General features: G+C 41.3%; 1 protein-coding gene across 1 annotated transcript; it reads right to left on the reverse strand.

Moving 5' to 3' along the window:
• Positions 1-3,918: 3,918 nt before the first annotated feature.
• On the reverse strand, positions 3,919-35,990 carry LOC124594182 (putative ankyrin repeat protein RF_0381). Its single transcript, XM_047132539.1, has 2 exons — positions 35,940-35,990; positions 3,919-5,053 (listed from the first exon to the last, which is right to left on the reverse strand). The coding sequence occupies exons 1-2, from the start codon at positions 35,942-35,944 to the stop codon at positions 3,919-3,921; spliced, it is 1,140 nt and encodes a 379-aa protein (XP_046988495.1). The 5' UTR covers positions 35,945-35,990.
• Between the last annotated feature and the right edge of the window lie 36,099 nt (positions 35,991-72,089).

Raw genomic sequence — 72,089 nt, forward strand, 5'->3', positions numbered from 1 at the left:
CTGTGGCCTCCAGTGGTATTTCTTCTTCTGTGAGAAATTAATGCAGACGAATAAGCTGTTTGTCTCATCTCTGCTTGTATTGCTTTATCAAACTGTATTCATTGTTCTGAGATGAAACGTAGCTAAATTTCGTGTGGCTGAATACATATAGCTATGAGCAACTCATCACGGAATCGTCGACACAGTCCTCTACCAGCACCTATGAGATACTCGATTACGTGCCCCGGAAGAGACACATGCGTCTGCACTACTGACCCAATACCGCCACCATAGTTCACATATACATGCGCATAACCACCACACAGAGGAAACGCTTTCGAGGAAAAGACTGTGTCTTCGGCAACCATCAACTGATGCTTAACACACAGTTACCCAAAAGAATTAGAAATCTGAATGAATAGATGTGATAACAAGCAGGTAAACCTGTAAAATTAAACCTCCCATAACACCACAGCATGGCACAGCAATGGAACAACAATCAGTAGACGTTTGTTTCACCCCATGGCATGAACTAATTTTAAAACATGACAATATAAATACCATAGTGTGCTGATCACCAAGACACATACCTTTACTATGATACCCACGTGTAGCAGGCAGAGGACGAGAGGAGATGACAAAACGTCATTAGAGGCATACAGGGACTAGTCCACAGCAGTGCGAATAGAACAGCAGTTCTCACCGTTGCTAGAATATATTCTGGCAGACGCAGAAGGCAAGACTGGATGAATCACCAAAGATTAATCTGGACAGAAAGATGCCCACTCCTATGCACACAAAAATTATCGGCGATGATACCTACAAAAATGTCAACAATACGGCCACAATTTCATCGTAACAAATATGTCTCACAATACAGACACTTACGGAATACATTTGATATTAAACGGACCCATCAATTCAGCTTCAAACTAGGAAACCAAACCATAGATGTACACACTCTCTGCCCCACTCTCCTCCATCCATTCCCATCCCTCTCCTGATGATGCCTCCCGAAATACTGCTGGCGAATTCCGAAAACAATCGAAGTCTGTGAACACAAAACGAATAAAAGCAACTGACGTAAGAGCCAGAGCTACAGCACATCTTTGGCAGTATCTCTAAAACCACCAAGAAATAAGAATAACGAAATATGACCTAATATGACTTCTATTTCACACGACTGTCAAATGAAATTTTATACCATTCATGTGTCATTCATGCACCCCCAAAATACTTTCCCACTTTGACATTACCTACAATGTGACCAGTAAGTTAAATATTGCAGTTTAGGCGGGAGTAGACTGCAGGTAGATTGTCAGATACAATGGAAGGTCTAAGACAGAAATTACATGTAGTATCTGGGTCTTCATTCTACAGTGGAACCAAGGCAAGTCACCCAATTTTAACAGAAATGCGAATAAACTGAAAAATAAATGCAGTAATAAAAATAACAGCAGAAAAATAGCGCAGAGGAATAAGCCTAGGATAAGACTGAAGCATCAGGGTTAAAACATCGGTATAAGACTGAATAAGAAGAGACGTTGTGCGAAAGAAAATGTAGTGTGACACCGTACCCTTCTAATTCGTGCCACTTCCGCCACTGGTTTCTCAGTATTAGTGCTTGTTTAGTCAAACAGCGGCTTGTTTGACGTAATGGAGTTGAGAGGACCTGGACTATCCGATCCCGGCAAGTGTCACTCATGAGACCGGTCACTTAAGTGAAGTGTTACGAGTGTTACAAAAAAGATGTATATACATAAAACTGATTGTTATTGGACAGTATAGCAGGCTAGAATCGAATGATACTTTTGCAAATTTTCACTGGAACAAGAATAGTGCATGTCTTCAGTACTGTGCCAGACTTCTTGTTATTTTTTTCCTCAACTTATTCCTGGGCATTAATGCAGTATACCTTCTGGTAATCTTTCATTTGTCTTCTCAGTACGAGGTTCCACAATTTGCTTCTGTAGTCTATAATATTTTCTTCTAAGCTCCAGTTACTCACGTGCTGCTGTATAGGGTGTGACGGGTATAAGTACATAAGTTCATATGCGTGGTACCTTAATACGTAAACACATCATTATGTTAGCTGTTTTTCTCTGCGACGAAGAGTCTTCCCACAAATACGTCACAAAAATTACGAACTGAAGTTTACTGCACGGCCGCAACTGCACCACCAGGAGGCCTACACTTATCAACATAGAATAACAATCCTGCACCCAAGCATCCACGCTTCAACAGCTGACTTGCTGCGCGGGGGGAAATGCTATTAATGGCATGATCTTGCCAATGTATTTGGAGGTACTAACCATCCAAAAGACGTAAGACATGTAGTGGCTGTAATTAATAGTCTGCAAATGACGAAACTGTTGAGATGATGTTGTTCAGTACACCATTGTCAGTCACCAACAGAAATATCAGCACTTATACCCAGGTGTCACAACCTGTATGTCCAAATTTCTTATACTAATCCTTCTTGCAACGGCCAGAACTGAATTAAACAGTCTGAGTCACACTGTGTAAATGTATGTTTGGCGTCAGTTCTAGCTGTCCTTAAAAAAAGCAGAGTGATAAAGGAGACAAACTACCACAAGTGACTTTTGATGCAGGGAGTGGCAGTTGATTCTCAACGCAAGCAATTGTAAAGTAATTAGAACAAGTCTGATTTATTCTTCAGCCTCAGTTACACATTTTTAAATAGATGGTATGTTTGTATCTCTCTGGATAATCTTCAGACCACTTCACTACTCTGATATGAGTCTACCTGAAAATATAATTCCAGCATAAACTGTAATACTTAACTTGCTGTTCGCAGTGTAAACATAGGACAATATTTTCAGGGTGCATGGATGACACAGCTACGACAGACTGCTGACAGAAGAAAATCCAGAGAGATCGAAACATGTCACGTATTTAAAATGTCCAGATGAGACCTAATGATAAATGGGAATTGCTTTAAGGAGCAACATAGTTGCTGTTCTCTCATTCCGCGTATATCGGCTGTAGTGATAACTTTAAAATATTTCACATAAATAGGTGGTGATATACATTATTGTTTGGTTATACCACAACCGAACGATAACTGAAAATCATTGCATGTTTTAAATTCGTGGGAGTATGAGTACACCAAAATATAAAACCCAGATAATACTAATCGTAGTATAGTCAGATGGCGTGCTAAGATTCGTTGGAAGAATTCTCAGGATAAGTAGTACAGTTGCGAAGGAGGTAACTTAAAAACCCTTTGGTCAACTGATGCTTGAGTATTCCTCTTCAATCCAGAATCGACACCAGTTGAATTGGTGAACGAAACAGAGAAGATTCGAAGAAGAGCAACATGTTTCGTCAGAGGTTGGTTGAGTAATCGCATAAGCGTCACAGAGATACTCATCAAACTCCAGAGGCAGAGGTTAGAAGAGAGGCGTTGTTCATTACAGTGTATTTTACCACTGAATCCCCGAAAGCATATGTTCACAGAAGGGTGAACCAACATATTCGTTCCTCCTACATACAACTGCCGAACGGACCATGAAGGTAAATGTAGTTACTCCAACTGGTACGGAGGTACGGAGGCTCATGAACAGCTGGCTTTCCCCTGCACAGTTCACATGTGAAACAGTGGTGGGGGAAGTAACTGCAGTACACATAATAAGGTGGCATGCAGAGTATAGGTATAAATGCAGAATAAATGTTTACAGATCACAGAAATGAATGAATTACGTACAGTGGATGTCCAAAGAACGATTACCTAATGGGATATTACATTTTCACTCAAGAGGAAGAGATATGTTTGTGGATCAAGCAGTAGGTGGACAGAAGCCACAGTGGACCATACGATCCAGTGATGGATAGGAAAGGGAGGTGAAGAAAAGCTTCATCCATGTGTGCAACGCCTCGTTTATTTCTGTAGACAAGAGGTGAAGGGTGTGCACGTGATCAGTGTGGTGCGAGCCTCAGGCACCTGAGGACGTCCTTGTAGCCGAGCTGGCGCGCGAGGTCGGCGGGCGTCCGGCCGGCGGCGTCGGCGACGTCGGGGCTGGCGCCGGCGCGCAGCAGCGCCGCGACGGCGGTGGCGGAGCCCCTGGCGACGGCGCGGTGCAACGGCGTCTGGCCCTGGTCGTCGCGCGGGTCCGGCGCGGCCCCCGCCGCCAGCAGCAGCCGCGCCACCGGCACGTTGTCGGTGCGCACCGCGTAGTGCAGCGCCGTCGAGCCGCTCGAGTCGGCCGCGTCCAGGTCGGCGCCGGCGTCGACGAGCGCCGCCGTGGTGGCGGGCCGGCCGCGCGCCGCCGCCACGTGCAGCGCGGTGTTGCCGTGCCGGTCGCTGCCGTTGGGGTCGAGACCCGCGGCCAGCAGAGTGCGCACCACCGTCACGCTGCCGTTGAGCGTCGCCCAGTGCAGGTGCGGCCACTCGCCCGGCTTCACCACCGTCTTCACGGCCGGCAGGATCTGACGGACGGCTTCCACGTTGCCCGCCTCGGCCGCGATGATGAGCTTGCGCATGGACCACTGCATGCAGCCGCTCAGGTCAAGGGTGTTGGCCGCGGCAGTGTGGCCACACTCCTGGGCCAGGAGGGTGGCCGTCTTGCCGTCGCAGTCCTTGGCGCAGATGTTGGCGCCGTGCTCGAGCAGTACGTGAATGGACGCGATGGCGTCGTTCTCGGCAGCAGCGTGCAGCGCCGTCCGCCCCCGCAGGTCGGTGGCCTCCACGTCGGTCCCGGCGCCCAGCAGGATTCTGACGGCCGCGTTGCGCCGATTCGAGGCCGCCACGTGTAGGGCCGTCGAGCCGTATGAGTCTAGCATCGCCTCCACCAGCGACGGGTCCACAGACAGTGCGAAGTTCAGCAGGGACACGTACCCCGACTCGCAAGCTGCTCTCATAATTTGGGCGGCACTTTCTTGGTTGCGGAGTTTCGTCTTCGTAATTGTCAGATCCTGTTGCGGTACACCAGCCTGCAGCAACAAATCCACCCAATACCAGGCGTTCGTTTCCTCAGCAAACTGCAATGGCGTCCACTGCAGTACCTCTTCCACCGTCAGGTCCTTCTCGGTCACTTTCATTTTGCAAGTCTTCCTGACAACATAAAATTACGTAACATGCAATGCAGCCTTCCACGTATGGTATTTTCATCCTTGGTAACTTGCTACATGTGCCTTAAACTGTGGTCTAATGTATATGTCTAAGCCTAACGTTTTGTCTTCTAATGCTGGACACATCATCGTACACTACAAACTAGTACTTTCCAACTGGAAAAATCTCACCAAGCCGCGGTCTCAGCAGGCGTGAGCCATGGTAAGAATTGCTGTTTTGAAGAGCGCGCTGCCACACGTAGTGTGAAGCAGTCGACCTCCGTTTCTGGAAGTGGCGCCGCTGTGGCAATCGCAGCTTGGGTGTCTCCCTCTGGAGGGAAAGGGGAGAAGTAGCCTGTTCACGTGCATTTAAGGGGCGCTATGAGCTCGCTAGGAGCAGGTAATCATCGTAGGTCATACCACTCGCTCCTTCCGGCTCCTGGATTTCTCCCTTACCGTCTGCGCCCATCCTGTCCGCCTCACCCCCACCCTCACCTACCTTGGCCTCACCATTGACCATCACCTCACCTGGATCCCTCATCTCCGCTCCATCCAATCCAAAGCCCACAACTGCCTCTGACTCCTCAAACTCCTCTCTGGCCAGACATGGGGGTTGCACCCCTCTACCATCCTCCACACCTACAAATCCTTAATCCGTCCCATCCTCTCATATGCCAGTCCCGCCTGGATATCTGTCCCTCCCCCCAAATTCTATAATTCCCTCCAGATCCTTGAGCATCATGCACTCTGCCTCGCCTTCCATATACGCCTCCCATCCCCACGCGGATCCGCTATGACCTCATTCCTTTCCCCCATCTGCTCCTATTCCTCAAACATATCCGCATACTCTACACCTCCCGCTGCCTTGACCCCCCTCACCCCCTGGTTGCTCCTCTCCTCTCCCATCCCCGCCCACTGCCACGTCTTCACCGTTGTGTCCCCCCTACCCTCCATCTCTACATCCTTCATCTCCTTTCCCAAGGTGGGTTCCATCAACTCCCCCTCCCGGATGATGCCCTCTCTCCCTCCATTTATCCCTCCTATCAACTCTGATCCTCACTCCCCCTCCTTTCCTCTGTCCTTTTCCTGGGCTCCCTCTCCCCCCTTCCATCCTCCTTTTTCCCCACCTACCCTCTCTGCCCCCCTTCTCTCCCCCGAGTCCTTTTGCATTTCCCTCCTCTGCCTTTTCCCATTCCCTCTCGCGTCTGCCCCGCCCCTCTCCCCCCCTTCAGAGTCCTCTCCCTCCTTTGGTTCCCCCCCTCCTTTCGTTTTTTCCTCTCCTCCCTCCTTGTTTTCCCCCTCATCCAGGTCCCTCCCCCCCATCTGCCCTTGGCTAGGGAGTGTCATCTTTGTGCCAACATTTTCGTGCAGTGTTTTACAGTGAGTGTTTTACAGTGAGTGTTCCGTGTTGTGTGTCTTTTGGGAAGTGTTGCGAATGGCCATCATACTGTCGCTGGGTGTGATTTTTTTATTTCTTGCGAACAGAAACTAGACTGTCTGCTATGTTACTTGTCTGACTCCTGTGTATTTTATTAACATTGCCAACCCCTTTGCTTTATGTTTTAACTTTCCACAATTTTCCGCCGTTTTACAATTTAAGTCACCGTTTTATCGCCTGTTTTCTTGTTTCTTTCCTTCTTACGTTTTTAAAAAGTCTGTAGGCTGTAGAGCAGCGTACTAAGCTGCTGCCAGCGCGCCCCCTTCGGGGGGAATTGAAATTCAATAAAGGAAAAGAAATAAACTCGCTAGGCGGCGAGTCTGGTCAGTTGGTCAGCCGGGTCAGTGTGGGGCATTCAGTGTCTGTCTGTCGTCCGGAGTGCTAGTATGTGTTAGGCCGCCAGTCTGCTCAGAGTTTGTTCAGGCAATGGTCATTGGCGGTTGGATCGATCGGTTGGTTGGTCGCGCACTGGGACACAAGATGACTTGTCCGTCTTGAGCGTCGGCGCATGTGAGGTCGCCACGTGAGTCCAGTGGGCCGCGCCGTATAGCGAGGGGTAGTGGCTTTGCGGCCGACACGAGAGCAACAGCAGTCAACCCACGACATCGGTCTGGTTGGGGCGAGCTGCGACGCCGTGAGACGGGAGATCGGCGCGCCTTCCTGCGTCCGTTGAAGCCGCTGGCAGCGGACGGTTCGGGAGAGCGTTTTGGGGGTGCTGCGCCAGGTCTTCGCCAGACATCGCAGTTTGTTAGAAGTTAAGTGATTCGTGTTAAATTCTACTTCTTTTCTTGGTCAGTCTCTCGTCCCCAGCTTGCTCGTCTGTCTCTCGTCCGCATTTGTTAGGCAGGTAGTGTCTGTCTGTCTGTGTCGATCTGCCATACGTTAATAGCTACCTCTGTCATGTTTGTCGGATTCGGCGTTAACGAATTTATTGCTTAAGGTGTAAAGGCCTAATTCCTGAAATATGTTTTTATGTTGCCTAACATCTTGAGAGACGGTATATGTGTAATGTGGAGAATGTTTGTACATTTTATGTAAGACTGCGTTTCATGGGTTTTTATTTAAATGGTCATTTTAGTATATAAAGTTGCCACCCTTCCACTGTAAGAGTTTTCTTTTAAAAACAAGTTGCACTTTCGGTGGCAAGTAATTTTTTTTTTTATGTGAGTGTTTTGTACCATTTCCACCCCTCCTACGGAGTGCGTAGTCCGCTGATGAAGATATACGCAATACAGGGTGTTTGTAAAGGGGAGAGAGTATAAAATATTTTGAATGGCAACTCACGTCCGCAAATGTTATCCAGCGACGCTAAAGGGCGTCAGAACTATAGGCGCTGAAACCAGTGGAAGTAGGCATATACAGGTGACTCCATGATGATGTTACAAATTTTCTGGGATGATGGAGAAGGATAAATGTATCAATATGAGTTAAGGGTCCCTGTACCGCAAACGAATGAAACGGTGCTGTTGTTGATGAGATTGTGTGGGAGGCGACATTCAGAGGTAGCAGTATGGACCGAAACAAGAAAAAATATCCAGTAAACATGGGCTCTAAAATGCATACCTTAAGAGCTGTACGCACTTGTTCATCGTCGCTACTGTGAAACACATCTCCACTACTCAACAAGTGCTCCAGCTCTTAACTTATGCAGTTTAGAGCCCATGTTTGCTGGATATTTCTTCTTGTTTTTGTCCATACTATCAGCTCTGAAAGTTGCCTAAACTACCATCTCAGCAACAACAGTACCATTACATGCAGTCCACTGTCAGAGGTATCAGAAAGGTTTTCATCTATAACTTTCGACTCGTTCGTTTTCAGGACACAGAAACTCATCTCAAATTGATACATTTATCCTTCTCCATCACCCTAGAAAGTTTGTAACATCATCATGGAATCACCCTGTAGATACATGTATTTGCAGGTGCCGGCGTCTATAACTATGACGCTCTGTAGCGTAGTTGGACGACGTTTCTGGACATGGATTCCCATTCAAAATTTTATGTACTCCCTTCCATCTACAAGCCCTAGAAGTTTGTAACGGGAATTTCTGAACACCCCGCATATGCATGCAAGGTCTCTCTTCGGTCGGACATGACCGACAGAACAGACATCATGAGCATATGTACATGTGTATATCCTCATGTATATGAGCGCGACAGCTCTTACGATTATTTCAGTGCAGATGCACATTATGTTCGAGCTCCTGTGGGATTCATGCTGAGCTACCGGCAAGTGGAGAATGTACAGGCACGCTACTTGTGTACGACAGGATGGGAAATTGAGTCAGATGGGCAGCGTGCCAGGATAGCAGAGGTAGCAGAGACGACCGCTCGCTTTAAGTGATAAATCCGAGTTCGAATCCCAGTCATGCACAAATTTTCACCTGTCTGATGTCGTTTCTTCTTAACTCGGTCTATGATGTCACGGCTCCACTGTTGCGTGGATAGGCATAAACTGACTTGCTAAGATTTTTTTTTTTAACTTTGAAACTACTATCAGAGTTTTTCTAGCTTCTGGTGATGTCTTCACCATTAGAAGACGAAACATTAAGCACAGAAATATGACTTAAACTACATCCAACGGCCCACATACCAAAAATCATCAGTGACGCAATTACATGCCAGTCAATTTTGTTACGTTCTACTGTCAGTTACAGTACAGAAAGTTTTCTACTTTCATTAAGTCTGTCACAAATTGAGAGTGCCAAAGCTGTAGGAGTCTTACCAACTGAAAAGATGCTAACAGTAAAAAGAATCTCACAATGTATATCGTTATACAGACATTACAACACAGTAGTCACACCACCAAGCACTTGTTAGACAAGACATGTTCTCAGTAACAACAAACTGACTCAGATGGGAAGTGTTACACCATCCGCACGTTGATCAAACGCTCACAAACTGATACTATAGTATTTCCATGCTTGTATGACATACTGATTACAATTTCATCCTCTTGCAAGTCCCTTTTCAGTAGAGAAAAATGCCACTCCTACAGATGAAGACTGGTGAGTACACTACTGTTATTGGGTGTTTTTACCGTTACTGGAATTTTTCAGGTGGAAGCCACAACACAGCACCCACAGATGAAGTACACGTGCATCTTATCGCCATGTTTTCGGACTCTGAAAAAGGTCGAGCCATTGGCATGAGGGACATGGGATTCTCATATAAATAGATTGCGGAGACAATTGTCTGTAGTGCAATAACTGCAGAACGTGTGATGACGTGACGTTCTAAGTACAACACTGAGACGAGAAGAGCAGACACAAGTCCTTCCAGAACGAATAAACAACAAGAAAGCACAACGTTTCTTCTATTGGCTCTGACTAATAGATGGACGGCATCGGCTGAAATCCGGGCAGAGGTTACAGGCAGAGAGTAACAACGAACCGGCAGGAGCAGATTACTGGAAGCTAGGTAGAGATATAGAGTTGTCATGTTCCGTTTGCCGCCGACATCATACTACAGACAGTGGACAGAGTACGCGCAGTATACGACGGCCGAAATGCAGTGAACAGTTTTCGTCTGAAGCACTGGGCAAGTTCATTAGTCCGGAAGGGAAAGTCGACATTGTTTGACCGCTTTTGCCGGCCTGTGTGGTCGAGCGGTTCTAGGCGCTTCAGTCTGGAACTGCGCGACCGCTACCGTCGCAGGTTCGAATCCTGCCTCGGGTGTGGATGTGTGTGATGTCCTTAGGTTAGGTAGGTTTAAGTAGTTCTAAGTTCTAGGGGACTGATGACCTCAGATGTTAAGTCCCATAGTGCTCAGAGCCATTTTTTTGAGCGCTTTCCGCAAGTTGACCATGCTCTGCAATGACAGAAAAAAATTAATTTTTGCTTTACTTATGCTTCGTTTGTCACGTTCACGACGATGGCCCATCATTTCGTTAATGGTCATTGTTACAGTGATATTTGCATTTAAGTAAGACACTGCACGAACTTCGAAAAAGTTCGAAATAGGAGTCGCTATGATTTTATTTTTCGTACATATCACATAATACGTTGCTGCGCATAAAATTTTGGTATGATATTGAATTTTTCTTTACACTTGGGTGGAGATCTCCGTCTGTCGCCAATCTCGAGAAAACTGATCTGATGTGGCACACCAGTGATATAGCCAGAATGAAATATGCACAACATTCCTCATCTTTCATAAATAGTTTGAGGTATCTGAATGAGATTTTGGCCAATGATAGCACACAGAGAGGAGAGAGTATTTTGCCATATCGTTATTATGCAAAGCTTCATTCCCTACCATGTTATTCCACTAACTAAGGACTTTTTCGACGAAAGAATGTAATTTTTAAGGGCCATGGATAGTTGGTGAAACGAAAAATGCTGTGGGTTTTGGAGAAGCATAAGTGAAGGCATTACACGTTTATTTTTGTACTGATAATGTGCTTTTTCATAAGGTATTAACCTTACTTTTTCACAGTTCCTCAATACACTTGATAAACCATGGTTTCAGAATTTTCTTGCAATTGCATCAGCACATGTCAGTTAAATGGCTCTGAGCACTATGGGACTCAACTGCTGAGGTCATAAGTCCCCTAGAACTTAGAACTACTTAGACCTAACTAACCTAAGAACAACACACACATCCATGCCCGAGGCAGGATTCGAACCTGCGACCGTAGCGGTCGCGCGGTTCCAGACTGTAGCGCCTAAAACGGCTCGGCCACTCCGGCCGGTCACATGTCAGCAAGTTGACACTGGAAACTCCACTGTGTTTCAACAAAAGAAGCAAATTTTATGATAGTAACAAGAAAACTGTAGTTTTAATCAAAATTCTCCACTCACGATGCTTCTCTGAGAGTTACAAATGGTTAAAAAGCCAGGAGAAAATAAATCGCTGCTTTTGTTGCATTTTCATCAGCATTCTTGCCAGATACTAACCGAAGCAGAGATAACAGCAGATCTTTTTGAATGGTCGCCATACAGGTATGGGCGAGGAGACGCTTCACTTAATATTTACTAAAATTGTGACAATAGGCTTCCCCTTCCACGCTGGACATTTCTCCTACAGAGCCTGCCTGCAATCCCCACCACTGCCGCTTTCCCAACGCATGCCCTGTCATTTACGCATCTACTAGCCATGTTATTCTGCACGCACTCCTGTTTGCAAGATGTAGAGCCAGAGTCAAATGGGACACTGACTGGAACTCTGTGCTATCAGTGACGAGCCTCGCTTCTGTCTGTGGCAGTCACATCAACGCCAATGAATCGGTAAACGACTTTCAAAGGAAGCAGTGATTCTTGAAAGCTGTACCTCTCCAGTTCCTGTGTGATGTTGTGGAAAGGCGTTGGATACGATAGCAAAAAATGGTGTGGTATTGTTAAAGGAAGACTTACCAATACGAGCCATGAATGGTAAACTTTTTAGTTATAACATTCATGATCAGAAAACCAAATCGCATCTTTCAGCGCAAGAATCCAAAATCTCATACTACAGTTCACACCACAAACGCCTTGAGTAATATATAGATTCTTGACTTGCCTACCCAGTCATCCATACAGCATGTATGGGATGTGACGAAAAGACGTATAGTTTCAACGAGCGTCCAGCCAGCAACGAATACAATAGTGTATTCATGACGATAGAGGTTATACATACTGATGGTGACGGTGGGCATCAGTTCTGAATGAAGCGGAAGTTTTATCTTTTAATATCTGTTATGTGACAATCACCTCCATAAACATCCTACTATTGCTTCTTAGTGTCATACTTTCCTTTTCTGAAAGTGTGCAAGTAAAAGAGGGCAAAGATATTTTTTGTGGGCAGTAGGAACGAGAGAAAGTGAAAAGTTATCCGATACGTTAAGAAAAGGGTAAGCCAGGTTCTTTCGTTAAGTAGCAAGTGAAAGGTGGCTACACTGAGCCACTGCGCCAAAGAGTATTATTAAGCCGCCTCCACGGTGCCTGTTAAGAACTCGTAGAAGTCAGTGCTTGGAGAGAGCTCGTGGTAGTCTGTGCTGAGATGTTGTAGCAGAGAGTGTTTGTTGAGATGTGCTATTAGGCAGTGTTTGCTGAGATGTGATATTGGAGAGTTCTGGTTGAGATATAATGTAAGGATTAGAATGATTTTCATCAATATAAATGAGGTAATTAACTCCGTTTGTTTTAATTTCAGTATCCTAAATAATGCGTCATTACAGGTTCAGTCAACAAAGCATCTGGCGTGTGTTCTTGTATTAGAGTGTAATTCTGCTTTCCTTACGCAATTATCGTATTTCTAATTTTCTTTTATCACTTCAGTAAAATTGGTATAAAAAAATTCTTGTCTTGTTGAAGAAGAACCGTGCCAGATGTGCGTTGAGTCATACTTCCACATACAGAACAGTTATACTTGTGCTTTGGTTTTGTAGGTTTTATAGTTGCTGGGGACTTAATTAATTTACTGTGTTTACGAAAATTTTCATTTCATTCTTTGTTGTTGTTCTTTGCAGTCAGATAGCGTAATAATTCTAGTCAGGGCCAACCGATTACGAGACACAGCGTAATCGGACATACAGCTACGAAAAACTAAAAATATTTTCAATCTTATATTTAATTAAGCCCCCATGCACGTGGCGACCGCTGCTTCGGATCGTCCCTTGGATTCTTCTGATTGTAAAAATAGTAGACAGTAGTATTGTTGTAGTAATTTGTAATTTAGTAATTGTAGTCTATTTTGCATGTGTAGATTTGGTAATTGTCATTCTTCTAATGGTATTTTCTAAAATTTAAATTTGTTGTCTTGTCTATGGGTTTGACAATTTAGTGCAATTATTTCAATTGTTCGTTAATCGTGTTTGAGGGAAACATCTCGGGTATATGGTATTGTTGGAGGTAAAGAGTCATTGTGTGTAATTTTCATGTAGTGACGAGTTTGGTATACTTTGTAAATGATTACGCGATCAATGAAAAATGCAAAAATGATGGATAGTGAGAATGACGAAATTGTTGACATGGCGAACTCGCCAACACAGGACAACAGTATCATGAATAAGGAAGTGGAAAACAATTTAATCAGTCGAGAAAATAGTCCGGAACCATTTCAAAATTTTTCTCAATCAGGAAATTCACAGAATACGAGATTAACGATAGAAGATTCTGGAATAGTATCGAACACAGATAGCTTTACAGCTATGACGAAGGAAACTGGTTTTGCGGGAAATGTTAGGGGCGAAAAGAACTTCGAACAAGTTAATATGGAGCAGTTGATGAGTGTAATATTAAATTTTCGATCTGAATTTAAAACAGAGATAGGAACAATGGGATCACAAATAGGAACAATTAAAACAGAGATGGGAACTTTGGGAGCTGAATTAAAAACTGATATGGAACAATGGAAGCACAGTTTCGATCTGAATTAAAAACACAGATGGAAACAATGGAAACACGGTTAGACTCACGAATAGGGACATGTTTCAAAAATATGAAAGATGAGTTAAAGAAAGAAATCAGAGAAGAAGTACAACCGATTTTGAATTCTCACAATAATAGATTAATTGCAGTAGAGATTAGACAAAGGGAACAGGATAGAGAACAGGAAGAAAGAGATCGCCTGATAGTACAAAAATTTTCAGAGTTAAATTTACAATGTGCACACGATAAGAAAGAAATATTTGAGAGAATCGAGGAATCCGTACCAAATGACAGAATAAATAATCTAACACAACAATATGAACAGTTAACTACCAAATGTGTCAACACTGAAACCCGAGTCGCGACACTTACGGAAGACGTAAATAAACAGAAAGAAAAAATAGGTGATTTAGCGGAAAGAGTTGAGGAGATATCAGATAAATTGACAAATCTTAGTTTACGTGGGGACAGAGATTCGGATGATACAGCTCCATTACCATTCGCAGAAACCGAAGAGTACCAGAACATAAATAAACATGTTGAAAATCAGGGAAAATTTAATGAACGCGTTAAAAGGGAAGTTGAGGCATTACGAAAGCAAGTCAAACAGATTGAAGGCGAAATCGTAGGAAAAGACGGCAAAAGAAATTTAGAATCACAGATACCAGAGGGGTTTGAAGAAAATAATTTGTTTCATTTACGGGATGCGACAAGAGAGCGCCAGGCGCGCGAACTTGACAATAATCGTCATTGGGACTGGGACAGACGCGGTAGGTCTTTGTCGCCACGAGGCGAAAACTTTGACTAAAAACACTTTTTAACTGTTCGGAAATTTAAGATCTTCCGCAATTCTAAGAATGACATACATCCATGTGCATGGTTAGATCAATTTATGTACGCACTTCCGCCAAATTTGCCACTAAGTCACAAACTTGAAATTATGTGCAGCTATTAAAGTCCTCAGGGGATTCACTACTCTAAGTGAATATGTGCCGTAGCGAGCATAGGGCCCCGAGCTGTAGTGGTGCTATTTCTCTTTTAGTTTTCTGCACTGCTGCCTACTCTTTTACTATTCTTTGCATTGTCAAACCAACTCTTCGACTATCAATCTATCTAGTGAGTAAGTAAATAATAACCTGATATGACTAATTGCACCAAAAAGTGATTTCGGAAATTACCGTTTGGACTTACTGTATGTTCAGCAGCATTCATTCGTAGCTTAAATGAAATTTTACCTGTTTACCTTCGTGACAACATTACTTCATATGTTGACGATGTTCTTATTGCTAAACGTTCTTGGAGTGAGCACAACAAAATTTTGGATTCATTATTACGTATTTTTGCCAGAGTTGGCATTACTGTGAACTTGGAAAAATCTGAATTTGGTCGTTCTCAGGTGAAATTTCTCGGTCACATTATTGCTACAGAAGTATTCTTCCTGATCCAGAGAAACTAGATGCTATTCAGTTCGCAATGACATTCTTTTTAAACGAAAATCGCTCGACAACTCTGTTTGGTTAGTTTGTATTCCTGATGAGTGGGTTAATAAGCTGATTTGGTATACGCATTTCAGTTATGCACACTTTGGTCCCAGAAAATGCTTTCACAAATTACGAGAAAATTGCTACTCCAGTAATATGGAAAGACGTATTCGATCTGTTCTGGCCAAATGCAAATTATGTCAAAAGGCTAAGCCGCCAACAGTTTCTCACAGAGCACCGTTGTTTCCTATCATTCCAGCGAAATTAAAGGAGATGGCTGCAGTCGATTTGTTCGGTCCAGTGGTTCGTTCTACTAATGGTTTTGCGTACATTTTCGTAGCAGTGGAGTTGACGTCAAAATATGTGTGTTTTACACCTTTACGCAAAGCAACAGCTCGTTCAGTATCTAACGCTTTCATCAAAAATTTTCTTAAAGAAGTGGGTCATGTTGATAAGGTTATATCAGATAACGGATCACAGTTTCGTTCTAAAATTTGGCTTCGTACTCTACAGCGTCGTAAAATTAAACCAATCTTCATTTCACTTTTTCACCCTCAATCTAACGCTATAGAGAGATGGATGAAGGAAATCAATAAATTGTGTCGTCTTTATTGTCATCAGAATCACAGAACGTGGGATCAGTATCTTCATATTTTTTCAAAACATTCTGAATGAACTCCCTAATGATTCAACTTCTTTACCGCCTATATTGATATTAAAAAACAAAGCACCGACAAATCGCATTTCTGAAATAGTTCCTTTTCCGCCTTCACGGAAACTGCGGCATTGTGAAGTTGTCAACCTGGCTCTACGAAATATTGCATCTGCGGCTGCTAGAAGAGAGAGATCAGCTAAACGTCCTGGTCGTTTAAAAATCTTGTCAGTTGGTCAGAAGGTGTTAATTAAGTCCCACCGTTTGTCTCACAAAGGAAAAGGCTTGTGTCGCAAATTTTTTCTGCTTTATAACGGTCCATATAGAATTCGCAAAATTATTCATGATAACACTGTCGAAGTAGAAACTATTAAATCACGACGCTCTAAGGGAATACATCATATATCAAACGTTAAAATTTTTGTGGAATGACATACTTTAGAGAAACCAACAGCTACATGTAAACATGCAGAGAATACAAGGATACCGCGCCGTGTTTTGGAGGCGGCACATACTCAAAGCAACAGTCAAGTCTGCGCGCCGCACAAAGCAGTCGTTGACCGCAAACAATTGCTTCCTACGTCACGCGCCTACAGCTGATCGAGCGCTCAGTGCGAATGCACTGACAGCCGTAAACAAATACACAGTCTAATTTCTCCGACTAAATTCAGTATAAAGCTATAGTGACTTGATGAATTATGTTATTAACATTCAGTATTTTTCAGGATACGGTTCTATAAAATATTTAAGAACTTCAGGTAAATTCTGTGTGTCTCCGACGTTAAGAGGACTTACTATCGAGAAATTTTCAGGAAGAATGTAATTTCGAAGAAGAAACTAATAAACTAAAAAAGGTAACTGTTAATTGAGTTCATTTTTCAGGTAACATATTTCCACTTAGGTACGTACTTTAGACGTAATTTGCTGCTCGCGATTACGTGATTCATACTTTGTGCTAATTTCATGTTCTATGAATTTACTTGTGAAGCGACGTGCTTGTGTACGTTAACTGATTTTGACAATGATTATTAATGAACTGGGTTGTAACTTGTATATATTATGCATCGCTTGGCTGCACTGCTTTTTCACTGATGTCATATTTTTTTTTTAATTATGTGCCTGCTGTGCTTATTTATTTAAATTATAATTGTAACCTGATTTATTGTGCTGATGTGTTTAGATATGTAAGTTATACTTTGTGATTTATCTGCTTGCGCCTCCATGTTTACTTATTAAGATTACATATGAACATTTATTTGCTTATGCTGATATGATGCTAATGACCTGTTGATTATGTTAGATAACATGTTTACTGCTTGCGTATGGATTGCATATTTATACATATCTGTTGTTGTCATAACTACTCTTTAATTTGGTGTATAGAAATGCTGATATACTGTGTACAAACAGAGAGTTTAGGTCACACTATTGGATTAATTATAGATTGTTCGCTTGGCAGAGCCTCGTTGTAAGGATTGTGCTGCATCCACTTGTTGACATTCTGTTCTCTACTGGTATATTTACTCGCTATTGCTTGTTTTGCTTACGCTCAGTGCCTTATATTTTAAGATAAGAAAATGAACTGCTATAATTCGACGAACGACATTGGTACAGAGAACTTCGTTGATGTCACATGAGCTGAGGTTTTATGGAAGCTGTATAACTTTATGCTAATAGGGAGGAAGCTAACGACATGACATACCATTACTAGGTTTAGACCATTAACAGTTATTACACTGCATTTGTCGTGAGCAATTGAAATAGGAAGTGACACTTGATACAAGAAATACTCCACATGTTTGCTTCTGCCATAATTCTTGAAGTGGTGTACACACTGTGAAATATTGTGATCATTCACGGTTATTCGAACTAAGTCTGTTAGAGATCATGTATGCATTTCTTTGTTTATAATTCATAATGAGTAGAAGATTTGGCTCAGATGGATTACACAGAGGTTGTGTGTTGGCAATGTGTCTTCGGATTTTATGGGATGATGAGGTTTGCATTAGGATTTTATCTGTACTTGTTCGAGGAGACTGACTAGAGGAAAGAGTTGTGTTGGAAGTGAGATGATATTGGTAATAAGGTTTATATGTATCGACGCATTGAAGAGGTATTATTGAGGTACTATTGAGATTGTGTGAAGTTGATGATTATTGGAGTTTTGGTGGATAAGAGGTAAAGTAAGTGAGATGCACATTTTTTTTTGTTGGTCTTATGGAACAAGGAGGATGAAGATAGCAGACTAGAACACTAAAGTAGAAGGAAGATAGTCTATACACACACTTTGTTAAATCACTAAGCGGTATATACTTTTTTTGAAGAGAGGAAGTATTTGCATATCTTGGCACACTGACAGTTGTACAACAACAGTACATTTGATCTGGCTTGGCAAACATTGGTCTTGACATGATGACTATGACGTTGACCTAACTATTATTGACTGTTATACATTGCTGCCACTACTACTTGATACACATGATGAACATCAGATTTTGACAGAATTACATTTACACAGTTAACACCATTCAATTACACAGTAGTACTTAATGTGGATGAAAGATGAATGAGTGTGTTTTGTGTGTTTTCCTTTCCTAATCCTACCCACCTATCTCGTAAATATTATTTTATTTGTTTGTAGTGGCTTGCACTGACACCCATAAATATTATAGGTTTACTGATATTTGAGTATTTGTAATAGTTAATATGAAAATTATCTGACATCATTTGTGTGTTTGTTATGATTTGTATGTTTAGTGTAAAAGCATTTGTATGTGCATTCAAACTATTGTTCATGCCTGAACTGTCTGATTAGTGATGGTAAATATTATGAACTGTTACCTGCACTTTTCAACATGATGTGTGACACTTAGAAATGTTTAATTTCTGCTGATGAACTGTGTGATCAGTGATAGTGAACATTATGGACTGTTACTTGTACTTTTTCTACATGATTGGTGACACTTAGGAATGATTAATTTCTGCTGATGAACAGTGTGATTAGTGATAGTGAATATCATGGAGCGCTCTCTGGCCCTACTCAACGTTGCTGGGTGCCACTGATGGACTGCTTCTACTGAACTAATGTGACTTGTTGCTGTGTGTACCTCTTCAACTATACTGGGTGCCACAGATGGAACTGCTTCTACTGAAATGATGTCACTTGTTGGTGTCTGCACCTGCTCAACATTGTTGGGTGCAACTGGTGGACTGCTTCTACTGAAATGATGTCACTTGTTGGTGTCTGCACCTGCTCAACATTGCTGGGTGCAACTGATGGACTGCTTCTACTGAAATGATGTCACTTGTTGGTGTCTGCACCTGCTCAACATTGCTGGGTGCAACTGATGGACTGCTTCTACTGAAATGATGTCACTTGTTGGTGTCTGTACCTGCTCAACATTACTGGGTGCCAAAGATGGAACTGCTTCTACTGAACTAATGTGACTTGTTGCTGGGTGTACCTGCTCAACTTTACTGGGTGCCACTGATGGACTGCTTCTACTGAAAAGATGTCACCTGTTGGTGTCTTTTTTTGTATAAACTAATCATTGAAAGCATTTTATGTGAACATTTGTATAAACTGATTTTTTGTGTATTGTGTGAACTCTTATGTAAAGTCACATGTATGAAAAGAAGTTGTATTGCTTAGTGTATTTCATATATTAGGTTATTGAAAGGTCAGTGCAAAGCCAAAATTTTAACTAATTATGTGATATTTAGGTATTAATATTATCTTTTATTTTTGTCTGTATTTTTCTGGACGAATTTGGTGGTATTTTCACCACCAATGCTGGCAAAAATACCATCAAATTCTGGCCTGTGGAGGAGGGGCATATGAAAGGTGGCTACACTGAGCCACTGCGCCAAAGAGTATTATTAAGCCGCCTCCACAGTGCCTGTTAAGAACTCGTAGTAGTCAGTGCCTGTTAAGAACTCGTAGAAGTCAGTGCTTGGAGAGAGCTCGTGGTAGTCTGTGCTGAGATGTTGTAGCAGAGAGTGTTTGTTGAGATGTGCTATTAGGCAGTGTTTGCTGAGATGTGATATTGGAGAGTTCTGGTTGAGATATAATGTAAGGATTAGAATGATTTTCATCAATATAAATGAGGTAATTAACTCCGTTTGTTTTAATTTCAGTATCCTAAATAATGCGTCATTACAGGTTCAGTCAACAAAGCATCTGGCGTGTGTTCTTGTATTAGAGTGTAATTCTGCTTTCCTTACGCAATTATCGTATTTCTAATTTTCTTTTATCACTTCAGTAAAATTGGTATAAAAAAATTCTTGTCTTGTTGAAGAAGAACCGTGCCAGATGTGCGTTGAGTCATACTTCCACATACAGAACAGTTATACTTGTGCTTTGGTTTTGTAGGTTTTATAGTTGCTGGGGACTTAATTAATTTACTGTGTTTACGAAAATTTTCATTTCATTCTTTGTTGTAGTTCTTTGCAGTCAGATAGCGTAATAATTCTAGTCAGGGCCAACCGATTACGAGACACAGCGTAATCGGACATACAGCTACGAAAAACTAAAAATATTTTCAATCTTATATTTAATTAAGCCCCCATGCACAAGAACGGACAACAGCACTTACCAAACGAATTTTTATTAACGGTAACATGACTCAGAAATGACTGTCTGTGCACCCAACACAGACTTGGGTCTTCTGAAATTTAAACACACACTTAGGTCTTCCGAAATTGTTTCATTTATGAAGGTAGTACTACATTTATTACTTTTAATCGTCAGATGAATACCGAAATAACATAAAGAGGTTTGAAAAACACACCGACAATGCGTATTATGTTGTCCAGGACGGCAAAATGGTTTTTTTCTGGAAAGAACTTCTGTCGAGAAATGCGCTCCGCTAAGTAAAAGTTACAGAACGGTGGCATCAGTTTCCTAGGATTTTGTTTGGTGTACTGATTAGTTGTGTAAGCAGCACCTGAGAGACTTTGAATTGGATCTGATTCTGAGTCTGCACTGGCCGGCTGGTAGAATCGTGCATTACTCAGATTTGTAGAGCATTTGCCTGTGAAAGCGGGGCAGTGCTGGGCTGCATGGTAACGTCAGGACAGGTACATGTATACTGGTCGTCAAGCTCGACCAAGTCTGATCATCATAAAGGAGGAACGCAGTATTGTGCAGCGAGCACATCGCAACACATTCTTATCAGTGCCTAACATCCGAGAACAAGTAACAAACACCAGTATTCAGTGCCATCCCTCACCAATCTGAGGAAGCTTGAGCAAGTATTCTCAGACTTCTATTCCCCATTGTACCGCAACTGTGCACTTTCAGGCAGGGATTCCCTCTGCAAAAATGAACAGTCTGTCACCGCGCGCAACTTTTTAAGCTCTACTGTCTTTTTTTTATATAAACGTTATATACTGGCATAAGTGATCGAGGACCAGAAAATCAAAATACTTCAACAGAGGAAAGGTGGCTGTACCTGACGAGATGAGGATATATGTATGACTACCTTTAGATTATGCAGAGAAAATTCTTCCCCTTCCGGTAGTAGTTTATCGTACGTAGTTGGGGTAATGAAACGTACCAAGTGTTTCGAAAAAGGCTCAGTTTGTTCCCGTTTTCAAGGAGGAGCTTCACACATAAGAGGTGCGAAAATAAAATTATGAAACTGATGTAAAAAAAAAGTTGCTTACCGTTTTAGTCAAGTTTAGTGTTGTCTCCTTCAAAGAAGTTCCTTTCTGATTGCACACACTTTTTCCAGCGCGTCTGCCATTCATGGTAACATTTCTGGAACTCATCTTCTGTAATATCTTCCAAGACTCTCGTCACAACTTTCTGGACATCTTATGTTGTTTGAAAATGGTGTCCCTTGACCGCCGTTTTGACTTTTTGAAACATAAAAAGTATCATGGAGCGATAACTGGTGAATAAGGTGAGTGTGGTAGTACTGAAATTTGTCCTGAGGTTAAAAATTGCTGTACAGACAGAGCAGTATGGGATGACGCATTACCGTGAAGCAGAATTCAATTATCAGCAATGTTGGTACAGACACGAAGAACTCTTTTCGAAGTCCTTCTAAAATTTCTTTGTAGTAATATTGGTTAACTGTTTGTCCAGGAGGTACCCACTCTTTATGAACAATTCCCTTGGAATCAAAGAAGCACACAAGCATGCATTTCACTCTTGTCTTTGACATGCGAGCTTTTTTTGGCCTGGGTGACCCCTTTGAGCACCATTGCGAACTTTGGCGTTTTGTCTCTGGATCGTGCTGAAAAAAACAACTTTCACCACCAGTGATAACACGACTCAACAATGCTGGATTGATTTCCGTTTGCTCTAACAGATCGGCTGCCACATTTTTCTATGTTTCCCGCTGTTGTAGTGTGAGATTTTTGGGGACCATTTTTGCACAGATCTTTCTCATACCGAGATCTTCAGCTATTACTAGACAAACCGTTTCTCGATTGATGTTCAGTTCTTCTGCAATCATTTTCACGGATAATCTTCTATCAAATCGTACGAGTTCACGCACCCTGGCCAACTTGACATCCGTCCGTGAGTTTGACGATCGTCCAGTGCAGTCTTCAGCTTCTACATTCGTTCTGCCTTCACTAAACATTTTATGCCAATGAAAAACTTGAGCTCTTGACATAACCTCCTCTCCAAAAGCCTTCTGAAGCTTACTGTAAGTTGTCGTCGCATTTTCACCCAATTTAACGCAAAAACAAATGGCATACCGTTGCGCAATATTACGCAGTACCATTTCCGTGACGAGAGACAGAAACACATGTCAACTTCTTAAAGCACAACTCACGACTGAGCAGTTGCATCGATGTGCCGCTTGGACTAGAAGCAGCTTATAGACCAAGGTCAAAGATATTGTGCCTACGCAAGCCTGCAGGGTTGCCACATTTTGCATTACTTTATTGTCGCACCTCGTTTGCATGTAGTTATAGGCCCATGTCGTTGACTTCAGTCTGTTGAACAACTTTGAAATACGTTTTATGATGGCTTATCATGACTTTTTTGGAGAAAGTACTTCTCTAAAGGATTCAAAATGGATTCCGCAAGAAGTGCGCTCTTTTGGCGGCATTAAATCCAGTGGGACTATTAGATAAGGGAACCCAAGTTCTTGCCGTGTTTGATAGACTTCGAAAGTGCGGAAAACAGAAAAAGTTACGAGCTTACTGCCAGCTTTGTTATTACTTTCGCTGGCCATCGGCGCTCAGTTCGAAGCGGGACTCATCACTGAAGAATGGCTGTTCTTAATGTTTGTAATAAATTTACGGAGATAATCGGCTTTGAAGTTTTCCCAGCGGCGTATATACTGCAGTTGAAGAGGTTGGAATATATGGCTCTGAGCACTATGAGACTTAACTTTGACCGAGCGAGGTGGCGCAGTAGTTAGCACACTGGACTCGCTTTCGGGAGGACGACGGTTCAATCCCGTCTCCAGCCATCCTGATTTAGGTTTTCCGTGATTTCCCTAAATCGTTTCAGGCAAATGCCGGGATGGTTCCTTTGAAAGGGCACGGCCGATTTCCTTCCCAATCCTTCCCTAACCCGAGCTTGCGCTCCGTCGCTAATGACCTCGTTGTCGACGGGACGTTAAACACTAACAACCACCACCACCACTTAACTTTGAAGGTCATCAGTCCCCTAAAACTTAGAACTAATTAAACCTAACTAACCTAAGGACATCACACAGATCCATGCCCGCGGCAGGATTCGAACCTGCGACCGTAGCGGTCGCGCGGTTCCAGACTATAGCGCCTAGAACCGCTCGGCCACCCCGGTCAGCTCATCACTGAAGGCAATTCTACTCCAGTCAATGAGATTCCAGGCCGAAGACGTGTGTGAAGTCGCCCCGGACAGCGGTGGGATACCAGGCTGACGGCTGCCTGCCGTATGGCCCGAGAACTCTAATCCGTTCATCATAAGAATAAAGCTAATGTAAACACTGCACTATGTATTCTTCCGCGTTTGCTGGAACCTCATTTGATTTCCGTTTCACGTGAGACTGCAGCCAAGCAGTCTCGAGTACTGTCAAGTACGATAATAAGTGTACATTTTGTGCTGTACGTTACGCGCACATCGACTTAGCAACAATACTGGACAACAGCTTTACCGGCGAATTTAACGTGGACATCACTGGCCGGTCAGCTGGTTCCGCTAGCCTGCAGTGACGTGGCCAGCTACAGCTCACACGTAAAACCAGACGAACAAAGAAACAATGTCATTTTTAAGGAGAATGAAATAATACACTGCAAATCCCCCACAATACGGTCCTTAGACGACTAGACGAAAACCGCAACACGTTATCGTTTTTAGCTAATGTACTACTGTAATTAAAAACAAGAATGACGAAAATTCCTGTCTTAACCACAGGATAATTTTTCTGCGTAAGCTGTGTGTAACGTAAGAGAGTACTGAAGGATTTCACCGTATAGTTAAATATTAAAGCCACTGAAGGTATCACAGTCAGTCATCTGGTAATGTCTTAGCTTCTTCCTTATCCGAATCCGAGGAATACGATTCAGTTCTGGAAGTGTCACCTGCTGCGTTGATAACGAGCCTGTCAACAACAGAATCCACGCAGCCAACCAGGCGCAGCATTTTCTATTCTTCTTTTGTGACGAGCCGTTCTACATCTCGCCAGCATTCGGCAGCGACGTGTGAAAAAGCTGCATGCGTTTGTTCCAGTACGTCTGGCAGCTTAACAGTCTTGTTACTTCTCGGGCCAAATCCCGCAGCTTGCCGCCAGATCAGTTCTGTTGGGTTCATATTGTAATGGTACAGTAGCAAACGTGCTCGATACTGCGAAAATGATTGTTTTTCATGTTTCTACGATACTTATCTACCTCTGTGGTATAAAACGATGGACATAGTTCAAATAAAGAGGATATGGTTTTTCATTTTTGCCTTAAAAATTGAACTGTTATGTTTTCTTAATTTTAACAACTTTTATGAACAGTCTTTCATAAAACATCGATAATTAAGAATTTGCTTTTGAAATATGTAATTAGAAAAAAGAAGGCGTGCATTATTCATAGAAAATGGTGATGAATTTTTGTAGTTACGAGACGTATGTATTTCAAATTTAATGAGAAAAAAAAACTGATACTGGGGAGATTTGATTCAACGCACGTATAACCGCATTTGGTTCAGATTCGTTCACGCTACTGACTCGTTGAAGGTAGAATACCTCTTCACTGCCGGCCGGTGTAGCCGAGCGATTCTAGGCGCTTCGGTCTGGAATTGCGCGATCGCTACGGTCGCAGGTTTGAATCCTGCATCGGGCATGGATGTGTGTGATGTCTTTAGGTTGGTTAGGTTTAAGTAGTTATAAGTTCTAGGGGGCTGATGACCTCAAAAGTTAAGTCCCATAGTGCTCAGAACCATATTTTTCAACCTCTTCAACTGCAGTATATACGCCGCTGGGAAAACTTCAAAGCCGATTATCTCCGTAAATTTATTATAAACATTAAGAACAGCCTATTTATCAGCACTTCTAACCGTGTTCCACGCGTGTGTTTCACTACTGGACAAAAGCAGCCTCAGCCATTTCTGTACTGCGAATTAACAGCGCGACAATCAGAGCACAACGCTGCAGAAGCTGTGACTGTACACGATTTTTGAAATAAAAACCACGGACCTAAAACGTGATTAAGAAAATGTTGATGGCTGTTAATACACTTGAATATCTTAAAGTTTCATTTAACGCAAGTTAGCAAAGATATCTAAAACATAAGTAGGACCTACCTCCAAAACTGTAACAACACCAGTGTACGTGTGCTACAGCTTCTGACCAATCATTACGTTTGTGTTTGTTTGCATCAGGTTTATTCTTATGATGAAGGGATAATAGGAGTGAAGTTTGGCGTGCCATTTCTTTTCCTAGCAGAACCTCTTTGGTTGTCATCCGCGACATCCGTACAGCACAGCGGTACGTCGACGATATTCTGCGTCCCGGCTTGTTGCCCTTCGTGGCAGGCCGTCCTGGGCTTACATTTTAGTAAGATAATACCCGCCCGCGCATAGCGAGAGTTCCTTCTGCTTGTCTTCGTGCTTGCCAAACCCCACACTGGCCTGCAAGGTCGCCGGATCTCTCCCCGATTGAGAACGTTTGGAGCATTACGTGCAGGGTTCTCCAACAGTCTCGGGGTTTTGACGATCTAACGCGCCAATTGGACGGAACTTGACACGATATCCCTCAGGATGACATAAAAGAACTTTATCAATCAGCGCCAAATCCAATAATGCTTGCATAAGGGATGGAGGTGGACCAACGCGTTACTGACTTGCTTGGTTTATGGCGCCCTTTCTCTTCAATAAATCATCCAATTTTTCTAAAATTGTAATCATTTGTTTGGCTATACATGTACACCACATCTACCTATTTCTGTCCCATTCCTATAATTTCTTCTCGTAGCGTACACCTTTATTTTATCTTAGATTGTATTTTCGGTAAAAAGAGCGTGCGAGTAAGCGCATGTTTCAGTGTACACAGATTCGGCATACTGCCTTAGGGACCCACAGTGGGCGCCATGTAATGCTTCTTATCCATTTCTGCCTCACGTAGCACAGGTGGTATCATTAACGGTTCCGGATTATTACCAAGTCATCATCTGACGAACTGTGTAACTTCAGTTCCAACAGTCAAGGCACAGACACGTTTACATTGTGAATGCATGTATGCAAGTACATTTACTTGTGTACAGAAGCAAGTCTCATTTGTAATTCAATTTCCTACAGTTTTGCTATCTCCTGTTTTGTTTCTTCTTAAACATTTCATCCGATGATTATTTGGTAACTACTAGAAACCGGTAATGATACGCTCGCATGATTTGAGGTTGAAATATATTAATAAAATGTGCAGGTTTTCGTATTCTCTGGTAAATAAAACTGCCTAATGATCACGATATAAGATGAACATCAACAAAAGCAAAACGAGGATTATGGAATGTAGTCGAATTAAGTCGGGTGATGCTGAGGAAATTAGATTAGGAAAATGGTTCAAATGGCTCTGAGCACTATGGGACTCAACTGCTGTGGTTATAAGTCCCCTAGAACTTAGAACTACTTAAACCTAACTAACCTAAGGACAGCACACAACACCCAGCCATCACGAGGCAGAGAAAATCCCTGACCCCGCCGGGAATCGAACCCGGGAACCCGGGCGTGGGAAGCGAGAACGCTACCGCACGACCACGAGATGCGGGCTATTAGATTAGGAAATGAGACACTTAAAGTAGTAAAGGAGTTTTGCTATTTGGGGAGCAAAATAACTGATGATGGTCGAAGTAGAGAGGATATAAAATGTAGACTGGCAATGGCAAGGAAAGCGTTTCTGAAGAAGAGAAATTTGTTAACATCGAGTATGGAGTTAAGAGTCAGGAAGTCGTTTCTGAAAGTATTTGTATGGAGTGTAGCCATGTATGGAAGTGAAACATGGACGATAAATAGTTTGGACGAGAAGAGAACAGAAGCTTTCGAAATGTGGTGCTACAGAAGAATGCTGAAGATTAGATGGGTAGATCACATAACTAATGATGAGGTATTGAATAGAATTGGGGAGAAGAGGAGTTTGTGGCACAACTTGACTGTAAGAAGGGGTCGGTTGGTAGGACATGTTCTGAGGCATCAAGGGATCACCAATTTAGTATTGGAGGGCAGCGTGGAGGGTAAACATCGTAGAGGGAGACCAAGAGGTGCATACACTGATTCAGAAGGATATAGGCTGCAGTACGTACTGGGAGATGAAGCAGCTTGCGCAGGATAGAGTAGCATGGAGAGCTGCATCAAACCAGTCTCAGGACTGAAGACCACAGCCGGCCGTGGTGGCCGAGCGGTTCTAGGCGCTTCAGTCCGGAACCGCGAGACCGCTACGGTCGCAGGTTCGAATCCTGCCTCGGGCATGGATGTGGGTGATGTCCTTAGGTTAGTTAGGTTTAAGTAATTCTAAGAGACTGATGACCCCAGATGTTAAGTCCCATAGTGCTGAGAGCCATTTGAACCATTTGAAGACCACAACAACAACGATCACAAATTTGCCCTTTGTGCAACATTGATTACGCTTACGATACGTCGAATTCTATTCTCAAGAGAAGGCTTTGTAACTACTATTGTATCTCTTGCAATGCTATAAATAAGAGAGGGTTGCAAGTAAAAAACATAATTTTAAAATATCTGAGAATAATACGGAAACTAGCTTTTACTGTAATAGAAGCAAAGGAACAGCAGGGTAATTTATGAAACAATATATAAATTCAATCATTTTTTGTTAGTGCTCTAAAACCGTTTTCGAATACGATAGCGACAAAGACAGTTACAGAAATACACACAGAAGTATCAAGAGGCATATTCGTCTGTGGGCAGTGTTGACATTATCTTCGCCAGTCTCTCGCGTGCTTCAGACTATTGAGTATCACTGTTGTCACTGTTCGCTATTGTTATGATGTTGAGCATGAGTTCAAAACAAGACGAAAGAGTGTTATCACACGAGTGCATCGAAATGTATATGCAATTACTTGCACTGTGGGATGTTAGGGAAGATGAGCATAAAAACAGAAATACCAAGAATGAATCGTGTGAGCTGCTGCTCAGAAAATACTGGAAAATGTCACGAAGGACTATTTTTTTAACTAACCCAATGCACGTAATGACACGTTTCCATAATTTTGAATCAAATACTTTAAGGTGAAACTGCACTTGTAAATTTAAAGTCTTCGAAAGGATTGCTAATGGTAATGTATTGTAGTGTAATAGGTAAACACTGACTTTGTGGAATTACGTCTTTGAATGTAGTATTTTGTTTTTTGATCGTGGGGATTTTAGGGTGCACAGAAATTTGCCCGAGGTAGCTTGGGGGAGGGGGGGAAGGGAGGAGGTAGGTGGAATGCAAGACTCTAATACTTCTACTATTCATGTAAATGAGTTCGTCAGTTCTGGAACGTATCATGTCCAAAGAACTAAATTTTATAGGTCGAAACCGCACTCAGAACAACAAACAAACGACTATACAGCTGTTGCTAAAGCCATAGTATTGTCTCAACGAGGTCAGCAACGTGATGTTACCTTTTCTAAACAAGAGGTTTAGCGGAGTCATGGAAAATCACTCCTAGAAGCGTATAAGTACTTCGCAATGAATAAAAATGTCATACCCCTGTGACAGATTCTGTCGCAGGAGATGTTTATTTTATTATAATGCTCTGCAATTTTTATTTATTCATTCTGAAAACACATGTAACGTCAAAAGGTTTAAGTCTTTTTTTTTCTTTGAGGGGAGGGAGGGGGGGCTCGAGAGCAGGTTGCACATCTTCCGCATTAAACGAGATTCAGGAACATCGCTAAACGTTCTACTCCGAGCCTTTCCCACGTTAACCCAATCGTGAGGATTGGCAGGAAGTGAATATTAGCACGCCACTGGTGCACCCTTTCTGTGTACGAAAGAAACTCCAAAAGAGAAACATAGTCCCTGAAATGGTTAGTGGAATTCCCTTGTGTTAAATAACGTCGAAAGTTCGCATTAACTCTGATTAATAACAAGCAATACACATGATGGGCTCAGTGATGGAACTGTTCGAACAACACGAAGTGCTGCGTCTTTTTTCTGAGCCAGTATTTTTTGCTGCATAATATGAACATTAAACGCAGTACGTAACCAAATGAACTTATCCGTTGTAAATTATAAGTGTGAGTTTATTTCAAGTGTCCAGTGAAATAAAATGTGACAGTTACTTCAATTACAATGTATCATGTCATAGAAGATAAAACCTCAGTCCTCTGATTTTCGTAAGATTGCAAGTATTTCTGCGCTTCAGTTCAGGGTACGACACGAGTCAGCCCGTATAGCGAGAGTGGCCACACGATGTCAAATGATATTCACTTTCTCGCTAAATATCTTTGGGACAGGCAGAGTTAGTGATCAGAAAGACACATATTCTTTCTGAAACTGGTAGAAATAACTACTAAAAATAAACCACAAACCACAGATACCCTTCTTTTTCTCACGTTACTCTCGAGCCAACAGTATCAACAATATTTTAAAAAAAACCTTCAAACAAATGAAAAGCCTATTAATAATATTATACTCATATATGCCGTCTTTTCCATAAAACAAAAGGCGCAACTAGTGCACTATAAACCTCGTATCACGAATGTCTGGATATTTATAATCTGTACGTACACGGATGGTCTACCATACTGACTGGTCGCCGTGTCATCCTAATGGCCCAGGGCGTCACTGGATGCGGATACGAAGGGGCATGTGGTCAGCACACCGCTCTCCCGGCCGTTGTCAGTTTTCGTCACCGAAGCCGCTACTTCTCAGTCAAGTAACTCCTCAATTTGCCCCACAAGGGCTGAGTGCACCCAGCTTGCCAACAGCGCTCGGCAGAGCGGATGGTCACCCATCCAAGTGCTAGCCCAGCCCGACAGCGCTTAGCTTCGGTGATCTGACGGAGACGGGTGTTACCGCTGCGGCAAGGCCGTTGGCCTATGTGGGTAATGCATCCTATAAATTTTGAATTTCGTTATATCACTAACACAGAGAGATTCCCTTCGTAGGTGCTGTGGATTTGGTGTAGGCGTTTTGTAGACACCAAACAATTTGCACGTGACTCATGGAATAAAGTATACTCCTTAGCTCTGAAGAGCAAAAGGAATTGGCATCACGTAACGGCATCGTCACGTTAGCGTACATTTACACTGTCTGTCATATCAAATCACGTCACGTCACGTCAACTGACTTGGTCCACTAGCGAACTACGAAAGTGAAGTTACGAATCACCATTCATGATGCGAGAAATCGAAGCATAGTATCGAAATTGAAGCACTAACAACAATAACATTTTGTAACGGCCAAAGTAAAATTTATAACGTATGTTCTTGATCAATTTCGTTTGTTAAAGTGCTGAGGAGTGAAACAACATTTCAAAAAATCGACATTTATTTGTTAGACAAACTCTATACATAGAAACACCTCCAACAATAGCTATAAAGGAATAAATTAAGCCTATTTACCTTATCAGTTATGTTTTTTCCTACATACCTAATAATGTCATAAACAACTGTATTTTTCTCCTTCATTGAAGCTGATATTTTCACTTAAAAGGTAATTTATTGGAAATTCCTTGTTTACGTTCTTATACACATTCTGCGTATCAGCTCTGTTCTGTTATTGTAAAACTTACATAATTTTTCGCTTTTAGGTATCTTATCTCGCATTTGTAACAAGTGGAAACAAATATCCATGTCGCCGTGGAACGTTTTCAGTTTGCCACGAAAAAAAAAAGCAAAATAAAAAAATGAGAATTAAAAACACACAAAAGCAGAGGATCCACTACTATAAAACGAATGAGGATAGTGAAAACAGATTAACTTAATATCAAAGCTTTCTTCCCAAGATCCCTCGACGTGCCGTAATGTGACGTGACAGTCCGTTGACGGCCTGCGTGGATGCCACCATTTGAAATGAATTGTAAAATATTTTGTTGTGACGTGAACTGACGTGACGTGACGTAATGGGCAATGTGACTGGCCGTAAACGAACGTCGTCGTCCTAAAACCACGTGAAAATTCCAGCTTAATGTTGGAAACATGCACAGGATGCAGGGATCATTCCAGACATGTTTCTTTCTACTCAACGATTTACTCCATGGCGTGATGTCACTCGTGCATGTGGCCAGTTTCGACAGTGGGGGATATCTACCACGTTTGTAGTCGTATCCCAAATAGCATGTGGTGCTTTGCTTGTGTAGAGACTTAGTTGATGATGATATTAGGTCCCATACTCCGAGGACCGTAGGGGAACGATGCGGGAGACCCGCACCGCCGACTAGGCAAGGTCCTAGCGGAGGTGGTTTGTCGTTGCCTTCCTCAAGCCGTATTGGGGATGAATGATGATGATGATGACGACACAATAACACCCAATTATCCTGAGGGAGGAAAAATCCCAGACCCCGCCGGGAATCGAACCCTGGACACCGTGCGCGGAAAGCGAGAACGCTACCGCAAGACCACGAGCTGCGGACGTAGTTACTGCACCAAAAATGCCAGATTGCGTCGTTTACGGGTGTACTAATCGATCCGATCGTAATCTAAAGTTTAAAGGAAACACATTTTCTTTAGTAAGTGGAACAGTTGAAGCACTATTTTCTTTTGTATACACGAATTATGGTTGCGCTGTTTACTTTTCTTCTTTCCTGTGTTTTTCATTGCCTTCCAAACCGCAAACGCTCCGACATCCGAGCCCCACTATATCAACGGTCTCGTCCCTGCACAACACACTGCTACGAGTCCGCGCTAACTGTTGTTGCAGCATCTCTTGCCCTAATTTCTTCCCGCCGTTAATTATTCGTTATTCACATTACCTCCCTCTTTAAAAGATTCTGGATGGAACAACCGCAGACAGAGGCCATGTGTGTGTGAGCTTTGTGTCTATCATTGTATGAATGTGTGTCTGCGCTTTGCTTCCTTTCTGAAGTAGGCTTTGACCGAAAACTTAATATGAATCCTTTTTTCGTTGCGCCTGCCTGCTGTTCGGCGTGTGAATAGCAATCGAACAACTTCACAGCACAGTTATTTCCTTACGAAGTTTGTCGTAAACAATTCACTGCACTTCAGAAGAAACAATAATGTACATAATTACAATACCAGAAGAAAAAGATGATACTCGCTACGCCAGATTAAGGTTATCTGTAGTACAAACAGCGGTTCACAATGTTGAACCAAAATTTTTTGTCAGTTACTCAGTGATACTAGATCCCTTACACAAAGCAAAGCACAATTTGAAACTAAACTGAAAACGGTTCTGTTTGATAGCTCCTCCTGTTCCAAGGAAGATTACCTATTATTCTAATGCGTCAATGGTGATGGACAGGAATTACTAACAAACCTCTGTTTCTCTTTAATTATACAAATGACACTATTCAACAGCCATTTTGCATCTGGGATATGATACATCAACTAGTATGTATTTTGCTGTGAAGAATCCGAATATACCTTTCAAAATGTTCTAGCACGTACAATTTTTGAGTTTTCAAAGGTTTTTTATTTTTCGTATTCAGTATTTCGCTTTTTGCTGTTCTTCTGTTTTGATGTTTAATTGTTGTTTCTTATTTGCAGAGGAGAGCTAGAAAATCTACAAATCGTCAGGAAATGGTTGGTGTGGTAATACAGTGGTGTGAAAGTGATCCTCAGCAAGTGTTTCCTCTGAAAGATAGTGCAACTTTTTGTGTTATACTTACACTAAGAAAAATGGGAACTAGTAAATCTCGTTGCTGTCGAAACCACCCCGACAACTTTTGTTATGTGTGTGGGAAAATCACTCCAAAAGCCCAAAGAAAACCAATCACTGATTTAGTTAAGAAGGCATATAAATCGTATCTTGGTTGTCCTGTTGGTGATCAACATAAAAATTTTGCACCTCATATTGCTTGCATAACTTGAACTACAACCTTAACCGGGTGGTTGAAAGTAAAACACCGACCCATATCATTCGCTGTTCCGATGGTTTGGTGTGAGCCTAAAGACCGTTATTCAGACTGTTACTTCTGTCTTACAAATATTTCGGGACATTCTAGCAAAACTAGACATAAAATAATAAAGTACCCAAATGTATCTTCAGTGCATTTGCCTGTGCCCCATGATGAGGGGTTGCGCGTTCCTGTCTGTAACTTGAAAGCCACGGAACCAGACACTATGTCAAGTGAATCAGGAAGTATTGAACATATAGAAGAGTGCTGCCCTCAACGTCACGACACTTCGCCGCAGCTCTTTAATCGGAAGGAACTGAATGATTTGGTTCGCGATCTAAAACTTCCGAAACAGCAAGCCGAACTCTTGGGGTCGAGGCTGCAACAACGGATCGATTCCCGGCGGGGTCAGGGATTTTCTCTGCCTCGTGATGACTGGGTGTTGTGTGCTGTCCTTAGGTTAGTTAGGTTGAAGTAGTTCTAAGTTCTAGGGGACTGATGACCATAGATGTTAAGTCCCATAGTGCTCAGAGCCATTTGAACCATTTGCAACAACGGAACCTTCTAGCTCCAGGGACAAAAATTTCATGTTTCAGATCAAGAGTTGCTTCCTTCGCTCAGTATTTCGACATGCATAATTCAGTGTGTGTTATGTAGAGATGTCAATGGTCTGATGATGCAGTTAGATGTACAACATAATCCACAGGAGTGGCGACTATTTATTGATTCCAGTAAAACCAGCAAGAAAGCAGTACTACTACATAATGGCAACGCATTTCCATCGATACGTTTGTCTTACGCAGTAAACATGAAACAAACTTATGAAACCAGGTCTTTGCTGCTAGAGGCATCAAATATAAGGATCATGAATGGCAGCTTTGCTGTGATTTAAAAGTTGTTGTACTCCTTACATGTTTACAGGCTGTATTCTCGAAATACTGCTGCTTTTTGTGCCTTTGGGACAGCCGTGACACCATGAACCACTATACAGTCAAGAAATGGCCTATAAGGAAGTCAGATATTACTGGAAACGTAAATGTTAACAATACCCGATTGGTTGCGCACGATAAATTCATTTTGCCTCCCCTTCATAGCAAGTTGCGCCTTATCAAGAACTTTGTAAAAGCTCTGGATAAAGAAGGTGAGGCCTTCAATCACTTAAAAGTAAAGTTTCCCAAATTAAGTGAGGTAAAGCTGAAAGAGGGTATATTCGCTGGACTACAAATAAGAGAATTGCTGAAAGCCTCCCATGGAGTATCATATTACACTGGATAAAATTTCAGAAATCAGCGAATATATTATTCCAACAGATTCAATCATTTTTTAATGATTACATAGCAATATAGGTTGCAATGTATTCCAAACACATTTTAACAAAAGAATAAGAGCGGCAAATAGCTTACTACCTAAACCAATAAATATCATTTAACTGAAAATAGGTGTCTCATTATTTATTAATACACATTTTTTACCCTGAACTCAACTGTTGCACAAAAACCACTTTAAGAATCACCCAATTTTACCAATTTGTCGGCAGAGGACAACAACTCTCCTTTTGTTAAGCCATATTCCATTCCCCCAAACCCAATTCCCCCCCCCCCCTTCCTTATTAGCCTCATCCCCCCCCCCCCTCCCTTGACCGACTTCTAGAATCGCCCCTGTAAGCACTGCAAGTTTTAGTATTTAAAACGGCTTTTGCGTGCACATGACACAAATAATGAACAAGAAGAGTCGTTATGTTGCACTAGCGAAAAACAAGAATATATAGCAAGTCAGTATCCGTGGTGCTCTTTGACTTACAAGCCAGTTCGTTGACTCTTGAAGCCATTTGTGTTTGATAGCAAAGTTCATAACAATGTATATACAACCACAAGACAAGATACATAATAAGTTTCACTTGGACTTTTGATTCTTGTTTGTAGTTCAGAACACATTATTATCTTCTGATGTGAAAGGTGTTCACAGGTCTACCAGTAAGGTAAGAAATTACAAAAATGCAGAAATTCATAATGTATTAGACGGATATCTTCTTAGTCATATACTCTACTCCGAATATCCTGAATCTGCGGTTTCTAATCTCCACAAATAATGTGGTAATAATGTTTCAATAAACCACATTGATGCAGAGCATATATATATATATATATATATATATATATATATATATATATATATATATATATATATAAACGCTTCAGACGATTAATAGTAACTAAATAGCATAACTACGAAAGAATGATCCTCTTTCTAAATAGCTGATCTTCCAAGTAAACAAGAGTACATTTATAGTCAATCTGTGTACAAACAGAATAAAGCTGATACCTTTAATTAAAACTGCATAACCAGGTCAGACACAGAAGACGTAAAGTAGCCTGTAAAGAATGTTTACTAGTGTATCCTCTGACAGTTTCGCATTTATCACAGTTCCATTCTACAGGTACAAGCATGTACCGAACACGACATGTGGATGAAAATGAAGTGGCGCTCGTGTCTGTGTTATAATTAATACTTCGTACTCACATCATTCCCTTGCCTCGTACTCCATGTGACACGTACCTCTGCTCTACCTGCTTCGCTCTTATGCGGTTTACCTCAGATAAGATATCGCTGAATAAGATAAGATCTGGGACTCTGAGGCGTCAGCCAGTAGAATTAAGCTATTACTACACGATACGCTCCTGATTACGAAATTAATAACACTTTAATCTGGGGAAAGTTCAGTGCATTATTACGATCACTATCTGGAATATTTTTCACGTTTACTCCATTTTCTAGAGCAATATTTTTAATGCTAAATAGAATAAGATGAAGATATACGCAAATATTCCCGCAAAACTATTCCTCTAGGTTTTGTTCAGGAGATCAAAATGTTCGTCACTGTTCCACTGACGCTATTACATTCTCGCACGTTTCCTTTCATTCGGAGACTTTTTGTATCTCTTCGTTTTGCACAGATAAAGGAATCAAACGCTCTAATAGTTTTTGTTTGGCCGTAGTTTGTTAGTTACTTAGTTAGTTACGTGTTCCATTGATCAATCTCATGGTAACCGTTATGATGTGGAGCATGTCAAGTGCATAAGAAAAAGCTTAAAATTTTTATTACCTACCCTATTCCCTTAAATGGCACAAAATGCTTATATTATACCTGTAGATTTATTTATTCCTACTCAAGAATTCATCTTTGGCATAAAAGGAGTCGTCAGGGAGATATGATTTCAATTTATTTTTAAAACTTTTACTGCTGTTCTCAGACATTTTATTTCATTTGATAATTTATCGAAAGTTTTACGGCAAAGTATTTTGCCCCTTTCTGTGCCAAAGATAGGTTAAGTGGAGAATAGTGTAAGTCTTTCTTTCTTCTGGTCTTATAATCATGAATGTCACTGTTGTTTTTAAACTGGTCCACGTTGTTGAGAACAAATTTCATTACTGAATAAATGTACTGTGAGGCTGTTGTAAGAATTCCTAACCTTTCAAACATATTCGTAGGAGATGTGCGACTACGAGCCCCACACATTATTCTAACCACTTTCTTTTAAGAAGTGAATTCTTTTTGCCTAAGAGTTGAGGATAAAGCACACAGGATGTGTTCGAAGTAGACTCAGCAACTGTACTAGTACATCGGTTATGTACCTATCGTAGAATAGTGCTGCAATACTTGTTGACCTGAACATGTCGGATTGGCGAAATAAGTCTGAATAACTCCACGATGCACCCTTTGCATTATAACAGGGCGAAATAACACACAGGGCAGTGCAGAACAGATGAGGACGTTTTGACGCAACGCACTGTAGTTTTTGTGAAACCTTGTGGGGTAAAATTAGCGAATTATAGTGTGCAAAACAGTTCTCCTGTATATGAACAGGTTTTCCACAGATCAATATTCTTCACAGTTTTTCGTTAAGTTGTTTAAATTACTTAATCTTGGAACATGTCTCGATGACATTAGGCAAAAATGGTAATATAAAAACATTTAACATACACGTCTGTCCATTACAGATGAACAGAGCACACTTCAGCATGTGTCAAGACAGAATACAAACCACTTTGAGATGTATGTCTGCTTGCGTTAAACGTATTTGTATTATTTTTGCATGATGGTAAGTTTATGTCTCGAAACATGTTCCAGAATGAAATATGTTAAGCACATTAGACAAAACATTTTTGACTAGTACCAGTCTCAGAAAAACCTTTTCAAAAGTTTTGACAATCAAGGCAGAACAAGAATGAGATAAGAAACAATAGTATGGACTGACCCATACAGGCCATCTTTTCCCTCAATCCTTGTGTGATTGGAATAGAACCAGGAGTCCCAGTGTTACTACATTGCAAGAAGAAGGAAAGAAGGATTGGATGTCGTCCGTGTATTTTTAAAGGAATCCTTCCCGCTCATCTGCTTAGATTATTCCGGAACTCGTGGAAGCCGTTGGTACGTAATGGTAAACGGTTTTGCGCTTAGATGTTGCGAAAGGTTACCTTAACACCACAGTCTCATTGGACAATGCCTTTAAAAGTCTTCACATCTCCAATCGGAATTAATAGAGTATCGTCACATCACTCCTAACATCCCCAATTAATCTGCGCATCACTATGTATTAAAATTTTGACATGAAATAGGTTAAATAGAGCTAAATGACTGGAGATATCATTAACCATTAGACGTACGATAGTTACGCTTAGAATAATGGGTATTTAAAATAAGCAGAAATGCGACGAATTCTTTTTTAAATCAGATTTACACTGAATATTAGAGTTTCAAACTGGAGAACGGGTATTGCAACTACGGTGAAGACCGAAAAATCAACAGTTGAGACTAGCGCGGTAACGTTGCACACAATTACAAATGAGTGACTTGTATATGAGCCGCCAGAAGGTCAATTATCGAGGCGGGCAGACAGCAGAAATGCGTCCCAACATTTTGACAATGAAACAATTCACAGTGACGTGGGCAGCAAGCAAATCAGCGGACACCACAGCTTCTCACCGTTCGTGGAGAACAGACGACTTCCTGCTCAGGAGCAATCGAGACTGTAGTGCACACTATTCCTGATATCGAAGCTACCAGCATGCAGGTATTCAAGCACAGACTGCAACTGAATTACTTAGTGGCCAACTGCTAACCACTACTGACCTTGTCAGCAGGACCCCCCGCACCGGCGCTCAGCATGCAGCTCCGTGGTCCATAAAGCTTAGCAGTCCAATGCTAACTGGCGAAAAGCCTCGCTAGGCCAGTACGTCCAACCACTGCACTAAAGTTTCTGTGCATTTTTCTTCTGCCTCTGAGCTTCGAAGTCTTGAAACGGTAGTCATCAGAGGATTTCTTAAGAACGTGTTAGGCAGTAGTAGCGGCCACAGGGAAATTTATAAATGTCATATTTTGATTTCTCTACCGCTTTCAGGATATTTTCTGCAAAATGTGATTTGAACTAGTCGCGGGACCTCTAAAATCTGTAGTTCAGTTTATTGTTGGTGTTCGATCCAGAACAAAGGTCCCACTCTCCTTGTTATTGCTCTGTGGGAGACGTGGTGCTTAATCTTGCTATGCGCACCGTCTCTAATGACCTTGCTGTTGATGGGACGTTAAACTCCTATTTTCCTTCCTTCTTACTATACGCGGCTCCGTATGATGCGTGTTGCGTGATTCCTCTATTCCGCATTGCCCAGCCCGTCGCACATTTCGTTAATATACTGAACATTAACACAGACAAACTCTAGTATGTCTGGAAGAACGACAGGTTTATGAGACTCTATGTAGATCTAACTGAATTATTCTCACTACAGAGTATCGATTCTGATAGAGCAATATTAGGACGGACAGTGCGAGAAAACGTTCTTGCACAACCGTCATAGGTGTGCATTTCATGGGGGCAAGGTGGTTGGCACGGTGAAAGAAACTTGTGGCCGGCGTATAAAAAAAGACTAGAAATTCGAGATACAAGATTTATTTTCGAACATCTTTGACTGTCATTGTCGTCTCATTCGGTGAGATGTACAGGTTTGAAATTGTATGTCTAATTGTGTAGTGTGAACATTGTCCAACGGTAACGACGAAAGTACAGTCATCTGTCAAGTACGTTTACTGAAGGACCCACTGTTGTGTAGTTTCGGAACGAGGAAGACAAATCATCAGGCTTAAGGACTGTCTTCCATTCTAAACGGTCGTTTTCTGACTGGGTGATACAAATACTTTTCAACAGCAATGGTTGCAAATGCGACTCACGGGTTGTATTATGAACTAAAACGAGTAACGAGCGTAACGAAAACCTAGGATGCAGCTTTTTCCGCAAGCCTCGAAATGTTCTACAGCGTGCCGACATATCTCAAACTATTTTCCACTATAGATTAATGACCTACGGTAACAGTCAGTACATACTGAGCCTACATAGTTTATACATATAATTTCAGTAGCGTCAGGCTAACTGACTCTACCTACTCTCAACTATTACTGTTACATTTTATACATATTTAGCTTATCGATTTTTTGGAAGACTATGTTTGGCCGTGGCTTCAGCTACTTATATTGACGAAGAGTTTTTGCACTGCCGTTTTAAATCTTTCAGTCGTCAGCATTCTCCTCTTGATCGAAAAAAAAAAAAATATAACTCTGCGTCACTCACGAAATTTTATTTCATCCATTACGCGTTTTGATGGTTACTCATCATCATCCAGTGGAAGACCTTTATATGATTGTTGTTTGTCGTACGCAATGGCGATTTCGTGCTGCAGCATGTGAGGCAAACGAGAGATTACGTTGCGACTTACACTGTTAATAATGCAGAGCGTTAAACACAGAACTTATAGCATGACGCAGCAGATGGTTAAAAGATATCAAAAGGTCTTAAAGAACAAAAAGAGCCATTAACTCGCATATGCTTCTCACAGGATATCAGCCACACAGTGACGTTGTTATGTAGCAAAGAAATTTCATTTGTTCGATAAAGAGTTTTAAACCAATCATAGCAAACAGAACATTTATTAAGACATATACTGTATGTGGGTTTCTTGTGTTACTGTGTGTACTGTGATAAAGAGGATTTCTGATAAACATTTAACAACAGTAGGAATCGATTAAACTACGTCTGAATGTCGCACAGTTCCACTGTTAGAAATTTCTGTGGAATAGCGTGATGAAAATAAAATAGAGCTATGTAAATTATCTAACTCTACAGATACACGAAAAAGGTGTGATACATAGTGCCAACAGAATGTTTTTGGGTAAAGATAATGGATATAAGATGTACAGCACTCTTGATTACATGGGAAAGAGTTAAATACCTAAAAATCTTTAAATATTGTGTCGATACTTTTGAAGAACTTACTTGATTTGCATTCAGAATGGTCAATGAGTAAATCATGCTTTCTTTCTATGGTTGTAAATATCTTCTCTTTATAAACGAAAATTTTGTGGCCCATGTTTGAAATGTTCTCAGAATTGTGGCCCGTATTTGTGATACCAGAATATTCTTTGAACCTAGTGGGAAAGTCAGGCCAGTTTTCTGTACCCGAGTGAAGTGGCCCAGTTACCACACTGGATTCCCATTTGGGAGGACGATACTTCGAATGCGCGTCCAACCACCCTGATTTAGGTTTTACGTGAGTTCCCTAAATCGCTTCAGGCAGATGCCGGAATGGCTCCTTCGAAACGGTTCGCCCGATTTCCTTCCACATCCCTGAAACAATCCGGACTTGATGTCAACGGGACATTAAACTCTACTATTCATTCCTTCATTCTAGTCTGTTCTACATATCAAGCAGAGCTTGCGTTGTAGATAATTTTGTAAGTGTGACATGTGTTGAATTTGTCATAATTAGTTTTAAGATTATGGGGCAGTCTGTGACACATTGTTGTTGGTTGACATAGGTATTCTTATTTTATGTCGCTTAAGGATATTGCAGTTTCTTGAGGAATATTGCTTAAATATGGGATACATTCAGTGGGTATATTTTTTTTCTCGGGTCGATTCCCTTCAAGCAGATGGATTTTAAATGTCCTGTGGATCAGGAAGCTGTATCCTGCTACTTTGTGTGTCTTTGGGTGATAGAGGGAAGAGTGTATTTATGCCGGTGGTGGTGAGATTCCACTTCATTGGCCAGCATATAAGAGTACGTTTCTCGTTTTGCCTGCGTATATTCTGATCAAGGAAAATTCTTCTGTTTTCTATTTCATGCCCATAGACGAAGTTAATATTTTTCTGGATTTTGTTAAAAGTATATTGTCTCCATCAATGATGAGGAATGTGTCAGCCATAGATCTCTTACAGAAATTGACTTTCCGTGTTTATGGAAGACTTTTTTTTTTACTTAAGATGTCTTTATCCCTCACTTTGTCATTGCTGCTTTCATTCTCAAGAAAGAACTTCACTTTGTCCGCAATAGCTATGTTAAGAATCTAGTTCTCTTGTATCTGTTGCGCTTTTGGTGGCTATTATTAAATCCTTTGAATTTTTATAGTTCAGAGTTTGATGAATATTACATTTGAGGCCATTGTCTAGTAGATTTAGTTCATTATCATTACGTTCTGCATTTGAAGTGTATATAACTATGCGAAATTTGTTTTTTGCCTCACGGATGTTTTCGTTCACAGTTAACATTATGAAAATGATAAAAGGCACAAAGAAAAGCTTTCTAGGCTCAAAAGTGAACAGTCGCCATCTGAACATGAAAACATCAATAAGTTCTATGGTTAATTCACTGAATTATTAACAGTGAAAGTCACAGTCTTATCTCTTTGCCGCCTGACATGCTGCTTCACGAAACTGTCTATGCTTACCGTTACCAACAAACATGTGAAACATCCTTTCGACCTGATAATGATGATTAATCATCGAAATGCGAAGCGGATGTAATTAAACTTCGTGACTGATACAGAGTTATTTATTTCCTTCATTGTAATTAACATTCATTGTTCCCACGACAAACTCCATGACACATGTAATTAATATAGTTTTCCCACTGCGTCGTAGACGATGGGAGTAGAAAATTTTCAGGAAATATTAAATGCCCATCGTAGAAACTTATTTTCGATGGAATGTAGTTTCAACCGATAAACATATGCAGCTGCGGACTCCACCCTCACTAGTCTTTATGCTATTTGGTTTTAGTACGCACTGTTCAGCTGCAGGTGAGTCGTCATTGTGCACTTGATACAGAATATCTAACTTCAATTACGCATTTCTTACGATGACGTCCACATATTTTCTGCATGTACACTTATGGTCTATTATCACGCGTGGATATTTGGCTTGCTTATTGCACTAGACTGGATAACGGATTCCGTATTACGTTCTAGTTTGCTAGTAAAAACCCCTCTTCAGATTTTAAGAGATTTACATGTTCTTATAGTAAGGCGTCCAGCATACTTATCAGCCGCCAAAGGTAACAAAAGCCAATACGGCTAAATTAATATGGTCATCTGTAGTTAGTTGGCTGATTCGGGGTGGGGACCAAACAGCGAGGTCATCGGTCCCATCGAATTGGGGAAGGATGGGGAAGGAAGTCAGCCGCGCCCTTTCAAAGGAACAATCCCAGCATTTGCCTGAAGCGATTTGCGGAAATCGCGGAAAACCTAAATCAGAATGGCCGGACGCGGTTCTGGACCGTCGTCCTCCCGATTGCGAGTCCAGTGTGCTAGCCACTGCGGCAACTCGCTCGGTCGGTCATCTGTGACCAGGTGGTAACAGACATCAGCAGAAGTGTCTGATACAGAGTTTGAGGCGCTCCCACCTCTTCGTCACGCGCTGTTGAAATTTTGCTGTTGACTCTCACAACAAGAGTTCTGCAGAACTGATTACTGGAGATAATTTTGATATATGACACTAGGATGACGCCATGAAGTTTGTATAAAAGCGATTATGTCACTCACTCTCAAACAACTTACATACGTCAGCAGTCACCACTTCACAGAATTATAGCCGCGCGGGATTAGCAGAGCGGTCTAGGGCGCTGCAGTCATGGACTGTGCGACTGGTCCCGGCGGATGTTCGAGTCCTCCCTCGGGCATGGGTGTGTGTGTTTGTCCTTAGGATAATTTAGGTTAAGTAGTGTGTAAGCTTAGGGACTGATGACCTCAGCAGTTAAGTCCCATAAGATTTCGCACACATTTGAACACAATTATATGTTGTGAAATACAGCGACAGATTCAGGTTCAATATGCAGTATTTGTAGACTTAGAGAAATCTTTTGACAATGTAGACTGGCAATGGCAAGGAAAGCGTTTCTGAAGAAGAGAAATCTGTTAACATCGAGTATAGATTTAAGTGTCAGGAAGTCATTTCTGAAAGTATTAGTATGGAGTGTAGCCATGTATGGAAGTGAAACGTGGACGATAAATAGTTTAGAAAGAAGAGAATAGAAGCCTTCGAAATGTGGTGCTACAGAAGAACGCTAAAGATTAGACGGGTAGATCACATAACTAATGAGGGGGTATTGAATAGAATTGGGGAGAAGAGAAATTTGTGGCACAAATTGACAAGAAGAAGGGATCGCTTGATAGGACATATTCTGAGGCATCAAGGGATCACCAATTTAGTATTGGAGAGCAGTGTGGAGGGTAAAAATAGTAGAGGGAAACAGATTCAGAAGGATGTAGGTTGCAATAGGTACTGGGAGATGAAGAAGCTTGCACAGGATAGAGTAGCATGGAGAGCTGCATCAAACCAGTCTCTCGACTGAAGACCACAACAACAACAATGGAGTATTCATCGGACCAAATTTACGACTGGATTCAAGACTTCCTTGCAGGTAGAACTTAACACATTGTTGTTAACGGAACAAAATCGACAGATGTAAAAGTACTTTCGCGGGTATCCCAAGGAAGCGTGATAGGGTCATTACTGTTTAAAATGTATATAAATGATCTAGTACAATGCGTCGGAAGCTCTTTAAGGCTGTCGCAGATGATGTGGTTGTCTATAAGACGGTAACAATGCCAGAAGACAGTAACTATGTGCAAGAGGAGTTACAGAGCTTTGATGAATGGTGGAGAGCCCGGCGGCTGACCCTGAACTTAAGTAAATGTAACATATTGCGCATACATAGGAAATGAAATCCCTACTGTACAAATACACTATTGACGATAAATTGCTGAAAACCATCGTAAAATATCTAGGAGTATCTACCCTCAGCGATCTTGACTGAAATGAACACATAAAACAATAGTAGGAAAAGCAGATGCGAGACTGAGATTGATATGAAGAATCTTAAGGAAATTTAATTCATCCACGAAAGTTCACCCATGAAAGAAGTGGCTTACCCGGCGTTTGTTTCACCCTACGAAACGAATCTCACCAATTCTTGAGTACTGCTCAACAATCTAGGATGCATACCAGGTAGGACTGACAGGAGGGGGAGGGAGAGGGGGACAGAGAGAGAGAGAGAGAGAGAAAGATCCAACTAAGAGCGGCGCGTTCGTCACGGACTCGTTTAATTGGTGCGAGAGCGTTACAGAGATGCTCAAGTAACTGTAATGGCGTTGTGCATCACGGAGATGTTTGCTATTGAAATTTCGAGAGAATACTTTCTGGGGAGAGTCGGACATTTTACTTTCTCTCACATACGTCTCGTGAAATGACCACAAGGAGAAAATTCGAGAAATTAGAGCTAATACAGAGATTTATCAGCAGTTATTCTTCCCAGGCGCCCTTCGCGAATATAACAAGGAAAGGGGGGAGGGGGGATTAACTTGATGGTATCTCAGTAGTACACTCTGCCATACTCCATCAGGTGGCTTGCGGAGTATCGATGTACATGGAGACTACTTTTGGGGTACAAAGTGTAACCTAAAAGTGGTTCAGTAGTTTTTATTTCCTTTGGCTTTTTACGTCCAGCTACTGTCATTTGTTCGATTTTTCGTAAGCTATGTGCTACATTAAATTTCATATTCGATTTGCAAAGTATAAACGACCGTAAATGATTCAGTAGTGCACAACCAAGGCGCTGCAGTGGGTGATTTATAGTCACCCACTCGGATCTCCGGGCGGGGACTACTCGTCGTTATCAGGAGAAAGAATACTGGCGTTCTACGGATCGGAGGGTGCAATATCAGATCCATTAATTGGGCAGGTAGATTACAAAATTTAAAAAGGGAAATGGATAAGTTAAAGTTAGGTATAGTGGGTATTAGTGCAGATCGGTGGCAGCAAGAATACAGGGTGCCAGGAGGAATGCAGGGTTAAATACACAAAGCAAATAGGGAGGTGGAGGAGTAGGTTTAATAATGAATTAAAAATAGGAGTGCAGGTAAGCTACTACAAACAACAGAGTGAACGTATTATTGTGGTCAAGTGGCACGAAGCCCGCGCCTACTACAGTAGTACAAGTTTATATGCCAACTAGCTCCGCAGATGATGAAGAAATTGATGAAATATATGATGAGATAAAAAAATAATTCAGATAGTGAAGGGAGACGAAAATTTAATAGTCCTGGGGGACTGGAATTTGATAATAGGAAAAGGAAGAGAAGGAAACGTAGTAGGCAAATATTGAATGGGGGTAAGAAATGAAAGAGGAAGCCGCCTGGTATAACTTTGCACAGAGCACAACTTAATCATAGCTAACACTTGGTTCAAGAATGATGAAAGAAGGTTGTATACATGGTAGAGGCCTGAAGATGCTGGAAGGTTTCAGATAGATTATATAATGGTAAGACAGAGATTTAGGAACCAGGTTTTTAATTCTAAGACATTTCCAGAGGCAGATGTGGACTCTGACCACAATGTATTGGTTATGAACTGTAGATTAAAACTGAAGAAACTGCAAAATGGTGGAAATTTAAGGAGCTGGGACCTGGATAAAATGAGAGAACCAGAGGTTGTAGAGAGTTTCAGGGAGAGCATTAGGAAAAGATTGACAGGAATGGGGGCAAGAAATACTGCAGAAGCAGAATGGGTAACTTTGAGGGATGAAATAGCGAAGGCAGCAGAGGATCAAGTAGGTAAAAAGACGAGGGCTAATAGAAAGCCTAGGGTAGCACCAGAGATATTGTATTTAATTGATGAAAGGAGGAAATAAAGGCAGTAAATGAAGCAGGCGGGGAGGCATACAAACGCCTAAAAAATGAGACCGACAGCAGGTGCAAAATGGCTAAGCAGGGATGGCTAAAGGACAAATGTAAGGACGTAGAGGCAAATCTCACTAGGAGTAAGATAGATACTGCCTACAGGAAAATTAAAGAGAGCTTTGGAGAAAAGAGAACCACTTGTATGAATATCAAGAGCTCAGATGGAAAACCAGTTCTAAGCAAAGAAGGGAAAGCAGAAAGGTGGAAGGAGTATAAGATGAAATGGGAAATATGATACTGTGTGAAGAGGTTGACAGAGGACAGAAAGACCTAAGTCGAAACAATGCCCCAGGAGTAGATAACATTCCATGAGAAATACTGGCCTTGGGAAAGCCAGCGCTGACAAAACTCTACCATCTGGTGAGCAAGATGTATGAGACGGGCGAAATACCCTCAGACTTCAAGAAGAATATAATAATTCCAATACCAAAGAAAGCAGGTGTGGATAGATGTGAAAATTACCGAACTATCAGTTTAATAAGTCACACCTGCAAAATACTAACTCGAATTCTTTACAGGCGAATGAAAAAACTGGTAGAAGACGACCTTGGGGAAGATCAGTTTGGAGTCCGTAGAAATATTGAAACACGTGAGGCAATACTGACCCTACGACTTGAAACGTCCCCTTTGAACAATTTATATATGGCTGTGCTTAACCTGACACACAATATTTTGTTAGCGCAACGCAATCTGACTTTCAAAATTCCCTGCAAAAGAATGGCCCTGACTAACATTAAACTATACCTTTCACAAATCACTTACCTCACAAAAATCTTCGCTGCTCAAGCTACTGCAATACAGCGAGCGCCACTACTGCCAGCTAAATAAAAGATTCAAACTATGGAAGGCACTAACTACTGATAGGGATAGTTAGCAAATGAAAGATATTAATAGAGAACAAACAATGTATTTACCTTGATATCATCATATATAACTATAGCAGTTCATGACAAATTACAAATCTCCGCCATCTCTCTCCCCACATCCACCACTGCTGGCGGCTCACCTCCAACTGCGCAACGCTATGCGCTGTTCACAGCCAGCTGCCTAACACTACAATGGCGAGTATTACAACAATGCAAAGCAGCCACAGACTGCACACAGCACAGCCAGTGATTTTCATACAGAGGTGGCATGTTGTTGTTGTTGTGGTCTTCAGTCCTGAGACTGGTTTGATGCAGCTCTCCATGCTACTCTATCCTGTGCAAGCTTTTTCATCTCCCAGTACCTACTGCAACCTACATCCTTCTGAATCTGCTTAGTGTATTCATCTCTTGGTCTCCCTCTACGATTTTTACCCTCCACGCTGCCCTCCAATACTAAATTGGTGATCCCTTGAGAGGTGGCATTACCAATAAAAAACCTAAACGGCCTACTTACATAGCCCCCATGCTCCCCACAAAAAAATTTTACAAATTTTTTTTTTGGGCAGTGGCCAATAATGATTTGATAAAATTTTTCATAATTACAATAACAAAGAAATCAAATGCACACACTTATTGATACAATGTTGGTCAAAAGCTAAAATTTTCTCACAGTCCATAAAGATAGTCCTGATCATTCATCATAACAGTAATTACAGGTTTTTTTTTCACAAAGTCTCATTAGTAAAAGAAATTGCACACAGAAGTAGTGGATTTCCATGCAGTCTTGAAGAAGTAGTGTTGTCCTTCCAACGGAAAGACAGTGCTGACTCTTGACATGCATACAGGTAATGGGCCACAACAGAGCAAACCCACAGCAGAGTCATTCGAAGTTTGGAAGAATATTGGTAGGTAGGTCATCACAGAGCAGACCCACTGTAGTCCTGGTAGAGATTACGGTATTGGTGGGCCACCAGAGGTGCAGACCCACTGTAGTCCTTGTAGAGATAATGGTAATGATGGGCCATCAAAGATGCAGACCCACTGTAGTCCTTGTAGAGATAATGGTAATGGTGGGCCATCAAAGATGCAGACCCACTGTAGTCCTTGTAGAGATGGCCAGCAGCCATCTGTTGCGATTGTGCAGGTGCACACTCACCATCAAAGAGTCTTGCGGAGAATATAGCAAGTCCATAAACCACCACTTGTGCACTCACAAAGTTTTTGGAATTGTCCTTAGAACCAGCAATGCTGTTATCCAGTCCCTTGCTGAATTATTAACACACGTGCAAACACTAACAGTCCCTACTTCTCACATATTGTCCATATACTATGACCAACAGAAACGTGTGCAGTGAAATGTAACTTAATTGGAAGAAGTGGTGTCTGTACAATTATAAATTTACAACATGAAAATACAATTACAAAGGTACAAAATACATCATTAAAGAACATAACAATACAGATAACATTTGTAGTAACACAGGCTTTACAAAAGAATAGAAATAAACATATACATCAGTGGAATTATGACATGAGTACATACATAAAGGATCACAATAACTTTTGAAACATCAACTTCACACATGAGCATTGAACAGAACAGAATTAATAATGTCTAACATCTTTACAAAGTAAATAACATATTATTAATGCCAATTATATTAGAGGATAACAGTATTCCTCATCATAGTGAATGTAGCTTAATATTAAAAGAAGAAAAAATTCTATGAAACTACACAGAGACAGGAAGAAAACAAATACACAAGGGTACACAAACACGTAATGGGATAACACCAATAGGAAAGGACAGGGTTCGTTTTCAGTGTAACATTTGGTACTGCAGTCCAACCCAAAACTTCATATATCTTTCCTCTTATTTCATCCTTTGTTTCCACCAAAAAAAATTCTATCTAAGCATGCTTTCTGTATTTATATGTTCACACATTTCTCACCTCAACATTTATTTCCAAGAAAATCCTACCTAAACCTGTTTTCTGTATTCTAACCATATTTCTTTCAAAAGAAATATGGCTCATTGTGCAATACTCATTTAGGCCCAAATCGTTTTCATATAACTTTCAAAGCATTCTTTCCCTATTCTCCATAGTTAGGTTCTTATATAGTCTACCCCCTCTTAAGCTAACTTAAATCTACTGAGCTCAGATACTAAACTAAGGAACGAGGCAATGCAGCAGCACATAAAACAACTAATATAAACAGCAATAAAAAAATGGAAAATCGCAAAGCAAGCTACAGTAAGTCTAAATTACCAAGCAATTCAACATTACAACTAATATGAGGCAATGCAGCAAACAAAAAATAAATCTGGCTTAGCAGAGTAACACAAATTAAAGTTCAGTAGCACTATGCCTGGCAAACAGCAGCTTATATCTAAACATGACATAGCTCAAGCAGAAAAAATAGTACACTAAAGATAACAATGCAGATAAGGCAAATGTATAATCACATCTTAATGTCTAAGTAATTAAAGTGGTGCACCACAACAACTGATTGTAAAAGAAATATTACCATGTACTTGAAAAGAAAATTATGTGTTACTGTTACTAGTTCCTTCTTATTGTTCTTTCCTTTCCAAGTGCTCCTTTTTTAAAGAATGTGGATTATAAAATAATTATTTAATAGATCTGTTGACAGAAAGTGTTCACATTAGCAAATGCATTTCATTTTATAAAAGCAATGCTGCAACACAGCTGGAAACCAGATATCAAATGAAATAAGCAACTATGAAAAGCAAAGCATAAAAATATCATTCAGTAGTCATGTGACATTTCATAAGTTAGTAGAAATTCTCTCAACTCTCATAGAAAGACGCTTGTCATAATCAGGTGTGCAGATGTAAAAATATTTCTTGTCATTTTATTAGGCATTTCAGTAAATATCAGAAAGTACGATATGTTTCCAAGTAATCAGCGTGTCGGATTTGCGATGCTTTCTCTAAAGGAATGGCAATGGCCAGGATAATGGCCTCCCTTTTTTTTTTTTGTTCTACCTGTGCCGCTGAAAAGGGCTCGCAATAATGGCTTTTTCTCCAGGCGTCTGACAGCTGGGTGCCCGCGACGCATTACGTGCAGGTGGTCACTTAACTTTCGTACGGAAATATTTACGACAGCAGTTTCTGCTACCGTTGCAGTCTCATATAAAAATATTTCACAGGTCAAGAATTAGCGTTGCAAATCTGTAGAAACAAAATCTTATAAATATAAGTGTCCAAAAAAAATATTCGTCAGCATTGTGATACAGTCACACATTTCATAACTCTTAAAGTACGTTTCTTGGTTTCCAACATCCTTTTCATAAATCAGAGTCCCTAAACACTACTCATTATTCCTTACCTCATTATACATATACATATTCGTCGACACTTCTTCAATATTTCATCGTGAGAAATACGTAGCATAATAAACATTCCTCAACAACATAATACACATCGTCGTTGTAATAATAACATCATAACTTCAGTCAAATCTCAAAATCGTCGTAACTTCCTCCAATAATTTCTAAGCCTAAAAAGAATTCTCTGCTCATTTAAATAGTGTCATCTACCTCAAACGTACTTTAAAAATCATGATCTCATACCAAATACATCATTCAAAGCTCTCATAGTATCACAATGGTTCCGAAAAATATGAACAGTTTACAAAGTACAGACAAAATACAGTTTCATAAGTGTGAAGTTATCCAACTGTGTAATTGCGTAAACATGTGTCACTGATGTAGTAAAATAAATGTTTGTCTCTCTCAGTTAAATGATCAGATAGCTGTGTAATTTGTGTGTTAGAGAAATATGGTACCGATGTGTAAAGTTGTATAAGCAAATACCATATTAGCTAGGGTTCCTTGTGCTTGCCAAACACATGGTACACAAAGTAGGCGTGTACCCCCCTGAGGATTAATGTAATTATACCCTCAGGTGTTACAGATTACAGCAATGGAATGAAATGTATCATGGAAAAACTTCGTATCATTGTACTTCAAATATCTTAAAAAATAAATTTTTAAAGTACAAAATTAATCACTCAAATGCGTGTCCTGTAGCGCTACATGTGCGTCTTGTTGCAACATAATCTCTGTGGAAGTGTCGTAGTTATCGTCCTCCGAAAGCTAAGTTCTGCAGAAGTCAATGTACTTACCTCATAATACACAAAAGTGAAATGCTTTGCGTATAAATGTCTTAGTTATTACGCTTATTGCCGTGATGAAGAAAGTACTGTACTGTAACGTAATGTTGTGCCACGAAAAAGGTTGTCTCATTGTTGCTATACCACAAAAGTTACTACTAAAACATGTTTTTCTTTCCAGAAGAATTCAGAAAAACTGTGCAGATATAAAACAGATACACCCCAAAAGCAACATTGTAAATTGTCACTCATTAGTAGCGTCGTGATAAAAATCGTGTAGCTGTCACATAAACTAACCTCTGTGTCATCTGGTATCTCTCAGAAAGCACTTTAAATTCAGAATGTATTTTCAAATAAACCAAAATGTTGCATTAAAATCTCATTAGCAGTACTGGTAAATGTTCTAAGTATGTGAGCCTTATAGTCGTTACGAAATCGTGCAACAAACAAGCAAGAATGTACACACACAATAACACTGTGACGTCTGTTCACTATAACAATGCATTCGTCATTTCTGTTTAAATAAGTTCTCTTGGTTCTTGACTGGATATTTCACTTCAAACATTGTTACATGTTAACAGATTCTAAATCTGACAAAGCATATTAGTAATGTGAAGCGAAAAATTTTATGACAAAGACTAAGTTAAACAGCAGATTATCTTTCAATAAACGGTTTTACATGTGAAATGTGGTGTAAACCTTTACTCTTCCTAGTACGCAGAGTTTCAACTTCAACGCAATTATCATGTGGTATACGTCGGATTCTGTAAGGTCCATTGTAAACTAGAAAGAATTTGTGACTCAAGTGTTTCTTCTTATGTGACAATGAATGAGCTTTAATGAGAACCTTCTGACCAATATACAATTTCTTTGCATTTGCTTTACTGTGTAGTTTTCTCCTTTTGTCTGCTGCAGATTTTATATTTTTAAGAGCCAAATCAATTATGTCTTTGTGTCGAAGTTTACGTGTATTTGGGAAAGGTACAAGCTCTCTGATTCTGTTCGGTGGTTCTTCATTCTTTAGTACAAGAGTAGGTGGTAAAGCAGTGGAATCATGAGGCATTTCATTCAGCACATTTTGAAATAAGTGTAAATATCTGTCCCAATGCTGATGCTTTCTGTGACAATAAAGCCTGCAAAGCTTATTGATTTCTTTCATAATCCGTTCGGAGGGGTTACAATGTGGTGAGTACAATGAAATAAAAACAGGTTTGATTTTATGGTTGCGAAGCATGCGTGACCAAACAGCAGATCTAAATTGCGGTCCGTTATCTGAAATGACTTTAGCAACGTGGCCAACTTCACGTAAGAAATTTTTAACAAAGGCGTTGGATACAGACCGTCCAGTGGCTTTACGTAACGGTGTGAAAGAAACAAATTTTGAAGTAAGTTCAACAGCGACTAGAACGTACGAAAATCCATTAGATGTTCTGACAAGCGGTCCCAAGAGATCAACAGCAGCAAATTCTTTTAATTTAGAAGGAATGATAGGAAACAACGGAGCACGATGTGAGACAGTAGATGGTTTCGCCTTTTGACAAAGTTTACAAATAGACAAGACTCTTCGAATTCTCTTTTCCATATTGTTAAAATAACAAGTCGTTCGAAGAATATGATAACATTTTCGTAGACCAAAATGTGCGTAGCTGAAATGAATGTACCAAATGAGCTTATTAACAAAATCGTCAGGAATGCAAAGTACCCATAGCTTGTCATCAACAGTGCAGCGTTTGAACAGTATGTTGTTTCTAACCAGATAATAATGCCGAATCTGTGTGTGTGTCTTTTCATGCCATTTGCTCTTGATGTCTTTCCAAATCGGATCTTTATCTTGTTCATGAGCAATGTCCTTTAAGGATGTGGTGATGAAGTTTTCAAAGGCGACTTTCTGAATGTAAAGAATACTGAAATTTTTCTCGAGGTTGCCTTCTGTGGTACTTTTCTCAAGCCCAGCCGGTGCGCGTGACAGTGCGTCCGCAACAATGTTCTCCTTGCCGGGAATGTAGACTATTGTGAAGCGGAATTCTTGCAGAAACAATGCCCAACGTTTTAACCTGTCATGATTTAATTTTGAAGACATAAGAAATTGTAATGCACGATGATCACTGTATACTTTTACGTGCTTACCAGAAAGAAAGAAACGGAATTTGTTAAATGCCCAAACGATAGCTAAAGCTTCTAATTCAGTAACGGAATAATTTTTTTCAGATTTTGTTAGCACTCGGCTAGCAAAAGCAATGGTTTTCTGAACGGTAGTGTCATTTTCTATGGCTTCTTGAAATAAATGGGCACCAAGACCGACTTTAGAAGAATCCGTGCTAAGGCAGAAATCTTGTGACAGATCTGGATGAGCTAAGATTGGCGCGTGAAGTAACGCTTCTTTCAAAGAATTGAATTCCAACTGTGCTTGTTCGTCCCAGTTCCAAATAGTATTTTTTCCAGTGAGAGAACAAAGTTTTGGTGTAACAAGAATTTGCATATTCAGAAAACGACGGTAAAAATTTACGAGACCTAGAAAACTGCGGACTTGTCTTTTTGTGGATGGAACTGGAATGGCTCTGATTGCTTCTAACTTTTCAGGATCCGGCTGAATGCCTTCAGAAGAAATAATATGTCCCAAAAACTTCACCTTTGTCCTACCGAATTCAGACTTTTCCAAGTTAACTGTAATTCCAGATTCTGCAAAAATACGTAACAAACTCTTGAGGATGCGATTATGTAGTTCCCATGAAGCTTCTGCTATTAGAATATCGTCCACATATAAGGTGATGTGACGTTTTAAGAACTCAGGTAATATCGAATTTAGCCCGCGAATGAATGCTGCTGAAGAAATGTTCAAACCAAAGGGAAGTTTCCGAAACTGATAACAAACGCCGAAACAAAGGAAAGCTGTGTATTTTCTACATTCTGGATGAAGTTTGATCTGATAAAAGCTGGATCTGAGATCAATGGAAGACAACACTTTTACACCATTAAAATTTTGAAGAAGTTCTTCCATCGTCTGCGGCCTGTCTGTTTCAGGAATAATGATAGTATTGATTTGTCTCGAATCTAAGACAAGCCTGATCGATCCATTTTTCTTCTCAACAACATGTAACGGATTGTTGTATGAGCTTACTGCAGGCTCAATAATGCCCTCGTCAAGCATAGATTGTATTTCTGTTCTAACACGGTCCCTATAATGCGCCGGAATTACGTATGGTCTAACACAAAATTTAGTATGCTCACGAACACGAAATTGGTATTGAAATCCCTTGATTGTTCCTGTTTTGTGAGTAAAAACTGTGGAATGTTCTTGTAAAATCTCAAAAAGGTGCTGCCTATCAGTGTCATTACAATTCTCAATTGTTTGAATTTTATTCTGAATCAACTCATTAATTTCAAATATGCCGTCGATATCATCCCTGTCAGTTCTTGCAGAGTGATTGTTAGTGTCTAGTTCCGTAGAAAATTCCGAATTGTTGTCCAACAGAAGGTAAAGCCGATTAATTTCCTCGTCATGGTTTGAGAGCCAATCTTCAAATTTCAAAGCTATTGACTTACCTTCTTTCTCTAAACTTATTTCAGCATCGTGAAAGTTTAAGATTGCTTTGTATTCATTCAAAAAGTCTACTCCCAATATAATTTCCGTCGACAATAATGGAACAATGAGAAAGTTCATAGAGAAGCTGTGGCTTTGACAAAAGCATTCTAAATTGGTTTGTTGGCGTACATCTACACTTTTTCCAAAGATTGCACCTTGTAATTTAATCTTACGTAACGGAAGTGTGGGGCAATCGTTCGATTTGTTGCATTTGCTAAAGGCTGTTTCACTGATTACTGAAATGGGACTGCCAGAGTCAAGTACTGCCGTAAATTTTACGTCATTTACAGTAATGTGAATCACAGGATATGCAATGTTGTTATGTTTTACGTCGTGTTCCTGGAGTAAGATGTCCCTAATGTCTTCCATTTTTACGTAATTACTAGCTACGGCAGATGCGTCGTTAGTGTCATAAGAACGTTTTGTGGCTGCCAGCGGTGTGAGTCATTGCCTATTGTCTCTTTGTTGGCGCGCGTCGTTGTTGGGATTTGGAGACCTAACTTCTACAAATTCACCTCCTCGAGAGGGCCCTGCTCTGTTTGAATCCCGCCAGTTCTGATGCAATTCAGGTCTGTCGTTACGATCACATCGTCTGTCGTCATGTCGGTAGTTCCTGTAGTTTCTTTCTTGTCGGTTAAGTGGTGGAGAATTTCTCCCTGAATCGTAACTGCGCGCTGAACTGTTGCGTCTGAAGTTATTCTGTCTCCCTTGATAATAATTATTTTGGTTCCCATATTGTCTGTTTCTCTGATTGTCTCTGTGATAGTCACTACCGCGGAGAGGTGATCTTTCCCTGTAATTATTACTACTCTGCCAACGGTTGTCGTACGGGTGGTGTCTATTTTGGTCACGATTTGCGTTGTAAGAATAGACCAGTCGTGTCCGGTTATTGTTTCTGTCGTCACGGAATTGTGACGGATGTGACCTGTAATTGTTGTGTCCTTGTTTTCGCGTTCCGCGGTTATCAGTGTCAATTTCTAGTTCTTGTAACAGTCCCTGAAAAGCTTCAATGTCGTCTTTGCAACGTCCTGCTAAAATAATATGCCGTAAATGTTCAGGTAATTTGATTAAGCAAATGCGAATGAGTTCTGAGGGGCTGTATGGATTTGACAGGTACTGATTCTTGTGCAACATGTCTTCAAAATATTTCATAAGACTGGAGAATTCAGATTGTTCGAAATGTTTCATCATTATGATACCATGTTTTACGCGGTCTTGTGTGGCTTGAGACCAATACGCTGAGAGGAAGGCATGGTAAAATTCTTCTTCACTGTGGCAATCGTGAATGACCGATCGCATTCTTACAGCTGGTTCATTCTCTAAGTAGCCACACATAAATTCTAATCTGTGTTCCAACGACCAGTTGGGAGGAAAACAATGAGAGAATTGATGGAGCCATGCTTGTGGATGAATGTCGTTGCCAGAATTCTTAAATGTTTTGAATTTACGTGTAGTAATGAACAGCTTATAGTCAAAATCGTCATGTCGGCGAGTCGCATATCGGTCATTGTTAGGTCGTGTCGGCCGATCCATCTCAAAATTCGGTGCACATTGCCAATTTCTTTCATAACTTCCGAAATGCCCTGTGTTATTATTTTGCGGCTTTTCCGTGTTTCTAAGTCCCTCTTCCCGTGTTGGAGCGCGAGTGTCCTCTGAAATACGTAATTCTTGTATTACCTGTGTCAGCTGATCTTGTACTTCCCGGATTTCTCTTTGGTGTTGTGTATTAATTTGATTCTGATTTTGTTTGAATTTTCTGATTTGTTCATACTCTTCTGTGTCAGTGAAGGCTACGGGTCTTGTGTCATTCAGATCATCATCTACCTTTGTAGATAAGTTAGTGACCTGATCCGAAAGTTCGGCTACTTTCTCCGATAGTGTACTTATTTCTTCAGTGTGTTTTTCTGAACCAAGTTTCAGAATATCTACTGTGTCCTTAAAGTTTTCCTGAGTTTTTGCAAGTTGCGTAACCGAATCGGTAGATGCAACTGAGTCAATTTTAGCCCACAAGGTCTCATGATTTTCATGAACAATGGTTTGCAGTTCTTTTATGGCTGCTTCGTGATTCTGTAATGCATTTTCATGCCGCGAAAAAATAGGTTGAAAATGCTCACAAATTTGTGTTTTTACGTCATTACAGACTTTTTGACATTTCGATTCAATGTTATGTAACTCAGTAGTTAAATCTTCACGTGTTTGTTCAAGCGTGGTGTGAAGATTTTGTTCCATTGCGTCTAACTGTTGCTGTGTTTGTCTCTGGTGTTGTTCCATTGTGTCTAACTTTTTAAGATTTTGTTCCACTGTGTCTAACTTTTTAAGATTTTGTCCCATTTGTCTCTGATTTTGTTCCATTTGTTGCATTAATTGCAATAATAATGTATTAGTGTCTGGAATCTGTTTCTCTACGCTTTTCGGCAGTGCATTTGCACCGGCAACATTCACATTTTGACAAGCAGAAAATGTGTCTTGACTTATTTGAGAAAACGGTGATGACCCAAAACCTGAATCTACAGTATTCGCGATATTGTGTTCTGTCATTCCCGATTCCTGAGGCGAGCTGTTGCCGACCAATCGATCGATAAAGCTTCCCTGTTCACTACCTGTTTCACTGTCTACACCATTGTTTGCCGCCCGCTCCATTTCCCTATGCGCAATTACCAAATTACTACTTTGAACATTAGTTAATTCAATACTCTGCGGCGCTAACACACTGCCTTCGTCTTCACTGTCATTTCTCAGTTTACTTTGGAGCCTAGTATTACGTTTTTCACACGCCATAATTGTCACAATATTTCACACGATAACACAGAAAAGCACAATTTGAAGAGCAAAATAAAATAACATAGCAATGGAAATAATGTCTACTTAATTGCCAGCGCAGCTGCGAAATACTTGGAGCAAATCTACATGCATGCCACAACTGTTTTACTGTACAACAATGAAAGACTACAACTACAAAGGAGATTCTCTCTACAATTACGCGCTACCAATAAACAAAATCTACACTAATTACACAAACTACAAGAAAAATCAGAAGATTCCAGTGAGGTATCCTCGGCTAAGGGTCGACATATGAAACTTCCCCTTAGAACAATTTATATATGGCTGTGCTTAACCTGACACACAATATTTTGTTAGCGCAACGCAATCTGACTTTCAAAATTCCCTGCAAAAGAATGGCCCTGACTAACATTAAACTATACCTTTCACAGATCACTTACCTCACAAAAATCTTCGCTGCTCAAGCTACTGCAATACAGCGAGCGCCACTACTGCCAGCTAAATAAAAGATTCAAACTATGGAAGGCACTAACTACTGATAGGGATAGTTAGCAAATGAAAGATATTAATAGAGAACAAACAATGTATTTACCTTGATATCATCATATATAAATATAGCAGTTCATGACAAATTACAAATCCCCGCCATCTCTCTCCCCACATCCACCACTGCTGGCGGCTCACCTCCAACTGCGCAACGCTACGCGCTGTTCACAGCCAGCTGCCTAACACTACAATGGCGAGTATTACAACAATGCAAAGCAGCCACAGACTGCACACAGCACAGCCAGTGATTTTCATACAGAGGTGGCATTACCAATAAAAAACCTAAACAGCCTACTTACAGACTTATCTCAGAACATAGGTTAAGGAAAGGCTAAACTAAGTTTCTAGCATTTGTAGACTAAGAGAAAGCTTTGGACAGTGTTGACTGGAATACTCTCTTTCAAATTCTGAAGTTGGCAAGGGTAAAATACAGGGAGCGAAAGGCTATCTACAATTTGTACAGAAACCAGATGGCAGTTATAAGAGTCGAGGAGCATGAAAGGGAAGCACTGGTAGGGAAGGGAGTGAGACAGGGTTGTAGCCTATCCCCGTTGTTATTCAATCTGTATATTGAGCAAGCAGTAAAGAAAACAAAAGAAAAATTCGGAGTAGGAATTAAAATCTATGGAGAAGAAATAAAAACTTTGAGATTCGCCGATGACATTGTAATTCTGTCAGAGACAGCAAAGGGCCTGGAAGCGCAGTTGAACGCAATGGACAGTGTCTTGAAAGGAGGATATATGATGAACAGCAACAAAAGCAAAACGAGGTTAATGGAATATATTCGAAATAAGTCGGGTGATGCTGAGGGAACTAGATTAGGAAATGAAACAATTAGAGTAGTAGATGCGTTTTGCTATTTGGCGTGCAAAATAACTAATGGTGGTCGACGTAGAGAGCAGCTGGTCCCGGCAGAGGTTCGAGTCCTCCCTCGGGCAAGGATGTGTGTGTTTGTCCTTAGGATAATTTAGGGTAAGTAGTGTGTAAGCTTAGGGACTGATGACCTTAGCAGTTAAGTCCCATAAGATTTCACACACATTTGAACACAATTATATGTTGTGCGGCAGATTCAGGTTCAATATGCAGTATTTGTAGACTTAGAGAAATCTTTTGACAACGTAGACTGGCAATGGCAAGGAAAGCGTTTCTGAAGAAGAGAAATCTGTTAACATCGAGTATAGATTTAAGTGTCAGGAAGTCATTTCTGAAAGTATTAGTATGGAGTGTAGCCATGTATGGAAGTGAAACGTGGACGATAAATAGTTTAGAAAGAAGAGAATAGAAGCCTTCGAAATGTGGTGCTACAGAAGAATGCTGAAGATTAGATGGGTAGCTCACATAACTAATGAGGAGGTATTGAATAGAACTGGGGAGAAGAGAAATCTGTTGCACAACTTGACTAGAAGAAAGGATCGGTTGGTAGGACATGTTCTGAGGCATCAAGGGATCACCAATTTAGTACTAGAGGACAGCGTGGAGGGTAAAAATCATAGAGGGAGACCAAGAGATGAATACACTAAGTAGATTCAGAAGAATGTAGGTTGCAGTAGATACTGGGAGATGAAGAAGCTTGCACAGGATAGAGTAGCATGGAGAGCTGCATCAAACCAGTCTCCCGACTGAAGACCACAACAACAACAGTTTCATGCAGAATAAAAAATTCTGAAGCATTTTAGTACAATGTCCCATGTGAGAATGCTTAAAGTAGTTGTGGTGGCGGTAGTTTTGTTCATATGTGGATCGCTTCTACGAGAATTTGGATATGTCATGGTGATATAATTTCACAACGAAACAAAATAATTCATACTTACAGGTATTTCCGTACTTGCAGTTCTAGTTTGATGGTTCAAATGGCTCTGAGCACTATGGGACTTAACAGTTATGGTCATCAGTCCCCCAGAACTTAGAACTACTTAAACCTAACTAACCTAAGGACATCACATAACACCCAGTCATCACGAGGCAGAGAAAATCCATGACCCCGCCGGGAATCGAACCCGGGAACCCGGGCGTGGGAAGCGAGAACGCTACCGCACGACCACGAGTTCTAGATGACAAGAATGGGACAGGTAATCGGCTGCGGTCTTATAGCGCCGACCACCCCGACGTTTCACAGAAATAATTTAGAGAAACCACAGAAAACCTAATACATGACGGCCGGATGAAACTGGAATCACCATTCTCGCAAATACAAGGTCAATGTGTTTAAGACAGTGCTACCTCATTCAGATTATTCCTAGTGTGCAATACTCTTTTGTAAAGAAGTTATTCAATAACGTAAAAGGCGAGCGTTTTATTGTTCTTTCATTTGTCACTCCCAGTCACCGCACTCAAAATACCCACATTATTTCGTAAGGTAATACAACACATACTATTAAATGACATCAGGATCAAAAGGACGACGTTTGATTTCAATTTTGTGTATCATAAGTTCCCATTTTCTATCCTAAAACACTAAGTCAGCATTCTTCTATAATGACTAAGATGATAAGGCGTTACGGCATAGCTTAGAGAGTAGGGTTTATCAGGAAATAGAAGAAAAAAGAAAAGGAAAAACAGCGTGAAAGAGTGGTTCTTTTAGAAAATCTCTTCAAGTTCCTTAGACAATTTATTTCATCGTTTTATTTCCCGGCAGAAAATGCTGTTTCGAGTTTTATGTTTATTCTTTCTTGGTAAATGCGCGTTCAGTCGAGATCTTGTTCCATGGTCAAGCACAGAGATATTTGAGCAGTAATTACTATGTTGTTTTTGATGTGCATAACTTACTGGTAAATGTACTCACACTGTGTAATTAAATCCCTCGTGCTTTGATCAGATCTTTGCAATGAGCTCGACAACGGGTTTTTGTTATTTCCAGTGCTTACTGAAAAGCAATGTCTCTGATTTTATTATGTGAGAACTCCTACAGCTTTATAATGTAACAAACGCTATTAACATTCTACGTATTTATCCCTCTTGTCTACATATTTATTTCTCTACGTAGTCACCCTGGCGACGAACACATTTCTCCCAGCGGGAGACCAGTTTGTTGATACCGTCACTGTAGAATGCTTGACTCTGTTAATGGAGCCTCAAGTTCACCTTTGCTTGCACTGCTTTCAGTTTTGGAAACAGATGAACGTCGGATGAGGCCTTGTCGGGACTGTATGGGAGGTGATAGTCGACGGTAAAACCCAAGGCGTCGGATTGTTGCAATGACGCAGATCTCGTGTGTGGTCTGGCACTCTCATCCTGAAAGAGAGGGTGATTCGTGTGTGGATGAACTCTACTACGTCGAAATTTGATTACAACATGCTGTTTCTCACGCACCGACACAGTTAACGTTACACGCTACTAGCAGCAGAGTGCTCCGAATACGTAGGCAAGAAGAAAAAAGATGTAGAATGATAATAACGTCTGTTTTATTTAAAAAGCATTTATAGTCTCCACATAAAAATTGGGAGGCATTACGTTTCAGCACGCCCTCGTGTTATTATGACCCTATTCTGTAATTTGAAAACTGTGGCATATTTTTTGCATTCGTTCCCTAGAAAAGAATTCCACAGAAAAGGACTGAATGTCTTATAACTAAAAGATACTGTCTGTTACACATTGATGACAGGACATGTTGATGACGTGCTTGTGTGTCCACGCCATTTAAAATGAGAATAAACATTTAGTCCTAGAAATTTTGTGTTTATTACACAGTCTATAACAGTGTCACTTTCCCTCTTCGAACTTAAGTTCATGGAATTTGTTTTCCTTGTGTTTGGTGTCACTTTATTGAGTATTGTTCAACTACATATGTTCTTAAGAATTTCGTTTGCTTTCCCAGAAAGAAAACCTCTTGTTCTCTAAATGACTATAATATTACTGCCAACAGCAAAGAGAATTTTTCCTCATGGCTAACACTACTGGGAACGTCATTAATGTATATCTTAAATGGTATTCGTCCTAATTTACTAGCCTGAAAAACACCTCCATTAATGTATTTTGGTTTTGATAAGTGTTTGACTAAAAGTTTAGCCTTATTTAAAGCTTGTTAATCTCCACACTTTGTACCCCATCTGCCATGTATGACCAGAACCAGTCACTAGGTATGCCTCTTACTTCTAACGAGTCTATCTTATTTAGTAGAATATTATGATCAACAATACCAAAAGCCTTAGAGAGATTTTAGAATGTGCCTCTGACACACTCATCGTTGTCAAGAGCCCTGGCGACATCCTCAGGAGATATAAAGACTCAAATAGCATTTTGAGCCATAACAAGTTCAGCAAGGACATCTACGTATCCGGTCTACGATCGGGTCGTAACGTCAACAGACTGCTCCTGGTGACTGGAAGGACATGTCAGTGTGTATTATGAAGCTCGTAGTGTTGAGCAGTTGGTGCTGTTTGCTTTATTTATCACTAAGTTTCACAACTTGTCTAATTTCAAAACTTCAGATTGTTTCACATTTTTCTGTAGTCATCTTACCTTAGTTGGTATATTTACTGCACTTGAAGTAGGGTAAATTCGCTGATACTCCAAAAAATAACTCTTAAAATACCTTGTACTATCACGGAGCAAGACAATACGTCTCAGCAGTAGGAAGAAAATGGAGTTTCTGCTCCAATATTGACTTCGAACCTTCGGACGGCCCACATTCAGGAGCAAATGCATGACGACAACACGCGCCTCTCCTCTCCCCTCCCGTCAATACTCCTAAACAATGCTCCTTTCCTGGAAATAGGCCGGCCAATCAGACAACTTATAAACCGTTAAAAGCATACTTAGATCTCACAATCACAACCCAGTATTTTACGAGATATTATAGAGAAACAGTCAGCCAGTATGTACTCCAGAGTCACCCTTCTTATTAGTGTTTGCAGTAACGCGAAATAAACTCATCAGCAGAACACGCACGCACACACACACACACACACACACAGAGAGAGAGAGAGAGATACAGCTATATAGATCTCAACTATTCTGAACCTTGCTGACTTCGCAGAAACCTGATACAGCTTCATTAGGAGAAAACACATACAGATTTGTCAGGTCTCGACTGATTGAGATCTTGCTAACTTCACAGTAACTAGGCACAGTTTTGTCAGCAACACACACTTGGCGACAACTATATTTTGATCTTTGTAGCCAACTTGGTAAAAGGCACACTGAACCCTCAAATTAAATATCGCAATGCTATTTCCACATACGTTTCATAGCAGTACAAAATACCCATGTCTCGCTTATTGGCACCACTGTTGTAGGTCATAGGTTAAGCTACACTTGGCATCGACAGTCCAGTCACATCAGTGTGACGAGCGCCGATGTTCGACGTCGACGTCACAGACGGAAAGTGGCAGAACTGTCAATAGAGGGACTATAAGGCGTGTCTGGGAGACACGAAAAACACTGCAGTCGCTGTTGTAACGCAGAAATTGAGCGATTTATCTGACGTCCAAAAGGGCGTTATCATTTGATTTCGGTCTAAGTTTTGTAACCCGTTCATGTGCCACCGTGGTTAAAGTATACCGTGCTTGGCAAAATGGCAATATCCAAAACTGCCGCTGAGGCAACAGTGACGCTCCACGGGTCGTAGAAGAAAGGCTACAGAAATATGTGGGACGAATAGACGTGCAACTCTTGAGCAACTGACCACGCAGATGAACCAAAATGCTACCAATAGTGTCTCCTCAACGACTATTCAGTAAACGTTACTGTGAATAGGCTTCTGGTGCAAGTCCCAGGTCCATGCACCGATGCTGACCGCTGTTAATAGGCGATGTAGGCTGAAATTTGCAGGCCAGTACCCCAACTGCACGACCACTGAGTGGCGACAGGCAGTCTTTCCATTTGAAGCAACGGCTTATGCTCCATGGGACAAATGACCGTTGGCATGTACGAGGTGAAACATCTGTAAGCAAACATCTTGCTTGCTCTATGGTCTGGGGAACTTTTTCGTGGAATTCCCTGGGTAGTCTCATCATTTTGGAAGGCGCAATGGATCAACTCAAGTATTCGTCTATCTTTGGGAGCCATGTCCACCACCTGCAGTTTCATTTTCCTCAGCATGATGACAACTACCAGCAGGACAATGCACTGTGTCACACAGCTCGCAGTGTACATGCATGGTTCGAAGAGCATCGAGATGAGTTTACCATTCTCCCTTGACCATCAAACTCCCTCGATTTAAACCCAACAGGGAACCTGTAAGGCCACCCCCATCGGGCTGTTTGTGCCACGGATTCTCATCCGAGAAACCTAGAGCTGCTGGCCACGACACTGGAGTCAGCATGGCTCCACATCCCAGTCGGTAGCTTCCAGAACCTCAAAGACAACCTTCCTGCCTACTCCACAGCAGTCTGAACTGCAAAAGGCGGCTATTCAGGCTTTTGACACGTGACCACATTAATGTGACAGGGCAGTGCGCCGCACCTGTGGTAATAAACATCCAAATTAAATACCAATATGTTATTTCCACATCTGAATTGTCTGTATTATTCTTTTACGACAGTACAAAACTCACGTACTGTAGCTGATGTACCTTAGCGATGACTTAACATACATGTGTTGTTATATCTACATCTACTTCTACATTTATACTCTGCAAGCCACCCAACGGTGTGTGGCGGAGGGCACTTTACGTGCCACTGTCATTACCTCCCTTTCCTGTTCCAGTCGCGTATGGTTCGCGGGAAGAACGACTGCCGGAAAGCCTCCGTGCGCGCTCGAATCTCTCTAATTTTACATTCATAATCTCCTCGGGAGGTATAAGTAGGGGGAAGCAATATATTCGATACCTCATCCAGAAACGCACCCTCTCGAAACCTGGACAGCAAGCTACACCGCGATGCAGATCGCCTCTCTTGCAGAGTCTGCCACTTGAGTTTGCTAAACATCTCCGTAACGCTATCACGGTTACCAAATAACCCTGTGACGTAACGCGCCACTCTTTTTTGGATATTCTCTATCTCCTCTGTCAACCCGACCTGGTACGGATCGCACACTGATGAGCAATACTCAAGTATAGGTCGAACGAGTGTTTTGTAAGCCACCTCCTTTGTTGATGGACTACATTTTCTAAGGACTCTCCCAATGAATCTCAACCTGGCACCCGCCTTACCAACAATTAATTTTGTATACAGGGTGATTCAAAAAGAATACCATAACTTTAGGAATTTAAAACTCTGCAACGACAAAAAGCAGAGCTAAGCACTATCTGTTGGCGAAATAAGGGAGCTATAAAGTTTCATTTAGTTGTACATTTGTTCGACATTTCAGCCAATAAAGTTTTTGGTCCCTTTTTCTTCGAAGGTGCTACTGTAACTGGACTACAGTATCTGGAGATGTTAGAGAATTGGCTGTTCCCTCAGCTCGAACAAGAAGCACAACAATTCATATTTCAGCAGGATGGAGCGCCACCACATTGGCACTTATCTGTCCGTAACTACCTGAACGTCAACAACCCGAGGCGATGGATCGGCCGCCAGGCAGCCCGTGACAGAGCACTTCATCACTGGCCTCCAAGAAGCCCTGATCTTACCCCCTGCGATTTTTTCTTATGGGGGTATGTTTAGGATATGGTGTTTCGGCCACCTCTCCCAGCCACCATTGATGATTTGAAACGAGAAATAACAGCAGCTATCCAAACTGTTACGCCTGATACGCTACAGAGAGTGTGAAACGAGTTGGAGTATCGGGTTGATATTGCTCGTGTGTCTGGAGGGGGCCATATTGAACATCTCTGAACTTGTTTTTGAGTGAAAAAAAACCTTTTTAAATACTCTTTGTAATGATGTATAACAGAAGGTTATATTATGTTTCTTTCATTAAATACACATTTTTAAAGTTGTGGTATTCTTTTTGAATCACCCTGTATACTGAAAATTACATGACACCGTAAAATAACATACAGAACAGTAGTTTTAACATCTAAATTCCATACACATTCTGCAACATTATGGCCACACATATAAATATTATTCTCTTTCTGTTCTGTTTCGCCCACGCGTCAGCACTCTGGCTACGTGTAAATGCGTATCGCACTGAGTATGCATAGATACGCAGTAACTGACACGTGATGCACCTTTGAACATTGTCGAAACTATTTAAAGTATACGCATTTACAATGCGTTTAAAATTACTTGTGACTTTAGACAGGTCAGTTTGGAGTGAGTGGAGGGAAGCGTAGTTGCCAGCGTTTGCTGGGTGCGTCAGCAGGCGACGATAATGCCGGGCCTACTCAGCGCTGAACCCGGCGGGCTCGATTGATTGTGTGAAGAGCAAGCCGGCCGATTACCATCTTTCTCAAACGATTTTAAAGAAACTATTCGATAATTATCTTGTTTTTCTAGCACTTGTTATAGCTTAATTCGTCAGCTTCATGATGAACCGCCTATCATATCGTTAATGGTCACTGTTATTGTGATATTTCGTTATTAGATAAACTACTGCAAGAAATTCTTAAAGTTTGCAGTTAAAAATAGGGGTTGCTATTAATTTGGGTTTGGTGCGTGTTAGGCCACATGTTGCTGCATATGAAGGGTAGCTATCTTATTGCATTGTACTTGACACTTGGAAGCTTATCGCTATCTGTATCCAAACTCGAGAAATTGAATGAATGTAAAGCGCTCCGTCACGAACGCAAGCGCCAGTGAAAAAGCCAGAATGAAATATTCATAAATCCCTCATATCTCATAAACGGACTTAGTTATCGAAACAATTGGCAAACGATAGTTCGCAAAGAGGGGAGTATTTTGCCATATGATCAACATGCAAAACTTTCATATCTGCCATGATATTAAAGCAACTACAGATTTTTTTCAATGAAATGATGTAATTTTTAAGGACAACCGGTATCTGGTGAAACAAGAATTGCTGTGAGCCTTGCAACGAGATAAGTGAAGAATTTTTTTATAAGCTATTGACCTGTCTTGTTCTCAGTTACTAGTTTAATAATAAATTGTTTAAGGACTCTGTCGCAATTTCAACTGCGGTATAAGTTACTGAGATAAATATTTGTAAACTCTGCTGTGTTTTGCCAAAAACAAAAAAAAAACAAATTTTAAGATCGCAATTATCGAAGTTACGTCTTACTCAAAACTCATCACAGTCCTTCATGAAGCCCTGCCTCCTCAACTTCCTTCTTGGCATGACTGACAATTTGGGGCCAGTCCAGTGGTGTAACATTTGCAATGGTTTCTTTTGCCGGTATTCCAACCTTTTGAGCGTAAACTACTTGCTTTTTGCCACATTACTTTCAACCTAGGCCCATATTTTTACAGTCAGATTTAAATGAACATGATAAGGAAGAAGCCTGATTAAATTATGCCCTTTAGCATTAGCTAGTTCGTCGACCTGGTAGTGTGGAGTTTTTGGTTTGTAGAGTACTATGAGTCATTCGGCTCACTCTGAAAATCGTTGAACGATACACAGCTGAAATATCAGAAGAAGAAATGTAATTTATGTGGCGGCACGCCCGAAATTTAATGGAGCACTCACTGCGCCGCGAAAACATGGAAATGCTTGTGGATGATTCTGCTTTGCTGAATGATCCAGTTGAAAAGGTTATATGTGGGAGACACCATAAGGTCATTATTCGACAGTATTTAGTGTGTTTCACTAAAGTTAGATTTGAATATTCATGAAGCTGCAAACGCTGACATTTTACCAACTGTCAGCGATTTGCGTAAATTATTATGCTTCAGGTTGGCCCCATTTAGACTGTGAACCGACCAGTCAGTAAATTCGTTCACTTTCTCAAGAACAATACGGTTCTTTGAAATTAATTTCAGATGTGTTTTTCTGTTATTGCGGGATATTTAATCCAGAGCCAATAATTGTTTCTCTCAGCTGTATTACCGAAGTGAACCATTGTTACTTCTGCAGTTACCAAGTTAAAGGGACATTTCTTAAGTTCTTCAAGTAGTTGTTGGTTTAAATTAAAGCACTAGAATTAGGTTGCATGGCACTTAGCAATAACCATAGTGAACCTTAGAGACAACTGGCAGCTTCATTGCACTTCAATAAATGGCTTAATATCAACTATCTACTTCAAATGTAGTGTGAGTGCAAAAGTATGAAGTGTGTGTTCGTACTGACATGATAGTGAAATTGGATGTGTTTTATTCTTTTCGATTGTTTATTTTGTTTGAAGCGCCAAGTGTTGGTTGCTTTGTGTCTGAATCTACGTTGTAAAACGAAGTTGTAGCACTAATTCTGTAACATACGCATCTCAAAACAGTCCCTCTCACTTATTGAAACTGTTAACAAAATGGAGATTTAATAATAATTAAGATCTAATCATTACTTCTTTGTGGAAGAAGACTACCAGGGAACCAGCGTTGTGAACGTGAATAACGATAAGATAATTGGAATAGACAGTTTACTGTGGAAGAGCTCCAATTCTATAAAGGGCGAACAAAAGATTTCCGTTTCAGGTCTTTGTGCAGCGCGTATACAACGTAGTATGACTCTAACGTGCAGTGACCTGCAGGCATGGGATTAATGTGGGATTCATGTCTTTCTGACATGCAAGCAGTAAATGCGGAAACGTAAACTACAGCGACGTTATTACCAAAAGCGTCCAAACAAGACCAACGTGCTATTATTATTTTCTTGGCTGCTGAAGGACAAACACCGGTGGACATCCATCGGAGTCTGAAAAAAAGAAATGACTCTGAGCACTATGGAACTTAACATCTGAGGTCATCAGTCCCCTAGAACTTAGAACTACTTAAACCTAACTAACGTAAGGACATCACACACATCCATGCCCGAGGCAGGATTCGAACCTGCGACTGTAGCAGCCGCGCGGTTCCAGACTGAAGTGCCTAGAACCGCTCGGCCACCGCGGCCAGCAAAGAAACTGCGGTGACCATCCATGAACGTTTGTGTGCAATGTATGGCTATGCTGCAGTTGATAGTACAGTTGGGCGATGGGTAAAGAATATTAGAGCCTCAGGAAATGCAGAAACAGAGCTTCACATCAGCCACGCTCGGGACGTCCCGTCACAGCCACCGCTCCAGACATGCCACATCGTGCCGACCTGCGCATCACAAATCGACAGTTGGCTCTACAATTGTCGGTCAGCATTCGAAGTGCGTCTGCAATGATCGATACTCTCCGATACGCAAAGAGATGCTCACGATGGGTTTCACGAATGCTAACAGCGGACCACAAGATTCAAAGAAAGCCCATTTCATCTGAATTGTTGGAGCGTTTTCGGACCGGCGGAGAGGCCTTTCTGTCACGTATCGTTACGGGGGACGAAAACTGGGTGCAACACTTTGCGCCGGAAACAAAAAGGCAGTCCATGGAGTGGCGTCATCCTCATTCACCACAAAAGAAGAAATTCAAGACAACCCCCTCTGCAGGAAAAGTTATGGTGACAGTCTTCTGGGAGTGTGATGCCGTCATTCTCGTGGACTTGATGCCAAGAAGTCAACCATCAATTCAAAGACATACGTAAAGACTGAATAAACTCAAGAACCGTTCAGAGGTGTTTGATCGGACAAGAATCCAGCAGAAATATTGCTCCAACACGATGATGCACGCCCACACACAAGCCTGGGAATCCGGGAACACATTGCCAAATTGGGTTGGACATCATTGCCCCATCCACCCTACAGTCCACACCTGGCACCTTCGACTTCCATCTCTTCGGACCGCTTAAAGATTCTGTACGGGGAACACAATTTGAAGATGACGAGAGTGGCAGTCATGCAGTGAAAACGTGGCTACACCTACACGACAAGAGCTTTTACCAACAGTGAATACATGTTCTTCCACAACATTGGCGTACAGCCATAGAACGTGATGGAGGCTAAATGGAAAAACAGGAGCTTCACAAGACATGTTGATATATATTGTCACCATATTCTGACTCTTAACAATAAATACTTTCCGAGAAAAAAAAGTGGGCATTACTTTTGTCTAAATAAAACTAATAATTAGTGTGAAGTGCCTGAATGCATTAATTTTTCTGTTATCAGTTGTGTGTGTTATAAGGAAAATATTTGTTTTCATCAACCAATATAGACTTAAAATTTTTGTGACGACTATAGGGAGTAAACGAGGAACTTCTTCATTATGAGTACAATATACACTCCTGGAAATGGAAAAAAGAACACATTGACACCGGTGTGTCAGACCCACCATACTTGCTCCGGACACTGGGAGAGGGCTGTACAAGCAATGATCACACGCACGGCGCAGCGGACACACCAGGAACCGCGGTGTTGGCCGTCGAATGGCACTAGCTGCGCAGCGTTTGTGCACCGCCGCCGTCAGTGTCAGCCAGTTTGCCGTGGCATACGGAGCTCCATCGCAGTCTTTAACACTGGTAGCATGCCGCGACAGCGTGGACGTGAACCGTATGTGCAGTTGACGGACTTTGAGCGAGGGCGTATAGTGGGCATGCGGGAGGCCGGGTGGACGTACCGCCGAATTGCTCAACACGTGGGGCGTGAGGTCTCCACAGTACATCGATGTTGTCGCCAGTGGTCGGCGGAAGGTGCACGTGCCCGTCGACCTGGGACCGGACCGCAGCGACGCACGGATGCACGCCAAGACCGTAGGATCCTACGCAGTGCCGTAGGGGACCGCACCGCCACTTCCCAGCAAATTAGGGACACTGTAGCTCCTGGGGTATCGGCGAGGACCATTCGCAACCGTCTCCATGAAGCTGGGCTACGGTCCCGCACACCGTTACGCCGTCTTCCGCTCACGCCCCAACATCGTGCAGCCTGCCTCCAGTGGTGTCGCGACAGGCGTGAATGGAGGGACGAATGGAGACGTGTCGTCTTCAGCGATGAGAGTCGCTTCTGCCTTGGTGCCAATGATGGTCGTATGCGAGTTTGGCGCCGTGCAGGTGAGCGCCACAATCAGGACTGCATACGACCGAGGCACACAGGGCCAACACCCGGCATCATGGTGTGGGGAGCGATCTCCTACACTGGCCGTACACCACTGGTGATCGTCGAGGGGACACTGAATAGCGCATGGTACATCCAAACCGTCATTGAACCCATCGTTCTACCATTCCTAGACCGGCAAGGGAACTTGCTGTTCCAACAGGACAATGCACGTCCGCATGTATCCCGTGCCACCCAACGTGCTCTAGAAGGTTTAAGTCAACTACCCTGGCCAGCAAGATCTCCGGATCTGTCCCCCATTGAGCATGTTTGGGACTGGATGAAGCGTCGTCTCACGCGGTCTGCACGTCCAGCACGAACGCTGGTCCAACTGAGGCGCCAGGTGGAAATGGCATGGCAAGCCGTTCCACAGGACTACATCCAGCATCTCTACGATCGTCTCCATGGAAGAATAGCAGCCTGCATTTCTGCGAAAGGTGGATATACACTGTACTAGTGCCGACATTGTGGATGCTCTGTTGCCTGTGTCTATGTGCCTGTGGTTCTGTCAGTGTGATCATGTGATGTATCTGACCCCAGGAATGTGTCAATAAAGTTTCCCCTTCCTGGGACAATGAATTCACGGTGTTCTTATTTCAATTTCCAGGAGTGTACATTAATAACAAATTATCATGAGAACTGCGCTACAGGAATTGTTATAAAATATTTCAGTCAACAAATTAAAGTCCCGAATGATGAAAATTGTCTGCAGAGCAACATCATACACTGCCTTGAGTTTCTTTCTTCTACTAGGTACTTGTGTAACAGTTACATGTACAACATTTTAGATATCGATTGAACTACAAGTTACTCAAA

Source organism: Schistocerca americana, chromosome 2 (assembly GCF_021461395.2).
Source record: "Schistocerca americana isolate TAMUIC-IGC-003095 chromosome 2, iqSchAmer2.1, whole genome shotgun sequence".
NCBI lineage: Eukaryota > Metazoa > Arthropoda > Insecta > Orthoptera > Acrididae > Schistocerca > Schistocerca americana.